General features: G+C 33.0%; 2 protein-coding genes across 3 annotated transcripts; both read left to right on the forward strand.

Annotated features, from left to right (window-relative positions):
• The first annotated feature begins 32,081 nt into the window (after positions 1–32,081).
• On the forward strand, positions 32,082–34,481 carry LOC144571699 (glyoxylase I 4-like). Its single transcript, XM_078321061.1, has 3 exons — positions 32,082–32,306; positions 32,445–32,550; positions 34,163–34,481. The coding sequence occupies exons 1-3, from the start codon at positions 32,149–32,151 to the stop codon at positions 34,445–34,447; spliced, it is 549 nt and encodes a 182-aa protein (XP_078177187.1). The 5' UTR covers positions 32,082–32,148; the 3' UTR covers positions 34,448–34,481.
• On the forward strand, positions 32,379–48,501 carry LOC144571700 (glyoxylase I 4-like). 2 transcript variants are annotated; one of them, XR_013517557.1, is made up of 5 exons: positions 32,379–32,388; positions 46,943–47,176; positions 47,276–47,381; positions 47,972–48,308; positions 48,371–48,501. XR_013517557.1 is itself a non-coding variant. In XM_078321062.1 (4 exons), exons 2-4 carry the CDS (start codon positions 47,019–47,021, stop codon positions 48,251–48,253), a joined length of 546 nt encoding a protein of 181 aa, XP_078177188.1. In that variant the 5' UTR covers positions 32,379–32,388; positions 46,943–47,018; the 3' UTR covers positions 48,254–48,314. The 2 variants fall into 2 exon arrangements, 1 of the variants encoding a protein (XP_078177188.1); XM_078321062.1 differs by lacking the exon at positions 48,371–48,501 and having other exon boundaries at positions 47,972–48,314.
• Positions 48,502–72,089: the final 23,588 nt, after the last annotated feature.

Raw genomic sequence — 72,089 nt, forward strand, 5'->3', positions numbered from 1 at the left:
TTTCAATTGCAATTTAATTTCAGTTTTTGAGCAATTAGAGGTGCCCCTAAGTGTAACAAAGTGGTATCAGAGCAAGTTACTCGAATTAAGACACATTTAATTGGAGATTAGATCAACTTGACAAATGGCACCTTATAGATCCGTGAAAGAACCCCTAATTTTTGGTACTACTACCAAAAATTTCATGCATTGGAAGAAAACCATGATCAATTACTTGAATATCCTTGAGGTATGGTATGTGGTTGAACAAGGGTATACACCAACATACACAAGTGTAGCTACCGAGGGTTCAACCGATGCCAAAATTGAGACCATCGTTTCCAAACAAACCAAGAAAGACAATGATCTAGCAACCAATGCCATATTCAATTTGGTTAGTGAATCGGTAGCCTCACTCTTTGGTAGTGCATCAAGTGCGAAAGAAATGTGGGATGCTCTTGTAAACCGGTATGAAGGGAATACCCAAATCAAACGAACCAAAATAACCGGTTTAGAAGCAAAATTTGAAACCTTTAAGGTTGAAGATGGTGAAAGCATTGAGGATATGTATAATAGACTTATGCATATCCAAAATGAGTTTACCGAATTGGGAGAACCACTTTCTAACAATAAACTTGTAGGTAAGCTATTAAGGGTGATGCTCATGAGGGATAAATGGTCCGGGTTGGTGAGTGCTCTAGAGGCAATCCAAGGCACGCACGACACATTCACACCGGATGACCTCTATGCTCATTTTAGGAGTTTTGAAGAAAAACTTCGACAATCCGGTGATTTGAAGCAAAGCTCAAAGTCCAAAACCGTAGCTTTTCCGGCACAAAACCGAAACTTTCCAAGCTCCTCAAACACCCGTCTCTCAAATGATCAATTTATCAACAAAATTGATCATGAAACATCCAAGGATGCTCTTCTCTTATCCAAGATGTTTCAAGGAATGCTTGATTTTGAAAGAAAATACAACAAGGAACGAGAAGAGAAGAACAAAAGGGTAATGTGTTTCGCATGCCATAGAGAAGGGCATTCAATTCAAACATGTTTCAAGCTATTTCCACAATTGAAGAACACGGATGGCGAAACACAACAAGATAGAAAACCAAGACAAAAGTATGACGGGTATAAGAAGAAGAAGGCCAAAGCTTTGCAAGCCTTGTTCTCGGATAGTGAGACGGAACAATCCGACACGGAATCGGATAATGAAGAGGAGATCAACCTTGCATTGATGGCAAGTGTAGATGAAGATTCCTCAAAGATTGACATAGACTCAATTATAGCTAGCAAGAACATCACCGATGAAACAACCATCAACTTTCTCATGGAGCTTGTTAAATCAAGGAATGCCAAGAAGGGAGATGAAGGAGTCAACACCTCAACAAACTTTGCTAGTGAGGTACATTCAACTCTTAGTCTGGATGGTTATGAGACCGAACTTGAATTTGTAAATGAAGGTGGTGAAGAATATAGTGGTGAAATTGATATTGAAAATTGTATCATCACAAATGAGACCAATAATGACTTGAATATGAATCGGTTAGATACCAATGATGCAAGCACTTTCAATAGTGAAATTCTAATGCACTATGATAATGAATGTAGGTTGAAATCACTCCTTGATGAGTCAAATAGAACCTTGGTTGAGAAGGAAGGTATTATCCAAAAATTAATTGCAAAAAATGACATGCTAGAACTTGAAAATAAAAAATTAAAAGTATCTCACTTAGGTGAAATAGGCATTTTAAAAGTTAAAGTTCAAACTTTGGAAACCGAAATTCGGGCATTGAAATCTCCTAGTGAATTATCAAAAGTCACTAGTCTAGATCCTTACTATGTGAGCAAATTGATAAATGATCAATCCTATTATAAAAATGATAGAGTTGGTCTTGGATTTGAGAAGGGTAAATCCTCACTTAAATCTAATCACATGCTAAGCCCTAAAGAAAAAGGGGAACATTCTCAAACTTCAAGTATTCCAAATGAAAAACTAAAGTTTAATTGTGAACAATATTCAAATTATCAATTCTTTACCAAAAATGGTTTGACTCCCTTGAACAAGGAGTCATCCAAATTGAAGTCCTCTCATGCCTCAAATGCTAATCAAGATAAAAAGTCACCTAATTATGCATTTAGATATAAGTATAATAAAAGAAATTTCAAGAACAAAAATACTTTTCAAAATAGTGATAAGAACATGTTTAATCCAAAGGGGTCAAACAAAACTTATTTCAAAGGACCCGATGGATGGTTTTATGAACTTAAAAATAAAAATGCTTTACAAAACCAAACTCAAAGAAATGGTGTAGCTAGAGATGTTCCCCAACATCACAATAGATTTAATTCTAACAAAATCAAAAGTGTTGCATTCAAAGTTGCAAATAGGTCACATGATAGTAATAAGAGTAGTGTATGTGAAGTGAAGTACCAATCCATTCTCAAACAAGGTTCTACTACACTTAAGCAATCGACTACAATATGCAACTATTGTTGTAAATTTGGCCACACTTCCTTAGAATGTGGATTTAGGAATGTAAACAACAAACATAATGTTGTTTGGGTTCCTAAATCTATTCTATCTTAGGTTCACACTTAATCTCCCCTAAAAGTTTTAAAATTGCCAAATACAAAGGGGGAGATTAAAAGCAAGGTATATGTTAGTTACTAACTCAATAATAACTAATATATACTTTGTAGGTGTGTTTGATTTCATCTCAAAAGGAAAGTGCTTGGATCATTGATAGTGGATGCTCACACCATATGACCGGTGACAAATCAAACTTTAAATTCTTAGAACCATATGATGGAGGTACGGTTACCTTTGGAAAGAATCAAAGGAAGAGCTCTATTATTGGTATAGGCTCAATTGGTAACCAACACTTGACCATATCCAATGTATATCTAGTTGATGGATTAGACTATAACTTACTTAGTGTAAGTAAGTTATGTGATTCGGGATACTATGCCAAATTTGATGCTAATGCTTGTCACTTAGTTAGATCTTCGGATGATGCTCTAATCTATTCGGGTAAACGAAAGAAAAATGTGTATTACTTGTATTTTACTCATTTTGATTCCGGTGAAACTTGTCTAAGTGCCGTATCTAGTGGATCATGGTTATGGCATCGTAGGTTAGGTCATGTTTCAATAGATACCATTAAGAAATTGATCAAACTAGACCTTGTGCGTGGTTTACCAATACATAAATTAGAACTTGAAGGATTATGTGATGCATGTGTTCAAGGTAAACAAACCAAGAGTAGTTTTAAATCCAAAGACATGGTTTCAACCGATCAACCTTTGCAATTGTTACATATGGATTTATTCGGACCAATTAGTGTACCAAGTTTGGCCAAAAAGAAATATGCATATGTAATTGTAGATGACTATAGTCGCTTTACTTGGGTTTTATTCCTACAACACAAGGATGATGCAATTAGCAACTTCATTGAATTTTGCAAACGTGTTGAAAATGAAAAGGGGTCAAAAATCATTAGGATTAGAAGCGACCATGGGGGGGAATTTGAAAATGCAAAATTTGATCAACTTTGCTCTAAAAGGGGATACAAACATGAGTATTCGGCTCCTCGCACACCTCAACAAAATGGGGTAGTTGAGAGGAAGAACCGAACCTTAGTTGAGCTTGCCCGAACCATGCTAAATGAATACTCCTTACCCAAACACTTGTGGGCCGAAGCGGTAAATACGGCATGCTACGTGGTAAATCGCGTAAGCATAAGGACCATATTGAATAAAACACCTTATGAGCTATGGAAAGGGTACAAGCCTAAGATATCTCATTTTAGAGTATTTGGTTCAAAATGCTTTGTTCTTGATGAATCTCCTAAAGTAACTAAATTTGATTCTAAATCTATTGAGGGAATGTTTGTAGGATATTCAAATTCAAGTAAAGCCTATAGAATTTACATTCCATCTCAAAGAATTGTAATTGAATCCGTGCATGTTAAATTTGATGAAAATGCTAATCAAAAGGTCGAGAAAGGTATTGAGATTGTAGGTGTTGAAGTGCCAATTCTTGATCAAGATGAAATTGAGACAAGAACCGATACAATTGAGGATCAACCCGAGCAAACTCAACCCGAAATGGATGCAACCAACATTGTCGAGATGGATCCAATAGTTGAAGGAATGCAAACCGAAGAGATGCAATCTTCACGAATTGAGTATCAAATTCCTCAAGACCTAAGGGAAGTATCTTCTCATCCTCTTTCTAATGTAATTGGTGATCCTAGGGAAAGAGTTAAAACAAGATCCGAATTAAATCAAATGATTGGTCATTGTGCATTTGTATCTCATATAGAACCTAAAAATTTTAAAGATGCAAATATAGACCCAAATTGGATTTGTGCCATGCAAGATGAACTTGCTCAATTTGAAAGGAACAAAGTTTGGGAACTTGTACCTAAGCCAAATGATAGAATGATTATTGGAACCAAATGGGTCTTTAGAAATAAAAAGGATGAAGATGGAAATGTAATTCGCAACAAAGCTAGGTTGGTAGCTCAAGGGTACAAACAACAAGAGGGTATTGACTTTGAAGAAACCTTTGCACCTGTAGCTCGTCTTGAATCCATTAGAATGCTTTTAGCATATGCCTCAAACAAAAATTTCAAACTATTTCAAATGGATGTTAAAAGTGCATTTTTGAATGGATTCATAAATGAGGAGGTGTATGTTAATCAACCTCAAGGCTTTGTTGATCCAACATTTCCTAATCATGTATATAGACTCACCAAAGCTCTCTATGGACTCAAACAAGCCCCTAGGGCATGGTATGGTAGATTAAGTTCCTTTCTAATTGACAATGAATTCATTAGAGGCAATAATGATACAACTCTTTTCACTAAGAAAAGAGATGGATCACTTTTGGTGGTGCAAATCTATGTAGATGACATAATTTTTGGTTCACCTAATGCGGCACTTGCCGAGGAATTTTCTTCTCTTATGAGTAGTGAATTTGAGATGAGCATGATGGGTGAATTGAACTTCTTCTTGGGGCTTCAAATCAAGCAACTCATGGATGGCACATTTGTGAGCCAAACCAAGTATGCGAAGGAATTGATCAAGAAATTTGGGATGACCGAAAGCAATACAAGCAAAACTCCAATGGCTACGAATGCAAATCTTGACTCGGATCCAAATGGCACATCGGTGGACATCACTCAATACCGAGCTATGATAGGTAGCCTACTCTATTTAACTGCTAGTAGACCCGATATAATGTTTGCGGTATGTCTATGTGCTAGGTATCAAGCAAATCCCAAAGAATTGCACTTAAAAGCCGTTAAAAGAATTCTTAAATATGTCAAGGGTAGTTTAAATTTGGGATTATGGTATGGCAAACAATCGGATTTAGACTTGATAGGATATGCCGATGCCGATTTTGCCGGAGACCGTATGGATAGAAAAAGCACAAGTGGTACATGCCAATTTCTTGGTGGTTCACTTGTATCTTGGTCAAGTCGCAAACAAACCTCGGTTGCCCTTTCCACAACGGAAGCCGAGTATGTAGCGGCCGGTAGTTGTTGCACACAAATTCTTTGGATGATTCAATCCCTAAATGATTATGAAATTCGCTTCCGCAACGTACCAATTATGTGTGACAATACTAGTGCCATTATGATATCCAAAAATCCGGTCCTTCATTCTAGAACCAAGCACATAGAGATAAGACATCATTTTATTAGGGATCATATAGAAAAAGGTGAAATTGAACTCATACATATCGACACCAAAGAACAAATTGCCGATATATTCACAAAACCCCTAAATACACAACAACACAATGAATTGAGATTTAAATTAGGCATGCTTGAACTTAGAGAATAGTCATATTCATAACTTATTTCAAAATTATTATTTGCAATCAAAATAGGTCATTTAAGGAGTGTTTTAAAGAAACAAAACGTTATAACGTTTCTGAAAACGTTCCTAACGTTTTGTGAAACTTCAAAAAGTCCAAAAGCATTATAAAAACGTTACATAACGTTTTATAAACGTTATAAACGTTTTATAAACGTTATAAACGTTTTCACTTCCAATACTTAGCCAAAATATTGACAAATTACAATATAAACGTTGTAAACGTTTTGAAAACGTTGGTAACGTTTTATTAGACTTCAAAAAGTCCGAAAGCTTCACAAAAACGTTGGACAAACGTTGCACAAACGTTCCAACGCTTTCAAAACGTCACAACGTTTATACAAACGTTGCAACGTTTGTCTGACAAGGGACCAAAAGTGCAAAAATTACAAGTGAAAACGTTGTAACGTTTTCCAAACGTTGGTAACGTTTTATGAGACTTCAAAAAGTCCGAAAGCTTCACAAAAACGTTGGACAAACGTTACACAAACGTTATAACGTTTTAGGTAAAAACAATGTATTTTAAACAAACGTTGGTAACGTTTTATAAACGTTGGTAACGTTTTATAGCGAAAAATGGTTTTAAAGCCTCCAAACCCGTCCCTTCCTCTCTATTCTTTCTTTCTTCCTTCAAACCTCTCCTTCTTCCTCTACTCCGACTCTCTCTCTCTCTCTCTACCCATTCTAGCCATCTACTTCACCAAATCAAGAAATTCTTCTTGATTTCTCTTCTCCTCTCTTCTCACTACTCAATTCTCTTCTCCAAATCTCCTTTCCCTCTCTCAATCTCTCTCTCTCCAAAACCCTAGCCAAAACCCTAGGAGCAAATCCGGCGATCCGACCGTTGGATTGACTATCCGGCTTCACCACTGCACTTCTAGGGCTCTCCTCTTCTCGGTTTAGCACTTCACCTCTCAATCGGTAAACTTTCTCTTTAACCCTAATCTAATGGCTCCAAAGAAAGATGCAGTGCCTAAGGGTAGTAAGAAAAGACGTGTGGACTCGGAGGTTGGTCAAGGAAGTGGGGGAAATTTGGAACCAAATTGGAACATTCACCGGTCAAATAGATACCTATTCCGGGATATTGTGGCCTATGAGAATTATGTGGGTTCTTTTATGAATAGGAAAATAACCGATTGCTACTGGTTTAACAAAGCCGCGGTTACCTTCTCCCAACCCGAGGATGACAAGATAATTGCTTATGTGAATCATTGGGGATGGGAACCTATTGTCACTTGTTATGAACCCTACAATGACCTTCTTACCCGCACGTTCTATGCAAACATCCAAACTAGTGATGAACCCTTCAGGATCATCTCTTGGGTAGGCGGGAAAGAAATTGTCCTATCTCTGGATACTGTGGCACAATGGCTTGGGGTTGAGAATGACGGGGAGGAAACCTACCCCTTGAGAAGTTGGCCTCTTTATGCCGATGGAACTTCACTTGACTATAAGAAATGGTTTGACCGCAACTACATATCCGGGGCTAAAATCTATGCTTCTCACCTTCCATCTCTACATCGATTGCTCTTTCTCTTCATCAACAACATCCTTATGCCCAAAGCCACAATCAAAACCAATCTTGAGTGGGGACCCATGTACTTTCTTCGTCATCTCATTCAAATGGATGAAAAGAGGATTAATATACCCTACTTCTTTCTTCGTCACATTAATGGTGCATTTACAACCTCGGTCCACTCTCTGCCTTATGCCCACCTCATTCACAAAATCATCCGTCTCAACGGTATCCAACTACCTGAAGATGCAGAAGTATCCTTCCCGACAAATTTGGTTGACCACCTGACAAGAATCGGGTGGGTCTATGGTCATTCAGAATCGGGTCTGAGGCGCTATGAACCCGATGCAAGAGCCATCAACCAATGGATAAACCATCAAGAGGCACTACCCAATCAATACTGGGATCCGGAAGAACAAGTTGCACCGGCTCAACCTCCACCTCAACCACAATTTGTGCCACAAGCTGGTGCGTTTGTCCCTCCAGAAGGTCAAGAAGCACAAATGATGTGGCTTTGTCAACAAATGCACAACCAACGTCTTGAGATTCAACAGAATCATCAAGCCATGAATAGGAGGTTCGACAAGCTTGAAAAGGGGCAAATGAAGATAAGGCAACAACTGCGAGCACATGCTCGAGCTCTCAATACGCTTGATGAAGCACAATCAAGCCTCTCCAATCGCTTTATCAAGCAATATGGTCCCTCTGGAAGCCCGGCACGAGCACGTGAGCGTCTGGTTGAGGAAGAAGACCTGGATGATGAGGAAGAAGACATCCCAGTTGAAAGTCAAGAAGAAATGGCCGAAGAACCAAACGACCCCATGAATGACGAATAGATCGTATTTTTTATAACTTAAATTGTGTGTTATTTGCATGAATTGTTTGTTGATTGCATGTTTAATTTGAATTGTTTGAATTGCTTTGATTTAGGTTATGCTAGTTGAATTGTTGTTTTGTTATGTTAGTTCAATTGTTGTTTTGAAATGTTTTGAATTGTTAAATTGGTGAATTTCAACTAGTTTAAATTGATTGAATTGCATGATTTGATTAAATTGTGGTATTTGAAATTTGGTGTAGATATGTATGAGATATTGATATCTTAAAAATGGTGTATGAATTGCTAACTTGTAAGGGGCTACATTGCAAAATTGCAAAAATTGGATATCTTGGCGCCTTGACAAGTTTTATTGAATTACTTGGATTGCATGAGTTGAAATGTTGTATATGCATGAGCTATGCACATGGATATATACAACTTGATATGGTGAATTGAAATTGAATTGTTTTTGCATGTAAAAGTTATGCCCTCAACTTTATTTTTGTTTGTAAATTATTGTTGCTATATTACTAAATTGAGGGGGAGTGCATAATTTGAGGGGGAACACTTTAAATTAGTGCTAATTTTCAACCCTTTCGTCGATTTCCAAAAGGGGGAGAAATTGGTACAAATGGATTGAAATGCAAAATCAAAACTGGATTAACTAATTTCTGAAAATTTTCGATTTATGCACTTACTCACATTGTATGTTTTTGCAAATCGCCAAAAGGGGGAGATTGTTGTTCGTACAATAATCTTTTACGTCTATTTGACTAATTTGCAAAAACATACAATTATTGAATTTTACGATTTCTTCTGTTTTAAGAACATATAGGTCCAAGAAGAGAAAGAACTGCGATGAAATATGCTTGGACTGAAGAAATCACGAAGACTTTTATCAAGAATATAAAATGTAAATTCAAAAGATTGATAAAGTATGTATGAGGTTGATCAAAGTGGGATAAAACGTTATGAACGTTTACAAAACGTTGGTAACGTTTTATAATGATCAGAAGCTTCAAAAATATCAAAAGAAAACCAAGTTATAACGTTAGAACGTTTTATAAAACGTTGTAACGTTTTACAAACGTTATAACGGTTATGAAACGTTGTAACGTTTAACAGGCTCAGAACAACTGAAGAACAGGTGTTCAGTATAAACTATAAACGTTGGAACGTTTAGAAAACGTTGTAACGTTTATAAAACGTTGTAACGTTTTATAAAACGTTGTAACGTTTTATAAAACGTTGAGCAACGTTTTACTAAGCTGTCAGAGAATTAAAACCCTAAATCGCATTTGAATAAAACGTTGGTAACGTTTTATAAAACGTTGGTAACGTTTTATAAAACGTTGGTAACGTTTTATATCAAACAGCTCATTTTTGAGCTGCCACTATAAATAGATTGAGGGGATCACTTTCAAAAGCACCTCAGCCGACCCTAATTATTTAAAAAGTGATTTTCTGAGAGCTTAGAATCCACCATTGTTGTGAGAGCCTATAACTTCAAAATCCCTCAAGCAACCTCAACCTACTTCACCAATCTAGCTATAGATTAGGTAGAGTAAGCTATTGAGTGTTTCTCTTGTGTTCCTAGATAATCGAGACCTTGTTCTCACCTCTTTGAGTTGGCCGTTTGACTTCCCGCTTGGTGTGTAAGGGCTCAACGGTTCACAAGTTGTAATCCTTTCGTATTGGGTAATAGGAAGGCGCACCTCACAAGGTTGCGAAGCCCCGGAGACGTAGGCCTTTGTTTTGCCGAACTCCGTTATCACCCCGCGTGTCAAATTTCTCTAAACTCATCTCTTTACTTTCAATTGCAATTTAATTTCAGTTTTTGAGCAATTAGAGGTGCCCCTAAGTGTAACAGAATGAACAAGTCGTTAGCCGTGACGACCCCAAGTATAACGTACCCCACTCACGTACCCTATCAGTCTGGTTAGGGTTTAAACCTTGAGCTCTGATACCACCAAAAGAGAGCTGTCACACCCCGCGGCCACGGGTCGTAGCAGTCCCCCGCCGTAAGCATACAACGCCGTGTATGCTTACAAGGCTACTCACAATTCAAACCAAGCAATTCAATATAAAACAAGTTTCTAATAGATAATCAGAGTACACAGTCTGGTCAGAATATCATACAACAAAAGTATCTCATCCGGATACCAACCACGAGGCCTACCCTAAATCTATACAACAAAACATATCTAGGGTCATATACTGGTAAGCTACTAAGGCCTACTACTCTCGTGCCTCTCCGGAATCAGTCGCACCACTACCTGTAAAATAACCGGGAGGGTGGGGGTGAGAATAATTTCTCAGTGCGAATTTGCCACATATGAATTATTGGACTTGCAATCAAACTCCATATTCAAAAATGAAACCCCAAACAATAACAATGCAAACAGATATATAAGAAAACATAAATAACATAATGCCACTACTCGACAACAATTTATCAACCTGAAACACAGTTTACGGAATTTCCAAGATGAATTTCAAACACAACATATATTTTGGCTTAACTCGATTCATAACTCAGTTCATTAGGGCTTGTAGCAATTACAGATGTTCTTTCGAGCTGAACCTTTATCAAACCCACATCTGTAGGGTTACTGACACCTACAGATGGCCAACCGCTGGACCCTTTATCTGACACCCACCTGCAATCGCTTGGCTTAACAGTTCATTAAGGTCTGGTTCGAATCATATAAAGAAAATCCACTTTGGAATCATTCCAATAGTCGTAATATTCAATTGATCGTTCAAATGCATTAACACGTAGGAGAATGCCACAGAGCCATAGACGTTACACATGTCACCCACGATTTCCAATCACATCTCATAACATAATCACCCTCCCTCGTCCCAACCGGTACTGGGAATATCGAGGGCCGTTCACCTAAGGCCATTTAGGATCCTGGGAATCCAAGTCAGCATACAGCCCGACTTGGCAAATTCATTGGATCCAAGTGCTTAACTTCGTAAATCCATTCACAAACATATTCAATCCAATCGTGGTGACTTTCAATCAAATCAGATCATAATAGATCGACACAGCCTACAACCATACCAGCATGCAAATCACTCAAGTCACATCAATTCGAGTTTAATTTGATTGGGCTATGCAAATGCTCTACACAATTCAATGATGCAATCAATGATATTCAACATGACAAACGAATACACAGTTTAATTCCTGAAAATAAAGTATCAAACAAGTCCAAGAATCCCGCACCTTAGTATGACGAGCGTACCGCTTAATTTAAGGATCGGACGTCTCGTATTGTCTCGCAAGTTCTTGCTCGACCGAGCCTACACCTATATTATACGTATACTTGGTTTAATTCGGGTTCAGTGGTCTATACGTTTACTTAGGGTTGGTACAGTCCCAAATCAATTCTTTTCGGTTCCTTCTTTCTTATTAAAAATCTCATATAACGGTGCACAAATGCATCTAGGCCCTCTAGCCATATACCATTTCACTTTGGTAACAATCAATCACCGTTTTATTACTTTGGTTCTCGGATCAAATCAATATACCGATTGGTTAACCCTAATTTGGTCAAAACCTCAAATTAACCGTTAAACGTTCTAAAAATTCACGATCAGGAGGCAACCCTACCGATTACAAGTCTAATTGGTCGGGTTAAACAAATCAAATCACGATTATGCCCACTTTCAATTTTGGCACGAAACCCTAGAAATCAGATTTCACAAATCGGAAGAAATCGGGAAAAAGATTGACAAACAAACTAGTAAGGAGTGTAGAGGAACTAGTCCTCGAGCAATTCGAACACAAATCTCGGGTTTAAAACGAGAATCTGAGAAATCAAGAAAATTCGAGGTTTCGAAAGAAATAGAGAGAGAAAGAAATACCAAATAGGAGGGTTCGGAGAGATCCTCGGCTGCTTTCTCGGTTCCAAACTCGATTTCTCGCAACAATCGGGAGTCTGAAAGAAACGGAAACTCACGAGCTCTTTTTCTTCTCTCTTGGACGAAAATCACTTAAAATGGGGAATGGTGGAAGAGAGAGAGAGAGAAGCTTTGATTTGGATTTTAGGGTTAAAATTACCCTGAATGCAGATGCACCCATCCGCACTGCGGGTGGCTTGACCCGCACTCCAGACTTAGAAAGTTTTCAGACCAAATTCAAGAAAATCCGAGCCTAGTGCGGATGAATCCCACCCGCACTGCGGGTCAACTTCATCCGCACTCACTACTTAGCCGATTTCAGGAAAATTCAGTGCAATACACACTTAACCTACTTATTTAGGGGAACCTTAATTAAGGTTTAAACTTCCATTTTATTAGCACAATTAACTTGATTCTTGTTTTTTATTCATTTGAATTTAATTGTAAAAAGTTCGTAACGTAACATATATATACACTAGTATCATACCCGTGCGTTGCAACGGAGACATATTATAAGAAAAAAAAATATCAATGAAAATAATAATTATTCAAAAATTAAGACACATGTTAATAGAAAATTTATATGATTATGTATTTTTAATTAACTTTAATCGTGATCTCTGATAACAATTTGATGATGTGATGATTCTTTATTTTTTAAGTTCCAATGATATCAAATAATAGCTCGATTCAAATCTAAAATCAAATATCGTACAATAATTCAATATCGACATATAATATGATATCAAAAAATATAAATAAAAAGCGTTATCGTGTGTATGTATAAGATATATATATACACACACATACATATTATAAGAGAAATATATATTCACACACACGTTGCAATTTATATTCTTCTTTGTTTCCAATTTATATTCTTCTTCTTCTTTAATTTGTTTCCAATTTAGAATACACACACACATTGATATATTCTATATTGGAAATATATTCTAAATTGCCCACAACAATATATATAGAAACAAAAAAAAGAAATAAGGAAATATTAAAAAAATATTTTCCATTGTGATCCTTATAGAAACGAAGAAGAAGTAAGAAAACAAAGAAATAAGAAAATGGAAGGTGGAGTCTTCTTAATTGAAGAGGAGAAATATAGAAACAAATAAATATTTCGCTAAATTTCAGAGTTTATTCAATTTTAATTGTAACGTATCGTGTGACAGAACATGTGGTGAGTATGTTTTTAACTAAATTTAGACTTCTATACATAAAACATATGCATTTAATCAAAACAAGATAAATTATGCAATTGGATAGCTGAGATCTAATCCGAAGTTTTATCTTTCAATCGTAGCCGTTGGAGGATCGGACACTCAACGTGCTTAATAATAGAATGGAGATATATTACATTATGAGGAGGGATCAAGTTACAACAATTTTTGAGTTACAACAAGCATTTTCTACATTTTCAAACTTCAAATCGTCGATCCAAACCGTTAGATGTGATCTCTACAATAAAATGTGCTTGGAGACCAAATTTTACATTTTTTTGAATTTTTTTACTATTTATTAAGATGGGTACAAAATTCATTGGTCTGAATTTGACTAGTTTTTGTACCCATCTTAATAAATAGTAAAAAAATCCAAAAAAATATAAAATTTGGTCTCCAAGCACATTTTATTTTAGAGATCACATCTAACAGTTTGGATCGACGATTTGGAGTTTGAAAGTGTAAAAAATGCTTGTTGTAACTTGTTGTAACTCAAAAATTGTTGTAACTTGATCCCTCCTCTTATATTATATGTACATATACATATATTATATTATATATACATATATTATAAAAAAATGAGTTATAAAAAAAAACCCAAACGACGTTTATAAACAAAATACTAATCGTTATATGTCTACCATTGAATGAAAACTTAAACTGAATTTTTGAGACTAAATTTTTCCAGTAATTGATGCTAAGATCGGAAATTTTTTTGCCGATTTGGATACTTTTAACCGGCCATTTTTATTAATACCCTAAAAAAAAGATTTTTTTTAAAACTGCCCCAGCATTTTTTTTAACTGCCCCAACAGCCAAGCCCACGGGCGCAAAGTACCCTAGACTGACCTCTGGTATGGTACCAAGTCCAAACTCAGCAGCCAAGCACTAAGCAAAGACCACTGGTATAGTAACAATGCACTAAAAACATCAAATTTGACATCTTCTGGTAAATCAGCAAGTCTGGACTGATACAGGGACCAAATTGTAAAAGTGATTACACCAACATATAGAGCATTAAAAAATACACAGGATTGACACAAATCTAAATTTATTTGGACTTTTCTACAAATAGTTGTGAATTTTCAAAGTTCGGCTTTGGAAAAAACTTTAAACAGCCAAAGAACTTTGGCTAGGAAAGTCGGATTTGCGTGTATGACCACTTTTCGGAAAGGGGGAGATTAGAATTTCAAAAAAATATTGTTTAGTACCTCAAAAACTCAGTTTAAGTTTTCGTTCGACGGTAGACGTACAACGATCGGTATTTTGTTTAGTCAAAAGTCTAAGAGATTATTTAATAATTATTCATATAATTATTTTAAAATGTATTTACTATTTATCGTGTTTGTTTGCCTATCTCCGAGCAAATAGTATATGTTGATAATAATCAAATAATCCAATTATCTCCGAGCAAACGGTAGGCATATAACGATCGGTATGTTGTTTATAAACGTCGCTTGAGTTTTTTTATTTTATAACTCATTTTTTTATAATATATGTATATATAATATAATATATGTATATGTATATATAATATAATACATGTATATAGGATTTGGCTAATATGCTATGGGTTGCATAGAGGCTTCCCGTGCTACGGCTCAATATTCGAGTTTTCAAAATCCTAACGGTTGATCCGAACCGTTCATCTTGTTCTTTATATTAATATGTGTTTGGAGACCAAATTTTACATTTTTTGAAATTTTTTTTACTATTTTTTTAGATTGATTGAATATCGTTGTTTTTTATGGTCCAGATTTGTCTGAAAAACAACGATTTTCAATAAATCTAAAAAAATAGTAAAAAATTTCCAAAAAATGTAAAATTTGGTCTCCAAACACATATTAATATAAAGAACAAGATGAACGGTTCGGATCAACCGTTAGGATTTTGAAAACTCGAATATTGAGCCGTAGCACGGGAAGTCTCTATACAGCCCATAACACCGTAGCCAAGTCCCATGTATATATATGTATATATGTAATTTACAAAAAAAAATTGGAAAATGCCATTTCCGGAAAAAAGATTTCTGGTTTTGGGATTGAGTTTCCGGAAAAAAAATTTCCGGTTATTGATGTTGAAACCGGAAAAAGAAATTTCAGTTTGGATAGTTTTGGAAATACAGTCGGGATTTGAATATTTTTCAAAATTTTATTTATTTTTTAGATATAAATAAAAAAAATCGGCACATTACACTCTTTGCGTTTGGATGCTCAAAGAATAGAGCTATTCTCAGAATAGCGGAGCTATTCTTAGAAGAGGGTCATCCAAACATGAAACGAAGATTAAGAATAGCTCCGGATTAGCTCTATTCCGCTATTCCGTGAAAACGTTGGGTTAGCGATTTAGCACCCGCAAGAATAGCGATTTAGCACCCGCTGGCCTTTGCTATTCCTAACATACAATCCAAACAACATTTCTACAAATCCGGAATAGCCAAAGTTAGTGCTATTCTTGAATCTCTTGGGTTAGCACTATTCTCAATCACTAATCCAAAAATCGCTATTCTTGAGCTATTCCTTGCACGATCCAAACGTACCCTATATATATATAAAAAAAAAAAAAAGTTGCCAGGTGTTGCAAGTTGCAAATCGGAATCCGAAAGATAGTAATAAGCATTCTATCGAACACAAATATATATATATATATATATATTGAATCAATTTGCAAAGGAAAGTACAATCTTTCAGTCCATTTAATTTAAGATAAAGATTGCATGTTATACGATGGCGAAAGGATCGTTGTTACCTTCGCCGGGTTTCCATTTTCCACCTATGGAATTGTCTCAAATAATTATTCTTGGTACGAAAGAACCAACATCTAGAAAGCTTATCAAGTTATCATTAAGCCTAGTTGCCACGTATTTTACACTTAATTTCACTTTACCTGAAATTGGAGGTAAGGATCTTTTACCAAATTATAATTATAATTATTAATTATGATTCCAATCAAAAGGGCATCTGGTGAAGTTGCACCGAGGGCAGAGATTTTTAGCAACCAACGACTCGGTCAACTACTGCATCTTAAGTGGTTACAATGATAAGTAATTGGTGATAATTATGTCAATGATTTATTACCTCTCTTTTTTTAATTAAAAGTACAAAAAATGTTAAAAGTACAATAAGGACTATGTTAGCATGCAACTGAACGATCCCTGAAGTAATATAATATAATTTATGGTATTGTTCTGTTCCTGCTAGAAAAATCTATATTTGTAAATTTAACAAACTATTTCTTTTTCTGTGCCTGTTATCAGACCTATATTTGTTTTCAAATGGGAATGTTTATTATAAAAAAAAAAAACAGATAGTATTCAATTTACTGCCAAAGTTGATACTGTATTGTTATTGTTCTGGCCAGTGCAATATTTTTAATGTAGAACAATACCTGACCAAAATAGATCTAAACAGCGGAGCAAGGCATCTCTAGTAACTTTTTAACACAGAAGGTTTAAACATCATTTTTATTTTTATTTTACTTTTAAAATTTTAATAATTTATATTAAAACTCAAATGTCAAAATAAATCATTAGATATGATATATATTATTTTGTTCTATGCACGAGTAATAGATTACGATATTTCGACTTTGTTTTAATTAGCATCAAGAATTTGTAAACACTTTCTAGACGCTGAATTTCAACTTATTAATTAATATAAGATAAAATTAAAAAAAATGATATTTTTAACGTGAAAGTCAAGAAAATAGTATAAATCATATTTAAGGATTTTATTTTGATAGTTGTATGCAGTAATATATACAACTTATTGATTAATATAATAAAAATAAAAATAATCTGTTTTAAATAATATTTGTATTTTATGATTAAACTACATATGTTTTATATATTACTACGAATAAAAATTCTAAAAGTTTTACTTGTTGAACATTTTTTTCGTTTTCTTTTTTTTTTTTGAGAAAAAAAATGAGAGCCATGCTCTCATTTGAGTTGCACTTTCTTAATATCATTCAGAATGAAAAGTTGTATATATTACTGCATACTTAATTATTATAAATACTCATAAATTTAAATATGAATAATTTGTACATTAATTTTAAATAGTCTTAAAATGTAGATAAAAGATGAGGAGTAAGGCTTAATTAGACACTATGGATAGTATAAGATCTTTTGTGCTATTGTCTCAATAAATTTATCGTATAAATTTCAAGTTTCAATTTAAGTAGCTCAATAAATTAGTTATATAATGAACTTGTAGAATATCAATGTTTACTATTTTAATTTCTTTTACTATTTTTAATTTTTTTTACAATTTTTTATGATTTATGAAAGATGGCAAAAAAATAGTCTAAAATATTGACAATTTTCTTTTATTTTTAAAATACTTTTTGCAATCTTTTATAAATCATAAAAAATTGTAAAATCTTTCAAAAATAGTAAAAATTAGTATTCTACGAGTTCATTATATAATCAATTTACTAAGCTTCTTAGATCAAAGTTTGAAGTTTATACGATATATTTTTGAGGCAATAGCACATAATGTTTTATGCTATCCATAGCACGTAAGTCTTGCTCACAGATGAGAATTAATTTTTGATCTAGTTACTAAACACATTGGTAAGTTAATTTTTTTAATAAAATATTTTTTGCAGAAATTAAATATTTGAGTAGGTTAATATCAATCATTACTCAAAAGATAAAAAAATGCGGAACACGAGTGTTGAAAGCAAAGATTGCATGCACATTGACTCTTCAATTGGTTGGAATTTTTTTTGTCGTGTACAAGGGTTTTTAAAGAATCGTGTACAAGGGTTCATTATTATTGATTGAATTTGTTCTCATGTCTTGTCAATGAATGTTGATTATTATTTTCTTTAAGGATTATTCTAATTTAATTAACTTCTGGCACACGTTAAATATCATTGTACTAAATGTTGATCTACACGAAATGAATTATTTTGGCAATTTCATATATAAATTATTTTGCTAAACAATTCATATATAAATTATTTTGGCAATTTCTGGTACTTAATTAAAAGAAGAATAGCTGGACAGCTGGAGGCGTTTACAGGAGGCCACCTTGTCATGAATTTTTATGTGTTTTAACTTTTAAGAATAATTTTTATGTGTATTAACCTTTTTTGGTAAACTTATTTGATACTTTTAACATATTGTGGAACAATAAAATTAAAATTAAAATTGTAGATGTGATATTCATTATAGACTTGTATGAAATTTGGACAAATTGTAATTTTTATCTAGGTTTTTATCAATTAACGGTGGAATTTTAATGAATTTTAACGGATGATCAATCAATTTATCTTTCAAAACAAATTGATATCCATGTCCTAATTAAATGGTGCAGAGAACTACAATCTTATTCTGTTTAATAATATTTATGAAGATATATAGCAAGTAAAAATACCATAAAAATAAAGTGTATACTAGAATCATCCTTGTTATATATATAAATTAATGCATGCATTGCTTGTAATATAAAATACTATCAATGATTTGTAATTTGTTATGTGAACGTGTTATTTGATATATTCATAAATATATAATTCTAGCATATATACACTTAATTTGAGAACATGCTTAAGAAAAAAACACGAAAGAGGAAGGGAAGGTTTTGAAAGACGAGGGACGGAAGGATTTGGTCAGGATGCATGAGAGGCATTAAAATAAAGTTACTTGTTTGAACAATGAATGTGTGATGGTAACTGTTTTTCATTTTGTCAACATTTTCATTTTGGAGGAAAGGGAATAAAGATTAATTTGGGCTGTCTAAGAAAAAATTGTTCGCTCAACCATATAATGATACAATTAACCTTCTGTTTTCCTTTTCTTATTTTTATTCTGCAAGTAAATATTTAATTTTGTTGAAAACCATCAAATGATATAACCACAAGAAAATAAATTATAAAAAAAATCGATAATGCAAAGTACAAATCCGGTCTGAAATTCAAAAATCAGTACAAAGCCGGACTTTAAAGTCTAATCTTTAAAAAACCAATTTTCTACTGCACTCACTTAACATATGTAACATATGAATGTTAAATTAAAAGTATTAAATTATCAAGCTAGCTTCTTTTGTTTAGAATGTTGGTGGCTAAGCCTACTAACAATTGTAGTGATAAGAAAAAAATATTTGCATGTTATCAGAGGTACTTAATTAATTGACTTGCTCACAACTCATTAATTTACTCTAAATACAAAAAATTACAGCTAGCCAAACACAATATATAATTTCTCAATATCTCTTGCTCTTTTGTGAGCAATGCTAGCAATTAAGTATCCATGTTGTATCTCAAATACCGTTTCATTGATTAATGTTGGTACTGCTCTTTCTTTTTTTGAAAAAAAACAAATCTTATATTCCTCTCACGCCGCAAGGTTCATATCCCTACAATCAGTTCACGCCAATCTCTCGTTGATTAATTATCAAGCTTCTTGATACTTAATTTCTCTTTTCCATACATTAACTGTAAAATGATAACTTTTGTGCTTTTGTTTCGAGATTAATCAGGTTTAATGTCAAAGATTTAATTATTTTTTCTAAACACTATAAATAAATTGGTTCATGAGAACCACCCTTTAGTCTAGTAACAAAGACAATGTTCTCTGGATGTGAGGTTGCAGATTTGAAACCTGAAAAAAAAAAAACAATATTTTGTGGATATTAAATAGTCGGATAACTTGATCTCCAATCTTTACTTAAAAATATTAGAAAGATGGTTCATGGTGAGCTGATTTTTTTTTTTATTTCTAGCAGTTACAAAATAGAAATAAAAAAACCGACATGATTCTAGCAAAATCTTGTATTCTTGCACAAACGCTTTCTCAAGTTTTGTTTTGCTCTCAGGTAAAATGTTGGCCGAAAAAGTATTTTACTCGGTGTTTGAGAAAGCTTCTCGCCCTAGTAAATAACCTCCAATTTATTTAAAGATACTACTAATTAATTACAAAAAGAAAAATTAAGTAAAATTAAAGATCAATTCACCTAACTATTTGATATCCACAAATTAATTCTCTTTCAAAATTTTAAATCTACAATCTCTCGTATAGAAAACATTATCTTTAGCACTAGATCAAAAACCGATTCTCCAATTATTACAAACTTATACATTCATTCACTTTCAAACAAACAGATTTAGCTCTCAATACGAATATGTGCTAACACAACCTCAAACATACATAAGATACAAGTTCAAAGCTAGTTTATATTAACAGTACACTTATTTTAGAGCCAGTATTCTTACACCAAACATTTTTTTTTGAGTGAGTCTATGGTACTATGCATATTACGATTTGGCACCGTGCTACGGCTCTATATTCGAGTTTTCAAATCCTAACGGTCGATCCGAACCGTTCATCTTGTTCTCCATATTAATATGTGTTTGGAGACAAAATTTTACATTTTTTGAAATTTGTTTACTGTTTTTTTAGATTTATTGAAAATCACTGTTTTTGGATGGTCCAGAATTTTCAGATCAAGTGATTTTCTAAATATCTAAAAAAATAGTAAAAAAATTTCAAAAAATGTAAAATTTGGTCTCCAATCACATATTAATATGGAGAACAAGATGAACAGTTCAGATCGACCGTTAGGATTTGAAAAATCGAATATAGAGCCGTAGCACGGTAACAACCCGTGATATGCATAGTACCATAGACTCACTCTTCTTCTTTTTTATTAAAGTGGAAACACCCGCCGATTACACCAAACATACATTGTTAATTTTTTAATTTGCCTTAATAGAATAATTTAACTTTTTTTATATGCTACACGTAAAGATATTGGTATCATGACAGCTAATATTTACATGGAATAAATTATACGTCAACTCTGTTGGTGTTATGACTTATCTAAATCCTTTTCTTATCTCTTCGTTTTATATTCCTTGAAGACTTTTCTTCAAAATCTTTTCACTTGTTCTTAAAAAAAAACAAAAAAAAAAAAACTAAATTGTGTGATTAGAGATAATAGTTCTTTTACCGATATATATCCTTCTTTTAGTTTAATTTGAGTGCTGTCAATATTTGTAATGTCTATGCTGTCTGTGTGTGAACACAATTTTTTTTTTAAAAGTGAGTGACTTTATATTAAATATCTACTGATAATTTCATTAATAAAAAATATTTATAACACATCAAATAATGTTTACTTTTATTCTTCTATTCTCTTCGATCCTCTAAATCTTTATATTATTGTACATATTTACACTCTTATTTTCATTATTTTTCTAATCACTCTATTTTCTTATTCCTTATCTCTTTCTACAATCGGATCTGCTCTCATTCTACAGTTGTCCCACTCTGACGACCGCATCTATTATCCGTGGTGCTCCGATCAAAATAAGATAGAGACTCTACGCTCATATGAATCCGCTCCGCTCCCTCTCCTTTCGCTTACCCTCCTCTCCGCTTGAGTAGATAGAGACGAGGGAAAGGAAAACATGATGGATGCTGTTGTGTCGAGAATGGAGCCAAATTGATATCGACAAGGGGTGACAGAAACTGTTACGGAGGAGGAGAGGTATTGTTGAGAAGAATGTCAGGTTCAGGTTAAAAAGGAATGAGAGAGGTGATAAAGAGGGGCTCTAGAATTTCAATGTCGCCTTTTGAATCATTTATTCGAAAGAATGAACTCATGCTTCTGTTAATATTTTCATTAACTAAAAAAGTTCATGATTTGCTGTTTTATTTTATTATTATTGTATGTTTTTTTTACTATATATATTATCTGATTATAGATATTCTTATTGTTTTCTTCACTAATTTTACATTTCTGTGGGTTTTAACTAAAAAACAAAAATATTGTCTGGTCATAATTAGCACTGCTACTTATGCTATGTGATATTAATTAGACAATAATATCTGACAGACAAGTTAATTAGAAAGTTCTTTCGGATAATGAAATTTTCATGTCTTCACAATGTCAAACATTTAAAATGTTATATTGTACCGAATTTTGAATTTCAAATTAGATTAAGCTAGATATTTAACTCTGCTTTTGTAGTTTTTATACAGGTCATCTAAACTCAGAAAAAGAGAGTTGTGACTCTGGTTGAAATTTTTTGATAAAATTTGTGGTTGGATTTCATTTCTAATCTATTATAAAATACAATATTTTTAAGAAAATGAAATCCTCATGAATTCTTGATTTTGTTACTCTTGTTGGATTTCATTTCTGACCTACTTCAACTTGTTTGAGACTAAATATTTTGTTGTTGATGATATTTAAAATTTTAATCTTTTACATTTTTCAAATTTGTTAAGTTTGAGATCTCGTAGTCGGATTATCAACATTCTCATTAAAAAAGGTTAAAGTTTTATATTTTATTTATCTATGTCACATTATCAACATTCTCATTAATTTGATTCTATTATATATTCTTATTCATTATGATCAGATAATTCATATTTTTTATATTTTCTCTATTCATTTAAGAAAGAATATGTCTGTGTTATTTTGTACAAATTTTCATAGGATGAATTGTGTTGATTTTTATTATATTAACTTTTACAGTTTTGAAAAATATTTATTTATATTCAAAATTTACTACACTAGAAATTTTATAGGATGAATTGTGTTGATTTTTATTATATTAACTTTTACAGTTTTGAAAAATATTTATTTATATTCAAAATTTACTACACTAGAAATTTTATAGGATGAATTGTGCTAATTTATTTTAAAATAAGTATCAGTTTCTAGAAAGAACCTCGAGGAACAATTCTAGAATGACTAAAGACAAAATTATCCATTCCTATGGGCTTGATCATTTCTTAACTACAACCTCTGAAGCAATTGACTTAAGCAACATAGTAAGACCAATTACACTAACATAATTTCAGTAATTAATTATACTAATCAATATGTTAAGATAATATAATTAATCATGGATTTTAATGTAATAATGTATAAGACTAAATTGAATGTTGTATAGGTGATTATTTAATAAAAATTTAATGTGTAAATATTTTTACTAATTTTTTTAGATTAATATAATATGCTAAACATATCCATCATATCAATATAGTAACGTTGCTGTTTATACTAATCAATGTTATTATACTAATGATTAAACAGTCAGCTAAGTAAACAATAATTTAAAATAAAATCATTATAATTACATAATAAGGAATAATTAATTTGAATAAATAATTAGAGAATAATTTGATAATTAACTATTAATTATATAAAATAATTGAGAATTAGATATAAACAAACTAGAATAATAAACAAATCTGAAATGAAATATTTTATCCATATATTTAAAAAGCCTTCTTAGCTAGGGGAGTAAAATCAGCTGATCCAAAATAAGAGGTGGATTAATTAAATGTCCAAATTAATATTACTAATTTTGTAGCCTTTGTCTTTCTTAACAAACACTTATAATGTAGGATTAAACAGAGTGAATAATTAAACTTAAAAAAAAAAAACAATTTACTTCCTAAGCTAAGGTCAAAAAGAAAAAAAAAATGTGTATATGCATGTTTTACTAACAATTTTTCAGAAAATCAATCGATTATCTGTGATATGTATATGAATTACTAAAAGTTATTCATACGGGTCAAGTAATAATTTTTATTGACGTCTCTATTTGAATATCACTAACAATATTTTTTGGGGAACGAGTTTTGTCCAAAGCTCTTTGTACTGAATTCTTCTTCAAAATCTTTTTTCATCGTAGGATATATTTTTATCGTCATCATCACATCTTAATTTTTTAATTAATGCTAATGTAAGTATGCTCCTCCGTTAAGTAAATATGGAAACTGTTCTTTCTTCGCTTTCTCCGTAAAATAAAATAAGGAAATTAATGATTCTTCTTTCTTTCCACTAGATTGGGATCAAAAAAACCAAGAAGAACTCTTCTATTCCTCCACGGTCCTCTGCATGTGCTCTTATGAGAAAGCACACACGCACCCATCTCATGCTCTCCTCCTACCGTTTTAATGAGTTATTGACTTCTATTCAACCATGCTTCTCTTTCTTCTCCTCTAACTGTGATTTTGTATCTTATAAGAAATTTCTCAAAAGACACCAATATATATTAATTTGCAAGGAAGAATACTTCTTATCACTTAATTAAGGAGAAACACATTATAATTGAGCATTTCTTAATTTCAGGATATAGACTAGCCGAGTTTCAGAATTATACCTGTTGCCAATAGTATTTCAGAATTATACCCGATCTTTGTACCAGCAACACATTAATTGTAGCGTAGTAATGTTATTTGTTTCCTTTGATATTTCAATATTCTGATAATGGGAACTCGGATGAAATGTGAAATGTGATGTCTACTGACGATATGTTGCAAAAGAAGAAGAAGAAAAAGAAGAGATATGGTGTGAATAGATATTGTAGAACTTATAGACTGCATTCTCATTTGAAAATTCCATGTCAATTTTTGGTTCTTCAAACTCTTATACTTGTGTGTTTTCTTGATAAGTTGTTTTCATTTATTCATTATCTAAATAAAAGCCCAAATTAAGTATGGCACCAGTATGCATAGCAAAAAAGAAAAAAAGAAAAATAATAATAATGAGACATTCACATCTAATGTTATCATGGTCTCTATATATACTCCAGATTAAAGTTAATTTGTGGAATTAATAATAAAAAAAATAACTGATCCAATCAATACAAGAGAAGAAATAACAACAATGCTAAGCAAAAACTGATTTAGGCATTACTAGAAACACCTCAACTACATGATGAGTATCTTCTTCATAATTACTAACACCTTGTTTGAGTAGAGGAAGGGAAGGAATGAAAAGAAACAAAAACTTTCCGTTGAATCGTGTTTGGTTGATAAAATTATGTCGGAGGTGAAGGATACAGAATGTGAAAGGTTTAACCTTGTATCATTATAATTAATAGAATCGGTTTCCCTCTCAAATTGGAGTGTAACGGACGGAAAAAAATTTTGTTACAAATATTTTTAGAAAAAATGGCACAAATGCCCAATATTATATCTTACATATATAATTCTCATACAATATTTTTTTTCTTCAAACCTACAATAGTCATCAAATTTCTCATTAACCTTCTAAATTTTAATCAACCAAACAAGAATTAAGACGGAAATGAAAGTTAAATTTATTTTCTCTCATTAATCATTCAAACACAAAGAGGTTAAATATATTAATCTTCATTTTTATTCCATTTCATTTCCTTCTATTTTTTTTACCTTCCATTCCTTCCTCTACTCTTCATCCAAACATGGTGTATTAAATAATTCAACTCGTGGATGAAGAATGGAGACTTCATTTCCAATATTAAAGTCGGAGAAAAGAGCCAATGAAATTTGTTGAATGATCGAGATAAGCGCCAAGTGTGGAGCTTGAGTACATAATTCAACATCAATAGCATTTGATTGAAGTCGACTCTTCTCTGTTACAGAAGAAGAAGAAAGGTGTGTGTGGTCCCCACTGGAGATAATACGCTAAATAGTATTTCGAGTTTTGAAGAAGGTTGTGTTGACAACACGATATTTCATAAATGAGGAGGGATCGGATGACATTCTTTTTTGGTGATATCGGATGACACCGTGCATTTTTAAAGTCCAAGATATGTTAAAATGTGCTTGCAGATCAAATTTTATATTTTTCTGAATTTTTTTACTATTTATTAAGATGGGTACAAAAATTCAACGGTCTGAATATAGCGATTTTGTTAAATACTTAATAAATAGTAAACAAATTCAGAAAAATGTAAAATTTGATCTGCAAGCACATTTTAACATATCCACCAAGTTGAATGGTTTGGATAGACTGTTTGAGCTTTGAAAACTTTGAAAATGCACGATGTTATTCGATGTTACCAAAAAAGGGTGTCATCTGATCCCTCTTCATAAATTATGAGAACTTATTTTTGTTCTTGATGACAATAATTAAAGAACAATTGCAAGGGAAAAAGATTAGAGAAAGAATACAATTTATATTCTTGATTTGATTCCAGAGTAGCAAGGAGTATTTTTTTTGTCTAACGGAGAAATAAACTTCCGTTAGCATTAATTAAGAAATCAAGATGAAATTATGGTGAAATTATATCCTACGGTGGAGAAAGACTTTGGAGAAAGAGTTCGGACAAAACCCGTTCCCTGTTTTTTGAGAAGGAATAGCTAATCATCTTAATAATTGAAAAGAGCTCTCGTTGTCTTCTGCGATGTTTCAATAATAAGTAAAAATAAAAAATACATGTACTTTAGGGCTGCTAATGATTAAGGTTTGGCTCAAATTCAGCTCGACTCAATGAGAGAAGAAAAATGATTCGGCTCTAACTCGGCTCACTTTTGAAAGAAAAAAAAACTCGGCTTGTCTCGGCTCATGTAAACACTTGGCTCGACTCGGCTCGGCTCGCGAGCCGACTCATATTTTTACTTATTTTTCTAAGTTTATTTTCATAAGAACAAAGGATCTCTATTTATTACTTTGAAATTTGGAAAAAACTTATAGCTACTATCAGTTTCTCAAAAAAAAAAAGAGATTTGGAATAAACTTATGTAATAGCTGTGAAAATATGTAATAGCTATTATTGTCATGGAATTTCGAAATATGAAAAACTTTCAAATTTGGAAACAAACCAGCTATTGTTGTCATGGAATTTCCAAATTTCAAAATATTTCAAATTTCAATTTTATTTCAAATTTCAAAATTTTTCCAAATTTCAAATTAATTTTTGAAATTTAAAATTTTTAAAAATTGAACTTTTTGAAATTTGAAAAAAAATTGAATTTTTTTTTTAAATTTGAAACATTTTGAAATTTAAAATTTGAAAATTCCACGACAACAATAGCTGGTTTATTTCCAAATTTCAAAATTTTCCATATTTTGAAATTCTATGACAGTAATAGCTATTACATATTTCCACTGCTAGCTATTACAATATTACATAATTTTTTTTTCAAATTTCAAAGTAATAGATAGAGATGTTTTGTTCTTATGAAAATAAACCTAGGAAAATAAGTAAAAATATGAGTCTGTTCGTGACCCGAGTCGAATTGAGCAAATTGTTTACATGAGCAGAGTCGAGTTCGAGCTTTTTTCAGTTTCGAGTCTGATTCATTATGAAATATTAAATCGTGATTCACGAGCCAGCTCGACTTATTAGCAGCCCTAACGTAGTTTGAATCAATTTGCAATGGAAAGCAGAATCTTTCAGCCTGCTTAATTAATTTAAAATAAAGATAGCAGGTTATGCAATGACGAAAGGGTCGTTGTTACCTTCGCCGGGTTTCTATTCTCCACACTTGTGGAATTGTCTCTGATAATTTTCCTTGGTAGGAAAAAAAACAAACATCTAACTGATATTTAAGCTTTTATTAATCCTAGTTTCCGTATTTTACACTTGATTTCACTTTCCCCTGAAATTAATCTCATTGAACATCATACGCAACCTACAATGATTTTTATTTAATTATATACTTGATTCATTGATTGGAGGATGGTGACCTGAGTCGACATCATTTGACGCAGTCTGTTTTTTCTTTAACTCTTTTTCTAATATTTATTTTTAGGGAAAGACTTTTCAGATCTATTATTAAATCAGAAATTAAAATGAAAGTTATAGTTATAGTGACAAATTCAGAATATAAAATTAGTTTAGAACCCAATTTTTTTTAATGTAAATATTGTAGAACTTTAATGAAACATTTGTTTTTATTATACAAATAATATACTAAAATTTATATTTTTATATTATAAATTCTGCAAAATACACACATATAATACACATTCGCTAATTCATAAATAATTTCTGAATAATCAATTATTCGTAAAGCTTGTGAAATTTGTAATTAATTTATTTCTTCGGCCAACAATGTATATAAAAAACAAACATAAGCTATCGAAATGGTCCAACAAATTTTGGTAAAAACTTCAATCAATAATTTGTGAGTTTTGTGACGATAAAAGTGTTTAATTGTGTTGGTATCCTTTCGGATACTTCTGTCAATAAATAGTGATATCTTCATGAATAACAATTTATATTATAATTAAAGTATTAGTTGTGACTTTTTAAAATTCAATACTTTGGATATTTAAATTATGATAGTCCAAATCATTGACTTTTTTAAAATTCAATACTTTTTTCAGCGCACATATATGTATTCGGTTTTGCAGCGAATTAAGTTTCACTTTAGAAACCTTTCTTAGCAATAACAACAAAATAAATATAATTATAAATTATCTCATCAAAGAGTAAAAGTTCCTTTTTAATTTGTAAGTACTTATTTAATTGCTAGGGTCATAACGACAGATTAAACTAATGACTAATCAAAGATATAATTAGTAAAGTTGAGCGAAATAGGAATTTTCTTTTATTAAATATAAAGTGTTGCATGCATGCATTTTGTCTACCTACTTTTTGTCATGCAAAATATCTATCTACTCATCCATGTTGTAAAACTCTGTCGGTCTTATCTAGAATTTAGACTTGGAAAAATTGGATCTATGCATGTCAAATACACTCCACAATATAATATTTATCTTCTATTAAACGAAACAACGCGGTTTTTATTTAAATTATGAACTTGCATTAAATGGCACGGAAACTCAGTTTATTTTATTTATATTTTTCAAATACAATCTGTCAACTGGAAAATCACTTTGTAAGCTATTAAGCTTATCCAACACATACCCCCAAAAAAGAACATACCCCAAAAGCCCAGATTTAACAATGTGACGAACTTTCTAGTTGACCTAGGTCTCAATTTCCATCTGGCAATCTAAATTTCTTCAGATTCAGGATTCACTGTGACGTGTTTAGAGACGGTGATCATGATGCGATCATAGTGATAAATGAATTATTCAGGTCCGGTTCAGCAAAGTCAAAAATTCATGATTCGGAAAAAATTCGAGAAAAATTTAGATATAATTCGGGAATGATTTGAAATTATTCGGACCAGATATCTCAGTCTTGCAAGAGAAAAAAACTAAAAAAATATATATTATGGGAAAATTTTCGTAAAATTAGGGAAAAGTTCATAAAATTCGCGAATTATTCGGATTTAATTCAGTCAAAGTTCGGTTAACCAAATAATTTATCATATGCGAATTATTCGGATATAATATGCGAATTTTATGAACTTTTCAGTCAAAGTTCAGTCAAACTAAAAACTAATTATTCGGATATAATATGCGAATCTTGTCACTATGCTTCTGCTTATGGTGGAAAATAGAATGGACCAGCCACATAATAGTGTGTCCGTTGCGTCATAGAGAATCAAAGACTGGACCGGACCTCAAGCGGTTGTGTAAACTGTAGTACTGTTCTACACATCTGATCCAGCTATTGTTCTGTGACGTCTGTCCTCTGTAGATTTCATTATCCGTAAGTCTTGCGGATCTTAATATCATAAAACAAAACCTTAACTTGCCGAACCCGCTTGGTTTGCACCTGGGGGCTGGGAGATGAATCCGCTATTTTATGTGATTCGGTTTTGAATTGCTTGGACCGATTTGAAATTTGAAAAGTGAACTAGATGAAAATTTTGTAATGAAATTTATATATATATGAGGAGGGATCAAGTTACAACAAGCATTATTTACATTTTTAAAGTTCAAATCGTCGATCCAAACCGTTAGATGTGATCTCTACAATAAAATGTGCTTGGAGACCAAATTTTATATTTTTTGGAATTTTTTTACTATTTATTAAGATGAGTACAAAAACTAGTCAAATTCATACCATTGAATTTTGTGCCCATCTTAATAAATAGTAAAAAAATTTCAAAAAATGTAAAATTTGGTCTCCAAGCACATTTTATTGTAGATATCACATCTAACGGTTTGGATCGACGATTTGGACTTTAAAAATGTAAATAACGCTTGTTGTAACTTGTTGTAACTTAAAAATTGTTATAACTTGATCGCTCCTCTATATATATATATATATATATAGAGATGGGCTATGGTGCATTGCAATGCATGAACCCTTTTATGCATTGCACTATAAATCATGGATTTAAAGTCCAAACGACCAATCCGAACCGTTCATCTTGTTCTTCATATTAATATGTGCTTGGGGACCAAATTTTACATTTTTTGGAATTTTTTTACTATTTATTAAGCAATTTTTAAAATCGCTGATCTGATGGTCCAGAAAATTTTACTGTTTTTTACTGTTCACAGTAAAACAGCAATTTTCAAAAATGCTTAATAAATAGTAAAAAAATTCCAAAAAATATAAAATTTAGTCCCTAAGCACATATTAATATGAAGAACAAGATGAACGATTCGGATTGGTCGTTTGGACTTTAAATCCATGATTTATAGTGCAATGCACAAAAGGGTTCATGCATTGCAATGCACCATAGCCCATCTCTATATATATATATATGTGAGAAGGATTCAAATGCACCTAAATTTTTGTGCACCAAAATGCACTCTATCTTTCAAATCCTTTTTCTCCGTTTTCAAAGTTCAAATAGTCAATCCAAACCATTAAATGCGATATATATATTAAGATGTACTTGGAGACCAAATTTTACATTTTTTGAAATTTTTTTTACTATTTATTAAACCACTTTGAAAATCGCTGATCCAATGGTCCAGAAAATGTAAAATCAGCGATTTTCAAAGTGGCTTAATAAATAGTAAAAAAATTCCAAAAAATGTAAAATTTGGTCTCCAAGCACATCTTAATATATATATATCGCATCTAACAGTTCGGATTGACTATTCAGACTTTGAAAACAGAGAAAAATGATTTGAAAGATAGAGTACATTTGGGTGCACAAAAATTTAGGTGCATTTGAACCCTCCTCTATATATATATATACACACATATATTTTATATTACTGTAAAGTACAAGATCTAAAATAAGATTATATCTGCGTCCATGTCAATTTGTTGTTTATAATTTGAAACTTATATTATTAAAAAAATATGTTGTAAATCAAGATTCGAATTAGATCAAATTAGATCCAAATAATATGGCTATTATAAATAATACTTGCGCTCAAAATAAAATAGAGATCAATTTAGATTTCAATTTAACTAACCAGAACAAACTTCAATAGAAAAATATCGAATAAATTTGTTGGATTAAATTTAAATATCATATATCAATAAAAAGAAAATCCATGGATTAGCATTTTTTATGATTGTTAGTGTGTGGCCGAAGCCTAACTAGGATTGCAACTCATAGATTTTCCAAAAAAATAATGATAAAAAGTACATGGATTAGCGAAAAAAAATTATTTGATCAGAATTGTCTATAGAGTTTCCAAAACCTATTTTTCACTTGTGTAAAGAATAAGAAAAATTTACAAATTCTATTTCTTGAAAAATACTAATGTTTTTGGTGTGATTTTACAAATACAAATGTTTTACTTTCTTGTTTAATTTGTCTTGTGCTTCTCATGTGAGGAACCAGTCAAACTAAGAATTTCATTTCATGTTTCTCCTCTGCGCGATTCACTTCCAATTAGAACCTTATTCGATCCTTTAAATGCTTAGCAGACAAATATTCGTGTTACATGAGGACCCGAAAAAAATTCGAAATGTTGAGAGTCGGCTCGTAGCACGGTAGCAACTAGCAAGCAAGCTTATGACGAAACTTTCTGGAGGCGAGCGATGTGGATCCACGTGTCACTCACATATATCCTCATTTGGTTACCGCGCGCTTACCATCTCTCTGTTTCACTTCCTATTCAGATCCCTTTTTTTAATCTCATTTTCCTTATTTTCAATTCTTTGACTTTATCCTGCCTCCTCAACCCTTTATAAACCCCATCTCTCCCCACGGTTTTCCAAATTACTTCTGCTCCACTATTCTTCATCTTCTTCCTTTTCTAATCAAGGTCCTCTTCATCTTGCATTATAAGATGTTAGATTCAAATAAAGGTGGTGCTCTGCCACTTGGTTCACTGAATCACATCTCATTCTTGTGCAGATCAGTGGAGGTTTCTCTTGATTTTTACAAGAATGTTCTGGGATTCACCTCTATCCGGCGACCTGGCTCGTTGGATTTTGACGGTGCCTGGTATGCACAAATCCGTTACTGCATGCGTACCTCCTTTCTTAATTATCATATCAACTTTTAATTGTGATAGTTCTTTTGTGCATGTCGATCTTTTAATCTGTGTTTCTTTTCCTTTTATGTTTTGTTATTTTATTTTAGGTTGTTCAAATACGGGATAGGAATCCATTTATTGCAATCTGCAGATTCAGAGGCAATGCCAAAGAAGACTGAGATTAATCCGAAGGATAACCACATCTCATTTCAGGTATAGCTTGAGATATTTAAGATTTACATTAATATTCAATATTACAGAAAGTGCGATTACACGCGGACAAAAATACAAATTACACGTGAATTTGCTACCATGTGTGAGGGCATAGTTAATAAAAGTGTTAGACGCATCCGTGTATAATTATTATTAACGTAGGTTTTTATGAATCAAATTTGTGTATAATTATCGTCATAGAATAAAATTCGTGTGTGATTGTTATTCTTTTTTGAAATAGAGTTTATATTGGACTAGCATTCATATTTGTTAACCATTGTACATATATATAAAAAACTATGAATTTAAACAAAACACATATAAAAAACACTACATGTACTAATATAAACAATATTTACAATTACATTGCACAAATGAAGTATGAACTAGCTCGTTATACCTATTTTAATAATAAAATTTACATTACACAAAAGTATGTGTACAGTTACATGAATAATGCCTAAAAAAATATGTTTGATAAGTGAATACAAATTTGAAAACTAGAGAGAAAGTAAAAGTAAATCCGAAAATTCAACCCAAGGTTTGAGACATTTTTCTACTTGTTTTGGCCCTAAAAATGCAATTCTTAGGTAAATCAGGAGCTTTCCGAATTGGAAAATTTTTCCATTTGTAGATCTCGCGAACTTTCCGAATTGGATCATACACTAAAATCGAACAATCGAACAAAAAGTTATGTCTGTTTGAATTTTTTTCGTCGCCAATCACCTTTTCGGTTTGCCATATAACTCGCTATTGTCTTATACGTTACGTTTAGAAGAAGTGATTTAGAGATCGAGAAATCAATGTGTAGAGAAGATTGTGCTTTAGAAATAATTGATATGTCTTAGAAAAGATCGATAAAAGTTTGTGTTTATCTACACATGGATGTTTCATTAGGATGTTTCCTAAGCAGTGTATTATTAATAGATTTTTTTTATTTGCATTTGAAAAATCATACACGGGACTTTTTATTTTCATACAACCTGTATCCGTATGTGATGAACTTTTTTATAGTAGTGATTCCAAACAAAAATAATTTAAATCCTAGAGAATAGAGAATCGATCACATTTTACCTATAGCGATTAAGTCAATGTCTTCTTCGTCAGAGATTACATACAATTCGGCTAAAGATTTTTGGACAGTGAAAAGACACCTCTTTGTTTAAAAAAATATATATTTATTATCTTATAAATTATTATAGGAAATATACTATGAATTGGTCCTTCAAAAAAATATACTATGAATTGGTCAGACATTGGGGTACATGTAACATAAACCAGCCTGTTAACAGAGACTCAATGCTAGCTTAGCTTGCACGAAACTAAAACAACTAAACAAGTACAAACGAGTTACATGTGACGCATCTTTCTCAATTTTCACAGTTGTTTTGTTACTATTGTTGCATTGTAGCTGTCAGACCCTGCCACTTGAAATTGTCGTCATAGTGGCCTCATGAGAAATTGTACGATAAATTGTACCTAGTACAGCTGTTTACTCAATCAAGCAACAATACTATTTATTTAATTTTTTAAATAAATGAAATCGACATTGTTGAAATGACAAAGATTTCATTAAATTTTTGTAATAATTAAATTATTTTTATGTTTGTAGTGTGAGAGCATGGCTTTAGTAGAGAAGAAGCTAAAGGAGTTGGGCATAGCATACGTCGAGCAACGGGTCGAAGAGGGAGGGATATATGTGGATCAATTATTTTTTCACGATCCCGACGGGTTCATGATTGAGATATGCAACTGTGACAACCTCCCGGTGATACCGCTCGGAAGTGGCGAACCGGTGAGGGTTTGCAAGAGGGTTAATGTGGAAATCATGCCTCAGCAAAAGGTAGCAATAATTCCATATGCTAGCACTGAAGAGTCACACATCACTTGTGCGTGAGTTGCACATATGACATATGTATGAATGGTGGTGGGGCATAGTTTGTCTGCTGGGTGTCTTCTGATGGATATTTAATTTATTTTATGGCCGATGTTTAATTAATTACTGTCTGGATTGAAAGTAAAGTTATTGTATGCAACTCAATTAGTGGGTTCTTAGTTCTTACGGTTGGACTTGTAGGCGATTTTGGTCTTTTCTAGAAATGTTGCTATATCAATAAACAAAGCTGTAGTTCTCTCTTCGGTTTCTTATGATAGTCAGCATCATGCTTTAGCAACTATATATGGTTTAGGTGTCTCCTCAAAAAAAAAAAAAAAAAAAAAAACTATGGTTTAGGTGTTTATAAAAAAAAAATCAATAAATAATTTGGTATATGTATTTTCAGTAGAACTAGATGTTTTTAAGTTTATCATCAAGTTTCTAAATTAACTTATTTTTAAAATTTATTGGATTGATTTCAAATAACAAATTCAAAACGCTAAAAATGATTTACTTCACGAATGATGCATTCACATATCAAAATTATTATTATTTTAATCAATTCAATATAAAGTCGAGAGGTAAAAAAATAATGACAAATGAACGCATTAAAATTAACTCATAAATCATTTTTTTACTACTTGACTTTATATTAAATTAATCCAACAAAATTTAAAAATTTGAAATGTAAACGTATTCCTTGCATAGTGAAAGTATACAATTTCAACGGTTTGAATTTGTCGTTTGAAGTCAATCTGATAGACTTTGAAGTTAAGCTAACAAAAAAGTTTGATGAACTTAATAACACCCTAGTTCTACTCGTGTATTTTTATTGATCCGAAACAGCACAGCTATATTCCCTGAGGTTCTTTTAAGGGTAAATTTCGCTGTATGTAACTAAACTTTGTTATTTGTCACAAATTGGTCACTCAAGTTTGATTTGTCTCTTTTGAGTCACTCAACTTTGTTATTTGTCTCAATCAAGTCCCTCTATACTTTTACATCCAAAATTTTAACAAAATATTCCTATTCCGTCCAAAAAATTAACGAAATATACTCATTCCATCCAAAATATTAACGGAATGAGCATATTCTATCCAAAAATACTAACGGAATTAGCATATTCCATTAAAATTTTGGATGGAAAAATATAGAGGGACTTGATTGGGACAAATAACAAAGTTTAGTGACTCAAAAGGGACAAATCAAACTTGAGTGACCAATTCGTGATAAATAACAAAGTTTAGTGACCTACAGCGAAATTTACCCTTATTTTAATTATTTTTCTAGTTATGTACTTTTAAATTAATAAAATTGAAAGAAACAAATTATAATTCCTCTTTTGCAATTTTTTAAATTAATAATGATGAAGAAGAAGACTATATGATTGGACATAATTGAAGTTCAGTAATTTAATAATGATACTGATTGAATAATCGGGACAATTGTTTTTGTGGAGAAGAAGATAATAGAAGCTCAGGGATCACATACAAAACATGAAATTTTATCTAATGAATTTATTGTTGGGATCAACTAACTATTCTTCAGTCAATTTTCCTCATTCACCCTCCAGTCAATAACTACTTGTGAGGACCATTAACTAACTGAACTTCATTAATTACTTGAGGACCACCTAATATTTGTTAGAGTTTATAACTAACGCGTGCAAATATGGATATCTATGCACGTAAGTGTTAATATAATATATCAAGTATTCATATCTAAGATACGAAGAATTTAAAAAAAAAATGTACACATCACACACACATCTTTTAGACGTTTTTAGAGTTTGGTTTCTTTTTTCTCAGTTCAGTCTCGTCAATATTTGGGACGATCTGTGAGGAAATTTGCAAATCTAAAAGCATGGACGTCTTCTACATAATTTTCTCTTTCAAATGAGATCCATGATGACGTACTTTCGGGTTGTACGTCGTGCAAGTATTCATACCTCGTCATGCAAGTTGTTTTGAATACCTTATCGTGTAAATATTCATATCTTGTCGAGCAAGTATTTGTACCTCGTTGTTCAAGTATTCATATCTCGTAATGCATATGTATATAATTCATGTCTGAAGTGTTTGTTCCTAACATATTTTATCAATATTTTTTCATATGACACAGGATGACGTCTGAAAATATTAATATTAAGTAGTGCAAGTATTTATACATCGTCATGCAAATGTAAATAGTTTATATGTCAAGTACTAACATAATTTATGAAATTTTTACTTTTCCGTATGGCACGGGATGATAAATGAAAGAATTAATTTCAAACATGGCAAGTATTCATACCTTATTATGCAAATGTTAATTTTGTTAGTGCACCATTTGAGTTAATTTTGTTCGGCTATATGATCAGAATTCAGACTAATCCGACTCACATCTATAATGCACGGGACCTTTAATTTAGTGCTGATTTAAATCGGACGGTCCAGATCTTAACTAAAAATTTTGAGTTTTCTCAGAGGATACGAATTCCAAACTGTCGGTACTCAGTAGTCAGTACTGAACTGATAATAAGTGTATTCTGGGTCTCTTATTAACGTAGTTCCCTTCATACTGTTCTTTGATGTCTTGTCAAGTATATATGTTTTGTTTGAAAAGTATTCAACTTAGCACATACACAAGATTTTTCTTGCCTTTTTTTTTTTTTTTCTGAATCAAGGTACGTGCGTCAGAATTTTGCTTATTTTCCAATCTAAATTTTCTTTCCACCACGCAACGCCCCAGTTACCAGAGTCCTGAAAGTAATATGAGGGGTCGCCAGTGTTGGAAGGAATCCTATGTAGGACTGTTAATATATTGGACTCGGATCAATAATGAATTTCAAATCAGATTCAAATAATTTTGAATTATTGTAATTTTCAAAGAGTAGAACTAACTGTAGTCAAGTTAGAATTAATCAAGGTTACAGACTAGTTAGCTATATATGCACAATGTAATGTCAGAAGCGTGAATCAAATTTTTTTTTATTTTTTATTTTTGAAAAACATGACTGAGGCTGTCGTTATTAATTAATAGAAATGTTAAATTTGACAACACACCCCACTAGCTAGCTAGATCGGTAGATCCTGTGTTAAATACTTAAATAGTACTGGAACGCATTGCACCTGAGATTTCTAAACTCCGCCTGTAAGAAGCGTGAATCATTCAACACAGAATATTTCAAACTTCATCTTCTTCCTCAAATACAGAATATTTCAAAATTCAAATCATTTAGATTTTTAATAGTTTGAATTCATCATTTGAAGTCAATTCTATAGATTCTTTTTAGTTAAACTCATCAAGTCCCTTAATAATAATTTCTAATTTATATGATTAATTATGATATAATATTTCAAAAGTGAATAATGTATATAACTTTAAGACAACTCAAATTATTTAGTATACTAGAAAAATTTGTCTCGGATCCTTTAACAATTTAGGATACGCATTAATTGTACTAGTTCTATATGCAGATCCAATAAGCTATTGAATATAACTTTTGATACATATGCGGATTCATTTATGCCGATTCTGATTGAATTATCGGATTAAGAAATATTAATGGACAGCTCTAATATGTCCATTGAAAGCGGGGAAAAATTGGTACTGCAACGGTACCATATAGAGGTTTTTTTTTACCTTGCAGATGCTCTGAGTTTGTAAATTCAGTCCACTTGGGGTTGGTTTTGTATATATTCTCATCAATAAATTTTTGACAGCCTCTGCCAATTTCTTAAAAATATATATATATATATATATATATTCCTAGGTTTATAAAGTGTTTGGAATACTCAGCCACTATGTTTATGCTAACATTTATATAGCAATATATATATTCACATAAGTCGTATTGATTGATATGCCTGAACAGCACAAAAGAAGAAGAAAAAATTTAAATAAATAAACGTACTGAAAGCAATTAATTAAAGCATGGTTAGAACGGAAAAAAAAAACTCCACGGAATTTTAAACCAATTTGATTATTTTGGTTCTTCATAATTTAATACCCACTCCATAAATATAAACAATATCGACAACATTCCTTTTTATTCAATACAAATCTTGACAACTCACACAATTAAAAAATAAAGTAAAATACAATCTTAACAACTATAAGATACAATTAATTAATATAGTCTTCTATAATATTCAATTAGCAATGTGCATCATCAATTCACCACTGGTACCATATCCTATTACTGATAAACATTAGTGAGATACTAAAATCACAAAAAAATTAAGTCATTGTTAGTAATAGATCGAAATAATATACTAAGGTACTAAAGATGTTTGGTCGATCAATAATTTAACGAACATAGAAAACACCTGTCAAGTCTGATTAGAGCTTAATTAGCCGGGTCAATTTCCAGAATTGGGTCTTCACATTTTACTTTTTTTTTCTGGACTGATTTGGGAATTCGGTCTCTCTTTATTTTGAAATAGGGGGCTATCTCTGATAGAAACATCTTGTTCCTGGAAGAAACAAGGGCTGTCCTTGGCAGAAATAACTTGTTCCTAAAAGAAAAAACAGGGGCTATCTCTGGCAGAAACAACTGGGCTGTCATTGGCAGAAACAAGGCCGAAACATAATCACATAAATACAAGGTGTTCCTGAAAAACTGAAACAGAACAGAAACAGAAGCCGAAACAGAGAAAAACGTGGAGACCGAATTCCCCTGCTTGTAGCTCTTCATTAACATGGAACAACTATTATTTTCTTTCTTTCTTGATCGACAACAAGGGGAAGCGTTATGGTGGACTGTGAAAGCCATATATGGAATCCATCAAGTCATCAAAGAGCACCTTTATTTAAGCAAATTACCGATTCTCCATTGAAGGCGTGGCAACGATCTGATGGACTTCAGACCAAATTTAGCTCAATATTTGATCGGAGTCATCAAATCAACATCAAAATTCATGCACAATTGATCTACATGAATTTTTAATCTTAAAGTTGATCACACTAATCTTATTACGAATTGGAAGATACTGACCGGAAGTCAAACCAAATATGATATGATGTGATTCCCTCATTTGTCTATTCAGTCAGAAACTGACCCACGACAGGTCGTTTTGGAGATTATACTGGCATGAGATCAAACATGATGTGGTCAGCGTGGTTTAGAGTTTTCATTTGAGGAACATTGATCTAGCAAGTTTTCACACCACGCGGCCACGGGTTGCAACAGTATCCCGCCGTAAGCATACAACACCGTGTATGCTTACAAGGCAATTAACAATTCAGTCAGACAATAATAATATAAAACAAGTTTCTAAATATAAATCAGAGTACACAGTCTGGTCAGAATATAATACATCCAAAAATATCTCATCCGGATACTAACCATGAGGTCTACTCTAAAGCTATACAACAAAACATATCTAGAGTCATATGATGGTAGACTACTAAGGCCTACTACTCGCGTGCCTCTCCGGAATCAGTCGCACCAGTACCTGTAAAATAACCCGAAGGGTGGGGGACTCTATTCTACTGATCCATAGAAATAGTGAGTTAGCAAGAGTAGAACTAGTGGAGATAGTGATATTAATAAAATATTTAATTCTTTTTCATTAGAGTTAGTTTAAATATTAAATTAGTATTAAATAAAATATTTGATTAATATTAAATAAATATAATATTGTATTAGATTAATATTAAATAAAATATTACTTGAAAAATTAAATGTAATATAATATTAGTTTAAAATATAGATTAGTATTAAATAAATATAATATCAAATTAGATTAATATTAAATAAAATGTTAGATTAAATATCATATAGTAGTCATTTAAATATTAATGCAATGTAAATACTAGTTTAAATATTATATTAGTATTAAATAAATATAATATCATATTAGATTAGATTAGTATTAAATAATTTTTTTGATTTAATGTAATATAATACTAGTTTAAATGTTAAATGTAATATAATATTAGTTTAAATGTTAAATGTAATATAATATTAATTTAAAATATAAATTAGTATTGAATAAATAAAATGTTAGATTAAATATATTAATATTAAATATAAAAATTAATGTAATATAATATTAGTGTAAATATTAAGTGTTGAATGTAATATAATATTAGTTTAAATGTTAAATTAGCATTAAATAAATATAATATCATATTAGATTAGATTTGTGTTAAATAAAATATTATATTAAATTTAATACAATATTAATTTAAATGTTAAATGTAATATAATATTACTTTAAATATTATATTAGTACGGAGGGTTCTGATACCAAATGTTTTATATTTTTCATCATATCTCATATTTTATATTTTTTTTTCAAAGTCTAAATTGTTGATCTGCTCAACATGATATCCATACTAGTTTGGGGATGAAATTTTATAATTTTGGAGATTTTTTTGCTATTTTTTTAAGATAGATACAAAATCATTGTTTCTAGACTGTTAAAAAAAAGTGATTTTCTATCCATCTAAAAAATAGTAAATTTTTTTCAAAAATTATAAAATTTCATCCCCAAATATATTTTAGTATGAGTATGATATGGAGCGGTTCAGATCGACAGTTCGGATTTTAGAAATAAAGATATAAAATATGAGGTATGATGAGGTATGAAAAATATGAGATATTAGAAACCTAAACAAAATATTAGATTAAATATAATATGATATTAGTTTAAATGTTAAATATAATATAATATTAATTTAAATATTAAATTAGTATTAAAAATATTAGTTTAAATGTAATAAAATATTAGTTTAATATTAAATGTAATATAATATTAGTTTAAATATTAGATTAGTTTAATTGTTAAATTATTCATTCCTTCATTGCTATTTCGAATATACAATTCAAACGGCATTCTTACTAATTCAAATAGTTGAAAGTTAGCACTATTTTCAAACTACTCGGGTTAGCACTATTTTCAATCACTAATTCAAATCGCTATTTTTATACTAATCCTTGTACCATCCAAACATAACCTCAGTAGCTCCTAATAAGAATCTCAAGAAAAAAAAGAAAAAAGACTGGTCGTTTTGGAGAGAAACTGAGGATCGGGCGATGCGTCTGATCTGCTCCAAATCAGACGGATGTAAAGGACCAGAAAGCAGTTGCTCGCATAGGCTGTTGGATGGAAATCATGTCGCACCAAAAAGAGTCCAATGCATAAGGATTGCATATTTTCATGTTCAGAGTTAGAACTACATTTTTTGCTGGAACTGATTTTATTTCTAGTTCCCATCTAATCTATCATATTCAACTCTTTTATATTATTTATTTACTTGTTTTCAATAGTTCCTAAACAGTAAAAGGACTGTTTATACTTGTAGTATTTCTGTAATGCATAAGATATTCGGTCTCATTAATTAATAAACACAGTTAAGAATCCACTTTCTTACTCTCCATCACATTATCTGAAAACAATAATTATATATTTTTTAAGTGAACTATACATTAATTAACGATCATATATTTGTTGTTATGCCTGAGATTCGTTATTTTGTAGACACTACTATTGTATTTTTTATCATTAATGTGTTATTTGCTTTCACAGATTTCTGACATATTTTTTCTACTCATCAACGACTCATAATGACAACAGCAACTAAATTATGTCAATAATAATAATCAAAAGTACTGATCCAAATTTAACCTAAACAAATATAATTTTAAGGTATTAGGTTTAAACAAAAATCAAAATAAGTAATACGCAGATTAGATTTACCGTTTACGTATTCTTTAACCAAAAAGAAATACAATTTTCTATCAAATGGTCCATCTCACATTTCTACCTTTCAACTTGGGCCCCTACACTGTCTTCGGAAAATGTGCTGAAAACAAACAATAGCGCGAATAATTCACTATATAAGCCATCGAAATGGTCAAACAAATTTCGGAAAAAACTGTCAAAGTATCATTTTAGAAACTTTTCACTACATAACAGCAAAATATAATTAGAAATTATGCCATCAAGAAAAAGTTCATTTTTAATTTGTGAGCACTTCTTTGATTGCTAGGATCACGAGGACAGATTAAATACATCACTAATTAATCAAATAAACAAGTAGTGTTGAACAACGAAAGATAAGAAATTTCTTTTAGGGTGCGTTTGCAAGAATAGTACAATTCTATCGTTTAGATTAATAAGCAAGAATAACGCTAATTCTAAAAATAACTCTATTTTTAGAGTAATTCAAATATAAAATAGTAAATAAAAATAGTTATTAATTTAAAAACAGTGCTAACTCATACTATTTTTTTTTTTTAAGGTAAGTGGTTTTAAATGCCAACTAACAATTTCATTGATAAGAAAACCAAATTTATAATTAACAAGTTAAATAACTCTCCAATATAAAATCTGATATTTTATTCTCACAAAATTATTCAAATTATTCAAAATAACTCTAATTTTCTAATTTCACTTATATACACTCATAATTATTCTATCGCTCTCTACAACCAGATTCGTTATTTCGACCGTCGTCTCGCTCCGATGCACAGATCTACTCACACACGCTCCGATCAAGATGGCGTAGAGATTCATTACTCCGAGCTCCAACGATATCACACTCTCAGCTCCGATCGGCTCCACTTGGCTCTAATTCCTCCCCTCTCTCTCATTCTTCTCTCTGCTCAAAAAAGTAGAGCCGAGAGAGAGAAAAGAAGCTATGTTAGAGGTGAGATCTAAAAGAGTGAGAGAAACAAACTAGAGAAGAAAAGAGAAGTGGGAGAAAAAACGGTGGCGGCTACTAGAATTTTGAATCACCCAAATATCACATCGGTGGGTTTTCTTTTACCAACCCATACTATTCTTGATGATCCAAACGGACCCTAATGAATTGAGTATTGCATGCATGCATTTTGTCTACATTTTGCCATACAAACTATTTATCTACTCGTGTATGTTGTAATTAATTAGTACTCTGTCAGGCAATATGGGTGTGTTCCGATGGCATCAGACCAAGCTGTCTTGTTCACAACAAGGTTCATGGTTCATGGGAACAAATTTAAAAACCGTATTGAGTAAGTGTATACGAATTCTTAATGCAAATCAGACTGCTACGATCGTCGATCCAATACCCATCGAACCGCTTTCACTCCCTCTATAAGATACAATATATCCACAATCTTTAGCTTGAAGTAAACGAAACAACACAGTTTTCTTTGAATTATGATCTTCCATTAAATGGCATAAAAACTCAGTACGTTTCTTTTATTTATTTTTATAAATACAATTTGACGGCATGTCAGCTATGCAATTTGACGGCCATATGTCCTTTTTGCTCTTTGTAAGATCAGGGTACAGGATCAAGGAGGGATGTACAGAAAGTTGGAATCTAGGCAAACAATACGGGACTGAGAGGGTCCGGAGGTGGTACAATGTAGTTTGGGCGGCAGGTACTTGGGCTCTGTGGAAAGAAAGGAACATGAGGTTTTTCTCCAATAAACGTAGGCCGGTGAACAACTTAATTAGTCAATGATACAATACATGATATTCAACTCTGGATGCAGAGTGTGTAACAGAAGTTCCGAGGGTTTACGTGGCCATGGAGAGAAGTATTATTGTACCCTCCTCAAGGCAATAGGGGCGAATTAGTTTTATCGTTTACTGTTTAGCGTTTACCCTTCACTTTTTACTTTTTATCTTTCTTGTAAGGACGTAGGATTCTTTCTATTATCCTTTTCAATATTTTTTTTTTTATATATATATCAATCAATCTGTTAGCGGCGAAACACCGCCAACTATCAAAAAAATAAATAAATACAAGACGTATACTGAAAAATCACTTTATAATTAAGCTTATCCAAAATATGCTCCAAGGGCCCAGATTCAACAACGTGAGGAAACGTGCCTACGGGATTTACTCAGGAAAAAAAAAAAAAAAAACGTGAGGAACTTGGTAGTTGATATTGGTCCCAATTTCCGTTCGGCCATCTCAATTTCATCAGACATTGAGACTCAGAATTCACTGTGACGGGTACAGAGATGATAATTATGAAACGAACCTTTCAGAGAATACGATTTACGACACCATCCTTCTATTAGACATAGAAATATAGAATGAACCAGCCAACGACGTTCCACACATAATAGTGTGTCCGCTGCGCCATAGAGAATCTAGTTTTATGTCCGTCCCGAAACCGAAAATTACAAACAAGACGAGAGCGTATCCTCTGAGATGATTCTAGTGCCGGACAACAAGCGGTTGTGTTGTACACATCTTATCCAGCTAGGTCTATAGATTTTTCATTATCTTTGTGTCAAGCGGATCTTAATATCTCACAAAACCATACTTGTTGAACCCGCTTGTCTTGCGAGCCTGTGAGATGAGTCCGCTACTTTATTTAATTCGGTTTTGAATTTGTTTGGATCCGATTTGAACTTTGAAAAATGAACTAGATGAAAATTTTGTAGTGCCTTTTTTTTTCATATAACTAAAAAGTATATGATCTACAATAAAATTAAATCTTCATCATTGTTATTTTTTTTTTATAATTTGAAACATTGTTATCAAACAAATATGTTGTAAATCAACATTCGATTTAAATCAAATTGGATCCAAAATTACTATAACAAAATATATGGGTTTTGTTTTATCCTATAATACTTGCCAACAGAATGAAACGGAGATCAAACCAGATTTCACTTTAATTAAGCAGAAGAACAGAAAATTTTCGAATAATTTTGCATAAGAATCATAAAATATCAATCTTTTTTTTTTTTGTGATATCTTATGATTGTTAGTTTATGGACGTATTCCAACTTAGAGCGAAGTAGATCTAATGTCTATCGGACCTATTTTAGGTTTCAAAGACTTCAAGACCGTCCGATCTATTTTAATATTTGTGCTCAATTATTTTATACACAGATCTTTAAACATATTGGACGGTCTTCAAACTCATTGAACTTAAAAAATAGATTTGATACTCATCGAAATTATTCCGAACTTGTATTTAACTTGTAGAAAACAAAAGATAATGATAATGCAATTAATAGATGAATAAAGAAAGAAGTTAAGAACAAAAAAGAAAAGAAAAAAATATTTAATCAGAAATGTCTTATTAGTCATTACAGAGTAACTTGCGTAAAGAGGATTAAAAAAAAATTCAAATTTAAATTCTTTCAAAATACATTTGTTGTTGGCGTGATTTTTTTGCAAAATTCAATTTTTTTTTTTTTTTATTTGTCTTGTTTCTAACATGAGGAATCAATCAAACTCGAATCTTATTCACGTTCAGAGATACTAAAGAGTACGATACCGAATGGAGGCATTTTTCATACCTATACAGCATAGAATTAATCTTATCTATATCTTACTTTTCTGAAATTTTTATATCTAACATTTTTTGAAAAAAAAAAAAAAACTAAAAAGCTCAGATTTCTGAAGAATTCGAAATCTACCATAGCCGTAGAACACCAGTGTAAACTCAAATACCGGAGTCCGCACTATACCGATGCGGACACAGATTGGAGTCCGCACCAGTGTTATGCAGCCCATCATTTTTCTTTTTTTTCTTTTTTTTGTCTAAAGAAACGAAACTTTTGTTTCTTGGATTTCGTATCCTTTGAGAGGAATCAAATTTTTGCCGGCCCAATATTTTATTTCAAAGTTGAAATCGGGGTAAGAAAAAAAAGGAATAGGCTGGGTCGCAGAATATCGGTGTGGATTTCAATATGAGACCGGATCGGCATATTACGGACCTCAGTATTTGAGTCCGCATCGGTATTTTGCAGTCGTGGTAGATTTCAAATTCCTTAGAAATCGGAATTTTTTTTTATTTACTTTTTTTTTCAAAAAATGATAGAAATAAAAATTTCGGTTTACTTTTATCCGCTATATTTTGGCTTTAATCATATTCAATTATATAAAAAAATACTAATTAAATAGAAATTTAAATGTTTAATAACTTAATTTTATTGGAAATTACAAATAGAAATTCTATGATTTAAAAAAAAATACAAATAGAAATTATATAAATATTGTATAAATTAATTTTAATTGAATACAAAATAGTTATTATTCATATTTTACTCAACAAGCTAACAAATATTTTTTAATTATTCATACAGATATTTATTTAAGTTAATATAAAAAATTCTTAATTATATTTGTCTTATTGAATAAGATACATGTCAGATAAACGGTTAAATCACGTTTCTCCTTGCGCGATTCACTTCCATAATTAGAGCCATGTTACAGTTAGATCCGTATTCGATCCTTTAAATCCGATAATTATCAGATATGTTAACAGTCGCAGCTTGCCAAGCGTGACATAGGTAGCAAGTTTATCACGGAACTTTCTGGATCCAAACGACGTGGATCCACGTGTCAGTCGAATATATCTTCATTCAACACCCCTCCACTACAACTTTACTCTCTTGGTAACACTTACCATCTCTTCGTTTCACCTCCCTTCATTTTCCTTCACCCCTTTTTATCCTTTCTTATTTTCTCTTCTTTGGCTTTACTCTGCCTCAAACCCTTTATAAACGCCATTTCCCTCACGGTTTCTCAAAATTAGTTCTCACTTATTAACCATTGTTCAATTATATTTCTGCTCTACTGTTCTTCCTGTGCTTCTTCTTTTTTCTAATTAATTAAGGTCTTCTTCATCTTGCATTAAAAGATGTTAGATTCAAAGAAAGGTGGTGCTCTACCACTAAGTTCACTGAATCACATCTCACTCTTGTGCAGATCAGTGGAGGCTTCTCTTGATTTTTACCAGAATGTTCTGGGCTTCACCCCAATCCGGCGACCTGGCTCGTTGGATTTTGACGGTGCATGGTATGCACAAATTACCTCCTTTTAATATCATTTCAACTGTTAACAGCGATATTTCTTTTGTGCATGTCAATTCTTTTAATCTGTTTTGTTCTTATTAAGGTTGTTCAAATACGGGATTGGAATTCATCTATTGCAATATGCAGATCCAGAAGCATTGCCAAAGAAAACTGAGATTAATCCAAAGGATAATCATATCTCTTTTCAGGTATAGCTTGAGATAATTAAGATTTACACTAATAGTCCAAACAAAAATAATTTTTATCTCAGAGAATTAGTCTTTTGTCTAGCTCTCAAGTGACCTTTTGTATGAGAGATCGTACAAAATCTGGCGAGAGATTTTTGGATATTGAAAGGCTTGATCGATCCCTCAATTTGTTTAGAAAAGTAATTTTTATCTCATAAATTATTTATAGGATATATACTGGAACTGGTCCGACATTGTATTTGTGGTACATAAACCAGCCTGTTAACGGTAACTAATTAATACTTGCACGGAACTAAAACAACTAAACAAATACAAACGAGTTACCATGTGACGCGTCTCTATCAATTTTCACAACTTCCTTTAATTGTAAGGAAGCAGTTGTTTTGTAGCATTGTAGCGTGACAGACCCCGCCACTTGAAATTGTCACCATAGTGCACGAGAAATTGTACCTAGTACAGCTGTTTAGTACTCAATCAAGCGACAGTACATTTTTTTTTAAATAAATAAATAAAATCAACATTATTGAAATGACAAAGGTATCATTAAATTTTTGTAGTCATTCCTTGTGTAAATTGTTTTCTGTTTGTAGTGTGAGAGCATGACTTTAGTAGAGAAGAAGCTGAAGGAGTTGGACATAGCATACATCCAGCAACGGGTTGAAGAGGGAGGGATATATGTGGATCAATTATTTTTTCACGATCCAGACGGGTTCATGATCGAGATATGCAACTGCGACAACCTCCCGGTGATACCGTACGAAGGTGGCGAACCAGTGAGGGTTTGCAAGAGGGTTAATTTGGGAACCATGCCTCAGCAAAAGATGGCAATTCCATATGCTAGCACTGAAGAGTCACATGTCACTTGCGCATGACGGCATGAGTTGCATATTTGCATGCATGGTGGTGGCTGGTGGGGCATGGGTGTCTTATTAAGTGAATGGCTGATGGCTGATGGGATATTTTATTTAATGGCCCATGTTTACGACCTGTATTAAAAATAAAAATATATTGGATGCAACCCATTTAAGTGGGTTCTTATGTCATGGTTGGACTTCTAGGCCTTTTTGGTCCTTTGTATAAATGTTGCTATCAATAAAAATTAAGCTGTAGTTTTCTTCTTTGTCCGTTGTTCTGTCCTGTTTCTTATGATGGTGACCGTCATGTGTTAGCAACTTCGTTTGTGGTGTTTCTTCGGAACTTCTCATTTGTTGGTTTCTTTTGTTTTACACACTTACTACGAGATCGTTTGTGAGTTAGTAAACAAATTGTATTATTGATTAAAAGGTAACGTCTTCCTGAGAAAAGGTAACGTCTGAGAAAAGGTAACGTCCTCAGGGCTACAGTCCTTCGAAAATTTTCGCGTATAAATTTTTCTTCCTTTTAATTTAGTTCCGACACGTTTTTTCGGCCACACGTTTTCAACTGCCATAACCGGCAACGACGCTGTCTCCACTATTACAGTTGTCATTTTTTCCATTTAAGCCCTTTCTTTTTTTACTGCTTTTCTTTTCTTTTGAAAATTGAATCGTTTTTTGAATCTTTTTTTTCTTTTCTGATCTGATTTTTTTTCTTTCTTTTTTCTTCTTTGTTTCAATCGAGTATTGAGTCGCAGAATCAAAGATCAGCATCTCCCCTTGTTGTAGTTTTAGTGTCGTTTGCCTATTTAATATCATCGTTGAGGAGCATCAGCATTGACGAACAGCATCGAAGTTTTGAAAGCTATAGGTCATTTTTCTCATTCAATATGTATGTTCACAGGATAATATGTGTATGTTCATAGGATAATATGTGTATGTTCACAGGATAATATTTGTATGTTAATAGGATAATATTTGTATGTTCACAGGATAATATGTGTATGTTCACAGGATAATATGTGTACATACAAATTATTGAATAGAGACCTTGTAGAAGGTGCCCAAAAAAAATTATCGAATAATTAAAATAAAAAGATAATTTATTATTTAAAAAAAAAGAATTTATGGGTATATTTGTAGAATTTAAATTTGGTCCCGGTTCGATATATACATTCTAGAAGGTGGTCGTTAAATATCTTCTAGAAGGTGGTCCCCAGTTTAACTGCCGATTGTACTTCAATTGTACTTTGTTTATTGACCACGCGTTTTCAATAGCTTTCACGTGTTTTCATCTGGGACCACGTGGTTTCATCTGCAGAACATCAATTGAACTTGTTTATAGGATTATTTTCATAATATTACAAGATCTAATGAACTTGTTTATAGGATTAGTGTAAAAAGTCCGAAAATTTTCGGGGGACTGAGGGCCGAGGACTATTAGCTGCTTCCTTCGAAATTGTTGGATACGAATCATTATATGTGAGTAGACCCAATTTTACATTTTTTTTGAGAAATTTTTTACTATTTATTTAGATTTTTTAAAAATTGATGTAATTTAATATGGAGATCAACTTAAACGGTTCAGATCGACGTTTTGAACTTTAAAATCGCAAAATATGACTATGAAGTAAAACACTTGTTTTACTTCGCGAGGCATCGTAGCCCAACTCTATATATAGAGTAGAACTAGGGTGTACGTAAGTTCACCAAACTCTTTGATGAACCCAAGTCTAAACTTCATCGAATTAGTTTCAAATGACGAATCTAAACTGTTGAAATCCGCCTACCTTACGAGTGAGAGTGATGCATCTACATGTAAAAGATTTGAACTTTCGAATTAATTTAGTATAAAGTCAAGTGGTCAAAATTAGAAGGTAAATAAATTAATTTTAATGCATTCATTTTTGAGCTTTTTTGACTGCTCGACTTTATACTAAATTAGTTCGAAAGTTTAAAACTTTCACATGTAGATACATCACTTGTAATGTAGACAAATTTCAACAGTTCGGATTCATCGTTTGAAGCCGATCCGATGAGTTTTAGACTTGAGTTCACAAAGTGACTTGGTGAACTTAAGAACACCCTAGTTCTACTCATATATATATATATATATATATATATAGAGAGAGAGAGAGAGATGGGCTACGGTACATTGCAATGCATAGGATTCTTTGTACATTGCACTATAAATCACGTGATTCAAAGTCCAAATAACCGATCCAAACCATTAATCTTGTTGTTCATATTAATGTGTTTAGAGATCAAAATTTACATTTTTTGAAAAAATTTTACTATTTTTTTAGATTTATTGAAAATCGCTGTTTTTTATGGTCCAGATTTGTCTCAAAACAGTGATTTCCAATAAATCTTAAAAAATAGTAAAAAAAATTTTCAAAAATGTAAAATTTGGTCTCCAAACACATATTAATATGGACAACAAGATGAATGGTTTGGAACACATATTAATATGGACAACAAGATATACTTATATACTGTTCAATGGAATTTTCAAATGAGAACACAGATTTCAGATATTACAAGTGATGAAATTTTGAGTTTTCAAATTAAAGTTTCAACAGTTTGATCGATCAATAATATAACGAACATGAAAAACACCTGCTGAAGTGCTGAGTCAATTTTCGATTCATCTCTGTGTCCTTGCACGATAGCTAGGCTATTGATAACAATATTTGTTTTTTGAAAAACTTGACAAAGACTGTCAAGCATTTTATATTGATAACAATGTTGATGGCTAAAATATAGCTCTTCTTCTTGTAGAGACTCCTTGTGAAGTGTTGTTGAACGTCATTTCACCCTCATTTCCTCTAAAAAAAATAATAGCATTTTTTAATTAGAAATGACTATTCATGTCGGGCTTGTTCGACTCGAGTGGGAATGAAAAATAGATTGGAATAGAGGCTCTATTCCAGTCAAACAAGTAAAGAATTGAATATGAACTTTTGTAGTCAAAACTCTAGTTTTTTTTTAAGTCTTTGTTTATTTCTCTATAAATTAATTTTCTATTTGAAAGAGATAGTGAAATAGAAAAATTAGCATTTTTTTAAAAGATGAAATTGATGAGATTGGGTGATAGCATAGTTTGTTAGAAGAAAAGGTCGAGTGTTCGAACCTCACTCATAACTTTGCAACTTCTGCGTAACTTTAAAAAGAAAAGAAGATGAAATTAACTCATTTATCGATATTCTTTCACTATTTCATACTTTCTTCAACTAAACTCTACAGAAATTGTGTGAAATAGAAGTTTGTCAAACATGCCCTTCTTTCTTTCTTTATCGACATCAATAAAAGGCGTGACAGTGGAGGCCAAGCGTATGGCATTCAAATTACCAATCCCTCCTTGTAAGGAGAAATTTAGAAGGCATGTATTGATCAAGGTTCTAAATAGCGATTATAGCGGCATAGCGGGGAGACAAAAAAAAAAAGCTATTGCGAATAGTGTAGCTATAGCGAAAGCTATCACACATAGCGATTTTTTCTTTTCAAACTTTATATTCTATATTTCTACTAATTATCAACATAATCAATATTAGAGAATTGATATAACAACTAAATGACAACTAATCTAAGTCTATGATTTTTATCAATTACGCAAATAAGAATGAAAAAAATCTAAAAGGTAATATTATTTAATAGTTTATACTTCATGGTATTACATATTATAACAGACAAAGAGCAATTAATTTTATAAGGTAAATAAAGTCAATATACATATTTAAACATTTTATAATTATAATAATAATCAAAATTAGCTTTCAATTGAAACGAACGTTAATAATTTTACAAATGAATACTATAAAAAGAGTAATCAAAATGAATAATTAGTATTTGAATATTTCTCGATATAAAATGATAAAATAAATCACAAATAAAAATAGAAGCATATAGTTTGGTTTAGTATACTTATCGTAAAATACCATGTAGCATTAGAAATAAGAATAGAAGTACAGAAGTCCATATAAATTGAAAAAAAAAAATCATGTAGCATAGCGGGTTTCATATAGCGGTAATAGCGGTCGTAGCTGAGTTAGCGCAATTTTATCTCATAGCTTAGCGTTTATGGTCCGGAAAAGCTATAACGAAGCCTGGTATTGATGAAAGAAGTTGGTCTGGACACCTTTTTCCATTCTGTAAAGGTCCAAAAAGCACATGCTCGCATAGTCGCATAGGCATTGAATGGCTAGTTGAGCATGTGGGCTTTGTGGGCCTCTTGTTGTAGCTCTCATTATGGAAATCATATTTTCTTTTTCTAGTTCCCATCTATCATCTATCATGTATGAATTCAACTCTTTATATTATTTATTATTTGTTTTCAACATCCACTAAACAGTACAAGGGCATACTTGTAGTAATTATAATTGCCCAAGTTATTCGGTCTCATCAATAAAGAAATTATATAAGGCTACAGTAGTTATTATTTTGAGAGAAGTATAAGGCTACAATTAAGAATCCATTTTCGTACTGTCCATCACATTATCTGATAACAATAATTTTCTATATCTATTAAGTGAACTATTTATTTATTAACGATTAATTATTAAAAAAATTATTTATTTGTAAACACCGGCATAGATATCTGTTAGGATTTCTAAGAAGATGTCAGCAATAAAAAGAGAAACAAGAGACAATTTTATTTAAAAACTTAATTGTATTTTTTGACTTCATAATTAAATATAAAACAAATGACTTATTTATAACAACATGAATATTTGAAAAGAGAAACTTATAAATAACTATTCTTAAAACACTCTGCATACTAAATACTAAAAACTTCCTCTTTAATATAGCCTCCAAACATAACATACTATTTTTAACATCCTCCTAAATTAAGACTGATATAAATATATAATGAGATCAGAGACATACACCAAATAAATCCTTAAAACACATCATCAACTTAAATTTCAATTAAGAAGTATCATTCTCATCCTGGGCAGCTTCTGCCGGGTCTTTCAAAAAAAAAAGTATCATTCTCATATATCTTATGTTTATTTTTGCGCTTGAAACAGTCGATCTTGATGTGATATTTCTGTCTACAATAGTTATAAATTAGGTCATTTTATTTAAATATATGATGAGATGAGAGACATACAAAATAATTATATTTTTTTTAATCTTTTTACATATATTACCAGTTCATTTTATACTATCTACGGATTTTTATTAGATATGTAGGCACTTATGCATTTTGATTTTAGTTTATTTTTGGTAGGTTTTAATATGCTACTATGTAGATCTTTCCGAAAGTTTATTTTAAACATTATATAATTAATACATTATATCTCGATCTCTCGCGCTGAGAGAGAGAGAGAAAGAGAGTGAATTTTCTTAACATACATTTTTTTTTACAAATAATTATGATTCAGTGGAGTCATGGAGATACAAATGTATCTTTCAAGTAATGATTCGAAGCTTTAACATATTAAGATCTTGTCATAAAAATAAATTTAGATACAACTTCTCGTGCTGTAGGATTGATCCTATATTAGTTTTGAAAGAATTTAAAGAAGTATCGACCTTTTTATGACATTGCTCATATATTTGATCTCTGATCACATGCAACCACTAGTGGAAAAACAGGAATCAAGATCGGCTTATCTGGATCGGGTGTACGACCCAACCGATACTAATACCTATCTGGATCGGTTCTATCACTGAAACCGATACTAAAAGCTAATGAAAGAACAGCACATGAACTAATTGGATCGGTTCTTAGCTTAGAACCGATCCTGATAGTATCTGGATCGGTTCTAAGCTAAGAACCGATCCAATTTATCAAGTATTAGGATCGGTCCTAAGCTAAGAACCGATCCAATTAGTATTAGGATCGGTTCTTAGCTTAGAACCGATCCTGATAGCGCATATTTAGCTTTTTCCAGAAGTCTGATTCTTCACAGAATCATTTTTCTTTCTTCCTCCATTGCTTGGCGCAACAGCTATCTTACTGGGCATTGATCAGCTATCTCACTCTTCTTTTCTCAGGTTCATTAATTGATTAATCATCTCTTTTCTCTAGTTTGATGTTAGATCTAGCACCATTTAGGCTCTAATTCGGCTCATTTTATAAACCCTAATCTATCTTTTAGGTTTTAATACATTTTTATATTTTAAGCTTTTCTTTATATGTGAAGATGAGCAAATTCATGATATATATGAACTTTTGATATAACTATATTTGCACATGCATGCTATATATGAGCTTTTGATATATACCCATATATACCCTAGCATGCATCATATATATGTTATATAGGATTTGGCTAATATGGTATGGGTTGCATAGAGGCCTCCCGTGCTACGGCTCAATATTTGAGTTTTCAAAATCCTAACGGTCGATCCGAACCATTCATCTTGTTCTCCATATTAATATGTGTTTGGAGACCAAATTTTACATTTTTTGGAAATTGTTTACTATTTTTTTAGATTTATTGAATATCGCTGTTTTTTATGGTCCAGATTTGTCTGAAAAACAGCGATTTTCAATAAATCTAAAAAAATAGTAAAAAATTTCCAAAAAATGTAAAATTTGGTCTCCAAACACATATTAATATGGAGAAGAAGATGAACGGTTCGGATCGACCGTTAGGATTTTGAAAACTCAAATATTGAGCCGTAGCACGGGAGGCCTCTATGCAACCCATATATATATAGCACCGTAGCCAAGTCCATGTTATATATATATACATCTCTTATTTAGGTTCCGATGGTTTAATTTTGTAGTTTGGCTATTATTGAGAGATTTGGTGCAGTGATCTTCATCTCACTCGGTACGGCATCTAAAAAAGTTGTAAGTGCAACATAAAACTCATGTTTAATTAGTTTTGTGCATAAATGAGTATTTTGATAGCTAGACTAAATAGATTTGTAGTAAGTATGTAGCTAGAGTATTGTCTTAAGAGCCAAAACCGCATGATTAATGCCTTTAAGTCATGATACCCGTTCAAAATTAATCCATTAGGGATTAATTTTGAATAGTCCCCGTTTTGGGACTGCTCTTTGAATACTTTGTCTCAATTAGGATGTGACCACTTGTTAGTCGTGTTTTAGTATTTAAGAAAATTTCGGCAGCATTTCTCCTTATTAGTTCCCCGAATACTCGGGGAACTAAGGGGAAATGCTGCCGAAATTTTCTTAAATACTAAAACACGACTAACAAGTGGTCACTACTGAGACGAAGTATTCAAAGAGTGGGATAGGATGGTAACCAGGCCCCATGTAAGCCTTACTGTGAATAGAATTTAGTACCCCAAGGTTGTTCTAAATTAATTGTGTTCTACTATAATTGCAGATGGGTCGCAGTTGGATGTACGAAACATCACGTCTATCGGATGAATATACGACAGGTGTCGAGGAATTTATCAGAGTTGCTATGGAAGATATGGCGAATAAGGGGAGTACAATGATGTCGTGTCCTTGTCGTGATTGTAACAATGGTCAAAAAATTTCCAACCCGAACCAAGTGAGGAGCCATTTAATCCGTCGTGGATTCAAGCAAGGATATAAGTGTTGGATATGGCATGGTGAGAGTTTTCCAACCAACATAGGTACTGGTACTGAGCAACAGGAATACCATACCGTTGGAGATGAGGGGAATGACTTACGGGGATTGGAAACCGACGTAGGTACTCATACTGAGCAACAGGAGTATCATACAGAAGAAAATGATGATACAGTGGTAGATAAATGTGATAATTTTGATCAAATGTTACGTGATATAGAAGAGGATTTTGATAATGATAAGCAGTATTGTTTGTTTGAGAATTTGTACGAAGATTCTAATAAGAAATTGTATCCTGGTTGTTCTAAATTTTCAAAATTGAAAGGTGTATTAAAATTGTATAACCTTAAAGCATCTAACGGTTGGAGTGATATAAGTGTTACTGAGCTATTACAAACTTTAAAAGAAATGCTTCCGGAAGGAAACGAGATACCACCCAATATTTACGAAGCGAAGAAAATATTGTGCCCGGTGGATTTGGAAGTTCAAAGAATACACGCGTGCCCAAATGATTGTATATTATATCGAAATGAGTATGAAGACCTTCACGAGTGTCCAAAATGTGGTGCATCACGTTACAAACCAAAGCAGATTGCCAGTGATAAAAGTGATGATTGTAAACCGGATAAAGGACCTCCTGCAAAAGCATTGTGGTACCTCCCCGTAAAACCGAGATTCAAACGTTTGTTCTCAAATGCTAAAGATGCGAAATTAGTGCGTTGGCATGCCGAAAACCGAAAGAAAGATGAGAAATTACGGCACCCCGCTGATTCTCCTCAGTGGAGGAATATTGACAGAGAGTTTTCTGAATTCGGACGTGACCCTAGAAATCTAAAGATTGGGCTGAGTGCAGATGGAATAAATTCGCACAGTAGCATGAGCAGCAAGCATAGCAGTTGGCCGGTTCTATTGTGCATTTATAATCTTCTGCCTTGGTTATGTATGAAGCGCAAATACATCATGTTGACCTTGCTCATATCAGGACCCAAACAGCCCGGGAACGACATAGATGTGTATCTAGCACCATTGATTGAGGATTTAAAGGAATTATGGCAACCCGGAGTGCAAATATTTGATGCATACAACAAGGAGAAATTCACTTTACGGGCCATGCTTTTCTGCACCATTAATGATTTTCCGGCTTATGGAAATTTGTCGGGTTATAGTGTCAAAGGAGAGAAAGCGTGCTCTGTTTGCCTGGATGACACAGTCGATGTTTGGCTACCCAACTCCTCTAAAAATGTGTACATGGGTCATCGTAAATTTCTTCCTGCCAACCACGCACACGGAAAGAGAAAAAAAGAATTCAATGGAAAGACCGAGAATACCAAAGCAAATTATCCATTTACCGGTAAGCAAGTTTATTCGCGAGTGAAAGATTTGAAAGTTCAATTGGGTAAATTTAAAAAGAAGGTGGTGAGAAAGAAAGGGGCTCCGAAAATATGTTGGAAGAAGAAGTCAATATTCTGGGATTTACCATACTGGGAGCACTTAGAGGTTCGACACTGTCTCGATGTGATGCATGTGGTTAAAAATGTGTGTGATAGCATAGTTGGAATATTATTGAATATTCCGGGTAAAACTAAGGACGGTATCAATGCTCGGAAAGACATGCAATTCTTGAACATAAGGCCAGATCTACAACCAGTAGAGAAGGAAAGAGAAAAAGGAAAAACTTGTACATATCTAAAACCCGCAATGCATACGCTATTGAAAGCAGAGAAAAAAAGCTTACTGGAATGCCTTCATGGTGTCAAAGTTCCATCCGGATATTCTTCAAATTTTAAAAACCTAGTTTCACTGGATGATTTAAAATTGACAGGAATGAAGTCTCACGACTGTCATGTTTTAATGACACAGCTTCTTCCTGTTGCAATTCGGGGCATATTGCCAAAGTGTGTTAGGTAGACCATTACGAAGCTTTGTTTTTTCTTTAACGCCATCTGTTGCAAAGTAAATGATCCTGATACGCTAGATGCTCTGCAGAAGGAGGTTGTTGTCACTCTTTGTCATCTTGAAATGTATTTTCCGCCGTCTTTTTTTGACATCATGGTTCATTTAATCGTTCACTAATTAGAGAAATTAAGATGTGTGGACCTGTTTTCTTGCGGTACATGTATCCGTTCGAGAGATACATGGGATTGTTAAAGGGATATGTCAGGAACTGATATCGTCCTAAGGGCAGCATCGTAAGAGCTTACACTGCCGAAGAGGTTATTGAGTTTTGTACTAATTATATGGATGATGTCAAAGCCATTGGCATTTCTAAATCTCGGCACGAGGGTAGACTTCACGGGGTAGGCACAATCGGTGCGAAATTATTCGTGCCTGATAGTACAACAATGTCACTAGCACATTTTCATGTTTTGCAACACCTCACTGACGTTCATCTTTTTTGGAACGAGCATATGACTCTCTTGCGGCAACAGAATCCTAAGAAATCCGACAAGTGGTTAATCGGCGAACACAATAAAAAGTTTGGAAGATGGTTTATACGTAGAGTCATGCAAGCTCCGGAGGGAGAAAACATTAAAGAAATTATCAAATTGTTGGCTCTTGGTCCAGTCCATGTCGTGAGGACCTTCCAAGGATATGACATCAACGGGTACACATTTTACACAAGAAATCAATATTCAAAGAGTACCGTGCAAAACAGTGGAGTGACGTTAGTAGCTGTTTCGAGTGATTTGTCAGATCCTAAAGGTGCCGGACCATCGCATGCATCGATGTCATATTACGGGCATATTGAAGAAATTTGGGAGCTCGATTACAGAAGATTTAATATCCCGTTATTTATGTGTAAATGGGTCGATAACCGTAGGGGGGTTAAAGTCGACGATGATGGTTTTATTTTGGTGGATTTCAACAAGGCTGGATACAAGGATGATCCATTTATACTTGCAAGACAAGTCGCGCAAGTGTTCTACGTAACTGATCCGGCCGATCATTCAAGACATGTTGTCCTCTTTGGAAAAAGACGTATCATTGGGATTGATAATGTCGAAGACGAAGAAGCATATGATCATTTTGATGAGATACCACCTTTTTCCACTGGCATGACATCTCTACCAGGCACTGAGGATAATGAAACAGGTCACATGCGCATTGATCATAATGAAGGAGAATGGGTTGAAGAAGTTTCCATTGGCAAGTCATAATATTGGTATGTCATACATTTAATATTGGTATGTCAAAAAATATAAAAATGTGAGTTAATAATCTTTAATATTGTTGACAAAAAGGAATTTTTTTTTCTTCAGAATGCATTGAAACACCTGACGATGGGACGCATGCAAGTTATTCTTCAACACTTCTTGTAGCTTATTTTTTTCATGTTATATGTAATTTATTAGCTTATTTTTAAATTTTTAATGTTATTATTTTAGTAGCTTGTTTTATTTCATTTTATAAGTAATTTTCAAGGTATTAAGTTAATATAATAGAATAGTTTTTAAAATAGCTTATGTACTAAAGTAAATTTTAAACTAATAATTATACTAAAGAAATTTTCAAAATAATTTTCAAGTTTATTTATAAAATATCATACACATAAACATCTTGTTACATATAAAAATATAAAATACACATACAAAAATAAAAAACACATACAAAAATAAAAAACATCCACACAGTAACCAAGCACTATCTGGATCGGTTCTTAAGCTAGGAACCGATCCAGATAACAATATGTATTATTTTAAATAAATAAAACAACAAGATCAGTTCCTAGTTAAGAACCGATACAGATAACTATCAGGATCGGTTCCTAGCTTAAGAACTGATACAGATAACTATCAGGATCGGTTCTTAAGCTAGGAACCGATCCTGATAGTGCTCCCTCTCCAAACGGCGCCTCTATATCTTTTAAAACTTCCTAAGTTTTCAAAACAACTCAAAATACTCTCCAAGCCGTGACCTAGCCGTGCTCCGCCTAGCCACGCTCCCTCTCCACGCTGCCTCTCCAAACCCTCTCTCTCAAACTCATCTCTTTCGATCTCTCCTCCTCCGTGACCTAGCCGTGACCTAGCCGCGACCTATCAAAACCGATTCCTCGCCGTGCTCCGCGCCTACCTTCGGCTCCGTCTCTCCCTCTCAAACTTGGGTAAGTTTCCTTCTCTAAATTTGATTTATTAGGGTAGTAATGTGTTGATTTTGTGTGTATACCAGACTTTGAACTAACAGGGACCATTATGCAAAATTTAGGGCGATTTTGTGTGTATACCTGATTTTGTGTGTATACCTGATTTTGTGCTGATTTTGTGCGAACTTTTAAAAGTTTAGGGGTTGATATGCAAATTGTGAGATTGTTGCTAAATCGGTTTCCATTATGAATTATTTAGAAATTGTTACCAATTCGGGTTAGAAATTGTTGCTAAATCGGTTTGTTAATTGCTTATTAAACCATCTTAATTGCTAATTAGAAATTGCTTATTAGAAATTGTTAAACCTTGTTCGTCAACCCTAGTTGCTCGAGTATACTTGGTACGAAGGCATTACTTGGAACGATAAAGTTGCAAGTTAAGTAATTTTCTTTGTGAGGATTAGGGACTTGTTTGTAATTTTTGGGGATTTATGGTGAAACTGTTGAACAACATTATTTTTTTAGATACTTGTTGCAAATTTAGACTGGTTGCAAATTTAGATCTAAGTTTGAAATTGTTAGAAATTGAGTTTAGAAACTCGAATTATTAGAAATTGTTAGAAATTGCAATTTTTGATACTTGTTATATTGTTAACCTATTTGCAAATTCAGATATGGAAAGCAATAGTGAGACAGCCTCGGCTAAGAAACGAGAAAGAGGGCCTAATGCAATCAAGGAGAAGTTTAACGAGAAAGGGAAAACGCTGGAGCTGGACAAGTTTAACAGGCCGATTGTTACTAAGGATACAACCTCTTTTCCAACGGAATTCGGTATATTGGTGAGAAGGAATGTTCCTATAAGTTTCCTCTTCTGGAAAGATGTTCCAGAAGAGAACAAGCTGAAAATATGGGAAACACTGAAGGTAAATAGCTTGGTACTAAGTTCACAAGCTTTCATTTGATATTAACTAACTCTAAATTTTGAATTTTATTTGTTTGGCAGCTGGACTGGGGTATAAAAGATGACGAAAAAGTGAGGAACTATTATTATCAGAAAATGGCTACTTGTCACCGGAAGTGGCGAACCGAGATGACTAAAGTGTGGCGCGCGGGTGAGACGCCTGATTTTGCCAAGCAAAATATGGAAGAAAAAGACTGGGAGGTATTTGTCAAGTACCGAGAGACGGAGGAGTTTGAGGTATGTTTATTTCTGCGGATCACCTACCTTATCTCTAAGTAAGAATTCAAATTTTCTTATAATTAAGGCCTACAATGGCTTTCTTGACATTATAGACTGCCAGCAAGATTGGAAAGGAGAATCAGGCCAAAAATGAGTATCGGCATTTCTTAGGATCTAGAGGTTACATGGGTGAGGGTTTTCGGAGTAGGCTTACAGATGCTATGCAGGCGATTGCAGAAGAGAAAGCATCTAGTGATCCGTCTTCCCAAGGCTCAACAAGTGCATTGAAACTAGAAGAGGTCCTTGATATGTCGATTGAGCATAGGCATGTCACCTGGAGACTAGGAAGACAAAAACTCAATAAGGAGACCAAGGAACGCTTTTATCCAGAAACATACGAGCCGGTCATCAAGAAAATTGTGAGAATTTTAGATATTGTCATTCTTTGAAACCTTAACTTTAATTTATTAGTTTATAACATGTTGTCATTCCAGGAAGAACAAGAGGCGGCTCTGAAACAAGGCTTTTTGGCCGTCGAACGATACGACGATGTTCTCGGAAAATCTCTGCCAAATCCGGAACATCCTGGGAGGGTGAGAGGAGTGGGAGGTTTGGTTCCTATTAGAAAAACATACGAGAAGAGCTCAATAAGGAGGAGACGCGCTCCCTCGAGTTCCGAAGAAAAAATGAGGGAAGAAATGAGGGAAGAAATGGAGGAGAAAGTAAGAGAAATAGAGGAGAGATTACAAGCAAAAATGAGGGAACAAATGAGGTCTGAACTTGCACTTTTGCTTCAGCAGTCAATGGGCCAACAAGTTCAGACGTTTACCCCAACAGTCCTTCAGAGCAGCAGCCAGTCAGTCAAACCAATTGCAGATCTTTTCGGGTATACTGAGGTAATGCAAATTCAATTTCAATAATATTCAGATTTCACAATTTATTTTCCATTACATGTTCTAGTGTTCATACATTTTAGTTTATTCGAGTAAATACATATATCTGAACAAGAGGAAGAACTAAGCTGCAAACTCCAGGCAGTTGTCAATGGGAACACTGTTCAAGTAGCCGTGGAGACAATTCATGTTCCAGTTGCACCCGGTGGAACAATTCACGGCAGGCCGATGCCGCTCGACCATGCAAGAGTAATGGTGGATGGTACTTTCGATGCGGACTTCATAGATCACCCATTACCTGTACCAAATGGCGAGCAGGAAACCCTAAAGGATGCCCTCGGCAATTTCACTGCATGGCCGATGTCCATGATAGTGATAGGTTCAGATAAGGTATATTATTATTACAAGTTCTTATACTTCCGAATTAGTATCTATGTGATAGAGTTATAGTTGATTTTGGATTTTACTTCAATTTATTATGCAATTTTGCAGGAACCAGGCAAGAAAATGATTATTCCTGGAGGTCCGAAAGCAACGAGTCACTGCAAGGCATTTGATGGTATCAATTTTGACAAGTTGGGACAGACATTGAAGCATATTCGTGATCGGTTTTTGGAGCTAGATGGAAGTCCAATCGAAATCGATTCCCCAGCTGATCTTTTATGTTCAGATGACTCCATACGCGTCTATGCAGATGATTATGCGGCCTTGCTTACACAACGGGAGTGGCTCACTGTACCAGTTGTTCAGATCTGGATGCTGTGAGTTAATATTTGTAATAATTGCATAATTTTAGTACTTGTAATTCAAATTTCACAAAATTGAGATCACCTTTGTGTCTTTATTTTGTAGGTATTGGTACAAATATCTCAAGGAGGAATATCCCGATGAGCAGGTTGGTTTCATGGACCCCAACCAAACGAATGCCACCCTGTTGAATGATGATCGAGAACGGGTTCTTCAATACATAGGGAAAGCACTCCGAGAAAATCGGGACAAGAGATTAATCTTCATACCATACCATCAGATGTTAGTGTTATATATATATATTCTAATTTTATTATATTTCTTTCAATTCATATAAATTGAATAATATGACATGCTACAAACCTAACATGCAGAAATCATTGGATATTGGCCGTGCTTATGCCAAGAGAACGTGCATTGTACGTGTACGATTCCGATAAGAAGTGTAAAAGAATGCTGATGATTAGTGCTGCTATCGAGGAGTAAGTGTCTTTCCTAAATTTTACGTTTGTTTAGAATACTAATGATTTTATTATTATATTATCATTTCAAAAATGTCTCGTAAGTACTGATTGTTCAATGTTTTCATATTTCAACAGCGTCTTCATCAGGAAAATGGGTGCTTCTTTAACGGTTCGTAACGATTGCAAGGTAATAGTTTCTATTGCGATATGATTATAATGACCTAGATGCACACATTTGTGAATATACATATAACCCATTTGTATGCTCGTAATACAAACATTTTATTTTTTTGAAACTTGTTATATAGTGCCCACAACAACCAGCCGGCTGGGAATGTGCATATTATACCATGTTGCTCATGCAAGACATAATAAAACACTGTCTCGATGTTTTTCCGCAAGTAAATGTATATATGCATTTATAAATTTTTCAAAAATAAGCATTGTTGTTTCAAATATAATAAAATGCACAATTTAATTGTATATATATGCTCTTCACAAATTCTACAAATGCAGGATATTCCCGCTAAATATACGGTACAACGCTTGGCCGACTTTCGCCAAATGTGGGCCCAATTTTTGCTGAAAGAAATTAAGCCGAGAAGAAGTGCAACAATTTAGGATGTTTTATCCGAATTTGCATGCATATATGAACATGAATTTTTTGTAATAAGTTAGGATGTGTATGATATATAATTAAATTAGGATGTGTTTTATTGATAATTAAATTAGGATGTGTGTTAAATTAGAATTTAGGATGTGTGTTAAATTAGAATTTCGGCCAGCTAAATATGGAAGCTGGCCATTTAATAAAAAATATTTTTTAAAATTAAATAAACCATCAAGATCGGTTCTTATCTTAGAAACCGATCCTGATAGTATTTTTTATTCAGAAAATACTTATCAAGATCGGTTCTTAAGTAAGAACCGATCCTGATAGTTATTATCTAGATCGGTTCTTACTTGAGAACCGATCCTGATAAATATTTTCTGAATAAAAAAAATCTAATTTAAAATATACATCTGGATCGGTTCTACAGTACAACCGATCCTGATAATTGTTTTCTGAATTTAAAAAAAACTGATTTAAAATATACATCTGTATCGGGTCTACAGTACAACCGATCCAGATAGTACCTATTAGGATCGGTTGTAAGAACCGATACATATTTGTTTGGTATATGTATCGCCCTGATCAGGATCGGTTGTGAACCGATACTGATATCTGTATAGAACCGATCCTGATTTCATTTTTTCCAATAGTGAACATGTAATGAATAATTATTGTATTTAGAATACTATTTATTGGTTGCAACGACATTGCTCACTTTTCAGTTCTGATCAGTTACGCTATCAGATGGTATCATGGTAGAGTCTAATTAAATATTAGCTGTATGCTCTCGTGCGCCATTCTGGTTCTGGCTGCATACGATCAAAGATGGAAATGTAGTTTTACTATGTCCTATTAGAGTATAGACTGCATATGCGTGCTTTTCTTGTAACAGTGTGTATCAAGCCAGGATCAGCCTGCAAATTATACCACTAAACAATAATGCTCGTTTTCTTTTTAAGAACACTCTGGGTTGGAACAAACATAAAAGAGTTTTGAATTATCTCAATGAGGAAGAAATGTATCTTTTAACCTAAATTACAGAAGCACACGACCAGTTATCAAAACTGATATGATGGTTGCTGATTTGTGACATTATTTTTGAAGTGACATTTTATTAACCTAAACAATTTTCTTAAAATAACAGCTTAGAACCTGTGTGCCGAATTTGCTCTTCGGCCAATCACCGGATTTTCAAGAATTTCCTTCTTGGGCCTCAGCCGTATACAATCTTTCATCTAATGTCTATCTCCTCTGTATTGGCTACCATGGAGTCTTCCATGTTGCAATTCTTGGAGTATGCCCGTAAATTGGAGTACTCAACCCGCTACACATTGTCTACACCAATCCCTCCGCTGCAGGCGATCGTATCACCATCTGGACAAATCAATTTTACTGGTGGAGCCTTGGATCCGTCTTCTTCCTCTGGTCCGATAGATGCCTCTGTTCCCATCTCTGCGTCTTCTCTGTTGGCGCCAACTCACCCTCTTCTCTCCAATGCTTCGCCAAATCAGCACTCTGACTCCGTCGGTCTCCTCTCCGCCACTGCTACTGGGCCGCCGCCAGCTCTTCCCTCTCCTCCACCACTTCATGATGCTTTTCACCAATGGCGAACAGCTACATCTCTAGATCCGAAGGCACCTTCTAGGTCTTTTATTGCCGCTGCTTCTCTCGATCCAGCCGTTGCAAAGCATTACTCGCATTCCACCGCCAAATCAGTTCCATTCCGCCATCTCAATCAATCTAGGGTTTCTGTGGGTGTTGAGCGTCTTCACTCTAAATTTCAATCCCTCCATTCTCTAACTAAAAAAGGTGCATTTGTGTGTTTTCATTGTGGACATTCTGGCCACTTAGCTAAATCCTGTCACAACGCTATTGTGTGTTTTTCTTGCAACCGTCTGGGTCACCACTCGTATACGTGTCGGGCAATCACTATGCTACCTTCCTCTTCTCTCCCTCCTCTCACACTAGAAATGAAAACTCAAGGCAGCTCCTTACCGATTATGCGATTTTCCTGCACTCAGACTATCTGTGAACATGCTGAGATTTTAAGACGAGGGGTAGTTATCAAAGACTCTTATAAAAAAGGTGCTGCTTTCATTGTTTCTTCCTTATCTTCTCTATTTCCCGTGAAGGATTTTCAGTGGAAAGCTATTCCTTTGAGTGAGGATTGCTTCTTCTTACATCCTCCTGATCCGACTTGGAGGCAGCTGGTCATTGCTGAGGGTAGAATCCTTCTTGGGGATATAGTTTTTCATTTGGAGGCTTTTGATTCGGTTAAGTATGATGGCGGTTGGGAACCTTTTACTTGCTGGCTTAAGATATATGGTCTTCCTTCTTCTCTATCACATGAGTTTAAGTTTGATCGGTTGATTAGTGAGATTGGGGGATTTATTATCAAAGTCGACCCTTTGACGCGAGCTGGTGAAAATATGAAGTATTTGAGGCTGAAAATTGGGATTTCTGACCGATCCGACATTCCTTCATGTCACAAGTTTTATTGGGTACAATTTGTTGTTGGGTACAATTTTCAGATGGTGTTCCCCGTTATTATTGGGTACAATTTGTTGTTGAAGGAGCTTTACTTCAAGGATGAAAATTCGGTACCATATCGTCATTTTTGGAAAGAACGGCCAGGCCGAATCTCACCCTTTACCCCCCAGTGCACCTCCTATTCCAGCTCCTCCACTCCCTCTGCTTACTTCAGCCCCCCCTCTACTTCCTCCTCCTCCTCCTCCTCTTCCTCCTCCTCCTCTTCCTCCCCTACCCCCCCTGCGCCACCCTACTACTATTCCTTTACCTCCTCCCATTCCACCTTCTGGAGCCTCTTTGCCTCCCCCACCAGTCCTGCCTTCTGCGGATTCTAATAGATTCGCCTTGTTAAATTCACTGCCTCATAGTGAGTCCAATCAAAGTGATCCATGGGCTTCTCAAGATGAGCTACCTCGTCCACCTCCATTGCCTCCTGTTCCTAAAGATCCTCGAAAGGCGGCTATCAAAAATGACAAGGAAAGGAAGCGCAAAGGGAAGCAGCATGCAATGTCCTCTATGGAAGAACCTAGAAACAGTCTTCGTGTCAAACTAAACCATCTAGCAGGTGCTAATGATGCTACAGTTGGAAGTGGGGATTCTACATCCTCTACCAAGTCTGCCAAAGCTACCATATGTACTCAATTTTTGATTGATCAATTCCCTTACTCTTCTTTATCTGACTTGGATTTAGTAAAATTGTATGATATTAGTGGTTTTAAATTAGGTGATACTTTAGATGATAGTATACAAATAGTTCATGCTTTGCGCTCTTTATCTAAACCTAAATTTATGGCAGTTTTATCTGAAAGTGCTTATATTGGCCATATTTTTGTTTCTTCTGTTTCATCAGATATTACAGGTTCTCAAGTCTTAGGAATCAATGATATTCCTGAGTCTAATCAAATTGGGGCACTTACTAGTTCTAATGGTTAAGTTCCTCAATTGGAATGCTAGAGGCTTAGGCCTAGCTGCTAAAAGACGGTACCTTAGAGATTTAATTAGTGATAATCATATAGACTTTGTAAGTATACAAGAAACTAAGAAAGAATTATTTCATGATAGATCTTTGAGAACTCTTAGTAATACAATCAATAACTGGATAGTTAAACCTTCTGAGGGAGCTTCGGGAGGTTTACTTTTATGATTCAATGACTCTTTATTTACTTTAATCTGTTCTTATGTTAAGGATTATTCCATTACGATACATGTTAGAAATAAAGATTGATAACTTTGAATGGTGTTTTATAACGGTTTATGGTCCTTTAACAACTGCTTCTAGAAGAGCTTTTCTTCTTGAATTGAATGATCTATGCTCTTTAGGTATTGATGATTTCTTAATTCTAGGCGATTTTAATATGATTAGACGAAGATATGAAAGATCTGGTAATAGTTATAATCATGCAATTAGTAGTCGATTTAATTCTTTTATTAGGACCAATGACTTAATGGAATTGTCGTTATCTGATAAAAAGTTTACATGGACATGATCCCTTAATTCTACTTCACAGACACTTTTAGATAGGTGTTTTTGTTCCACTTCTTGGAACGCACACTTTAATCTTTCAAAACTCTTTTCACTACCTAGAGCCTACTCAGATCATATTCCTTTAATTTTAGACACTCAGGCAATTGTTATTCCACGCTCTAAGTCTATTAAATTTGATAAATCCTGGCTTGTTCATGAGGGTTTTTATGACTTAGTCTCTTCATGTTGGCAATAATCCTTTATCATCTGATCTAGGTAACAGTTGGAAATTTAAAATGCAATCTTTATGACAGAAATTAAGAGGATGAAGCTCTGATGTTAGAGGTGAAAAGAAAAGAATCAAGTCTACCTTACTATCTAGACTAGGTTATTTTGAAAATCAATTAGAAGATAATTGTCTTACTGAGAACAACCTAGAAGATTGAAAATCTTATCAACATGATTTATATAAGCTCTATTTAGAAGAAAAACAATACTGGCAACAGCGGTCTAGATTAAAATGGTTTTTAGAAGGGGATCTTAATACCAAATTTTTCCATGTCGTGGCATCAAATAGGAAAAAGAAAAATACTATTAGTAGTTTAGAAATTTATGGTTCTATGTGCTTTGATCAATCTATAATTTTACGTCATGTTACTGACTTTTATAAAGGCCTTATGGGGTCCTCTACTCCAAGATTACTATCCTTACAAAATAATTTGTGGGATCCATCTGAAAATTTAACTGCTGGTCAATGTTTTTTTTTACAAGCACCTTTTTTCTTTAGAGGAAATTAAACGGGTTATTTTTGCATGTAATCCCTCTAAGGCTCCTGGACCTTATGGTATGTCATTTCAGTTTTATTAATCGTTTTGGGATGTTCTTAAAGATGATTTACTTAGGATATTCACAGCATTTTATAATAATAATTTGGATATTTCTAAGTTTAACCTTACTTCCATCTGTTTAATCCCTAAAAAGGAGGATGTCACCACAGTTAGAAACTTTAGGCCTATTAGTCTAATTAATTGTAGTTTTAAACTAATCACAAAATTATTAGCTGATAGATTACCTTTAGTTATGGATTCTTTAATAGATTCTTCTCAAACAGCTTACATTAAAGGTAGATTAATTTTGGATAATGTAGTATGTGCATATGAGGTTCTTCATCAAGTGAAAATTAAGAAGCAAAATGATGTGCTATTCAAACTTGATTTTGAAAAAGCTTTTAACCATGTTAATTGGGAGTTCTTACTTGAAATTACATGGTAGGGGCTTTGGGAAAAAATTTATTACTTGGATCAAATTGATTTTAGAAGGTAGCCGAACATGCGTAAATTTAAATACTTTAGGCCCATATTTTTCTTGCCAAATAGGGGTACGACAGGGAGATCCTCTATCCCATTTCCTTTTTATACTTGTAACTGATGCTTTAAACAAAATCCTTCAACAAGCTAATAGAGGAGGATTTGTCGATGGTTTGGGAAACTTTTCAAATTTTGGAAATGTTATGAATTTACATTTTGCAGATGATACTCTTCTTTTCTTTAAGGCTGATAAAGTAGTTTTAACACATATTAGATGACTATTGGTAGCTTTTGAGAATGTTTCTGGTTTGAAAATTAATTATGATAAAAGCGAGATGTATCATCTTAACTTATCAGGTACTGAAACTGATGAACTCACTTCAATTTTGAGGTGTAAGATTTCCACTTTACCTCTTACTTACTTAGGTGTTCCTATTAATAATAAATCTCTTAATGATATCGATTGGCAAATGCTGATTGATAAGATTGGAAAAAGATTGCAAGGGTGAAAAGGCTCTTTACTATCTTTAGGAGGTAGAGTAACCCTTTTAATTTCTGTTATTTCTGCTATTCTCTTATATTGGTTATCCATATATAGATTACCTGCTAAAATTAGACATAAAATAGATAAAATTAGATGTAAATTTTTATGACATGGATGTAACTCTACTAGAAGAAAATACTCTTTAGTCTCATGGAGAATTGTGTGCAAAAGTAAAGATCAGGGAGGCTTGGGGGTTTTAGACCTTAAGCTTATGAATAAGGCCCTTCTGGCTAAATGATGGTATCAGTTTCTAGATAATTCTGATTCTCGTAAATGGAAAAATATTTTGCTTAGTAAATATGGAACTAGAACTACTCATTCTCTTTGTTCACCATTTTGGCGATCAATCCTAAAAGATCATGTGGTTATCAATTTAGGACTAAATAAAGAAATAGGTAACGGTAAAACAACTTCTTTTTTGTTAGATAGATGGTGTAGTGAACATACCTTAAAAAATCAATTTCCAAACCTTTATTCTATTGTTACTGATAGGTTTATTTTTGTAGCCGAGGCATTTTCTACTTCTCATTTAAGTTTGTCTTTTCAAAGGCAAATAACTGGTATTTATAGGGATGAATAGATTACCTTGCACCACAAGTTTCAACATTTTACTTTGTCCTCTCATTTGGAAGATAGATTGATATGGCGATGGTCACAAGATGATCATTTCACTGTTCATTCTTTTTATAAATGGTTAGAATTGTTAGCTTGTATTAATCTAGAAGTCAATAATAAGATAATTTTGATTATATAAAGCTTTGTTCATGAATTGGATGATTAATATCATTTTGTTTCCTTGAGTATTATTGCATTTATGGATCATTTCGAGTTCATGACTGAAATTGTGAAACTCAATAATATAGATGATATATACTCTTAAAAGGTCACTGACCAAGGTAATTAGCAGGAACACTAATTACCGCTGTAAGGTTAGTATGTGGATTAAATGATGGTCAAGTTTTACAGACCATAGACAAGGAGTTGTCATTTTAATCACATAGATATATGTTCCAGGAACATGATAACTGACAGACCCCGAATGAAACATTATATGGAATTGTGTTCGTGTCATTAATATTTTCATTCAGTGTTAAGTTCTAAAGTATGAGGTATTCATCTTTCCTACTAAGAAATGTATATGTGTGATTGTTATCAAACGTTGTCGATAAAATGCAGTTATAACGGTAGCTCTTCGGTATACATGGCTTAGCTGAGGTAGTGATGGTTTACCAAAAGTACTATTGTCCCTCGTATCTCTATACGAGCTATAGCATCACTGGGCCCCTTGATAGAATAAGATTATCATCGCGCGGTATGATTGCAAGAGTAATCATATTTGATAATCTGCTCAAGATCAAGAAAAGATTAAGTTTACAAGGATGACACACACCTACCTTGAAACTAATCTGATAGCTATGAGACAGAAGAACAGACACAAGTAAATTGTTTACTGGATCGTGATATTGTACTGTACAGCATCATCTGTGTAATTGGATGGTCATGATGTGTTGCCAGATGCCGCTCATGATTATAGAAGTTAAAACAGTTTTAACTCTATTTACCAACATAACACAGATCCTATTGGGTCACACCATTTAGGAGTTAATCGGAGAATCTTATTGTGATTGATTATAAATTGGTTATGATCAATAGTAAGATGGTTATAATTAATTATACATGTTATAATTAAATTATAAATGTTATGTAAAAATAACAAGCAAAAACATTGGTTAATTTATAAACGTGTGTGACACGTTGTATAAAAGTTAACCGGTTAATTTATAAATGTGCAGAACACGTTGTATAAATTACCGAAACAACAACCGCAAGAAAAAAAATATAAATATATATATATAATTATTCAGAATAATTATACGAATATTATTTGTATTCGGCCCGAGGGCATTCGGGTCTTTTCAGATTCGTCCTTATCCGCATGACATGTCATCGATCCTATCCAGATGACACGTCATCAATCCTATCCACATGACATGTCATCCTTATCCATTCAATGGCATATCTTGTAAATAGGCATATGTTGAGGGGTATTTCGGTCTTTTGCGAACCTCCTCAAAAGCCTATAAATAGAGGGTGCATGTAGAGAGAAAAACCGCTAATTCACTTGTATCGTTTCGTGCAGAATCGAATCAGTATTTTCTCTCTTTCTCAGTTTCTCTCCCAAATAGTGTTTCGGTTGAGAAAAGAAAGTTATACGTAGTTGACGTATAATCTTGCGGGTTGTTGTGGAGTATATTTACGGGATTGATGAATAGTGTTTTACCGAATTTCACGGTATGTCAGTTTTGCATATTGATGAAACTGAGCAACCGAAAATTCGTGTTTACGGGTTTTCGTCTTTTTCCCCGTGAATAGTGTTTTTTCATAATTCCGCGGTTTACGGTATTTCTGGCAGAAGAAATAAACCGCTCTCCGGTTAGTCCTGGTGGATAACCGATAGAGATATCACACGTGTGATACTCCGAGTCGATTCCTTCCTTGGTGAGGCTCTACT

The sequence above is a fragment of the Carex rostrata genome, chromosome 19 (genome assembly GCF_964058835.1).
Source record: "Carex rostrata chromosome 19, lpCarRost1.2, whole genome shotgun sequence".
Taxonomy (NCBI): domain Eukaryota; kingdom Viridiplantae; phylum Streptophyta; class Magnoliopsida; order Poales; family Cyperaceae; genus Carex; species Carex rostrata.

Coding starts and splice junctions, on each gene's coding strand:
- LOC144571700 (XM_078321062.1), top strand. CDS start 47,019: ATGTTAGATTCAAAGAAAGGTGGTGCTCTACCACTAAGTTCACTGAAT. Junction 47,177..47,275: donor TTGGATTTTGACGGTGCATG/GTATGCACAAAT, acceptor GTTCTTATTAAG/GTTGTTCAAATACGGGATTG. Junction 47,382..47,971: donor ATAATCATATCTCTTTTCAG/GTATAGCTTGAG, acceptor TTCTGTTTGTAG/TGTGAGAGCATGACTTTAGT.
- LOC144571699 (XM_078321061.1), top strand. CDS start 32,149: ATGTTAGATTCAAATAAAGGTGGTGCTCTGCCACTTGGTTCACTGAAT. Junction 32,307..32,444: donor TTGGATTTTGACGGTGCCTG/GTATGCACAAAT, acceptor ATTTTATTTTAG/GTTGTTCAAATACGGGATAG. Junction 32,551..34,162: donor ATAACCACATCTCATTTCAG/GTATAGCTTGAG, acceptor TTATGTTTGTAG/TGTGAGAGCATGGCTTTAGT.